The sequence below is a fragment of the Humulus lupulus genome, chromosome 4, assembly GCF_963169125.1.
Source record: "Humulus lupulus chromosome 4, drHumLupu1.1, whole genome shotgun sequence".
Taxonomy (NCBI): Eukaryota; Viridiplantae; Streptophyta; class Magnoliopsida; order Rosales; family Cannabaceae; genus Humulus; species Humulus lupulus.
In genome coordinates, this window is record NC_084796.1 from 79,895,987 (window position 1) to 79,968,075 (window position 72,089).

The 72,089-nt window shown below is 38.3% G+C and overlaps 1 non-coding gene across 1 annotated transcript; it reads right to left on the reverse strand.

Moving 5' to 3' along the window:
- Positions 1-38,078: 38,078 nt before the first annotated feature.
- LOC133833586 (small nucleolar RNA R71) lies at positions 38,079-38,185 on the reverse strand. Its single transcript, XR_009892959.1, has one exon. It is a non-coding gene; the product is annotated as a small nucleolar RNA R71 (small nucleolar RNA).
- Between the last annotated feature and the right edge of the window lie 33,904 nt (positions 38,186-72,089).

A 72,089-nucleotide genomic window follows, 5' to 3' on the forward strand; every position in this document is an offset into this window, starting at 1 on the left:
CTGCACCAATACTATGTAGTCTTTCTTAAGATCATCGGCATAGATCCTTTCCAGCTATCCCCAAACAGATATCATGTACTGGTAGGGCTCTACATTCTGTACAAAAGGCAAAACTAGCCTACCTCGTCCCCTGCCAAAATACTGCACATCTACAGTTTCCGACAGTGCACCAAGAAGGAAAAAAATGGGGGATATTATACCTTGATGAAGCACATGATCCCAGGGAGAGGCTACAAAGCCCCGAGGGACAATGAGAATCACGCTTGGGCCTACAAAGACCATGTAACGACCCAAATTTGCTAATAAGGCTTAAGGGCCTTGATTAGCGTGCCTGGAGGGCATAATGGGAAGTATGCGTGAATTTAATGATTAAGACGCATGATTATGATTTTAAGCATGTCATGTGACTATTTGAGTATTTGAGATGCATGATTATGTGTATTATGGTATGTGATAATTCTAGCCCGTTGAGGGCATACGTGTGATAATTATGCGATGTGATTTGTACCACGTGGGTGTGGTGATATTAATGCGATGCACGTGCCGAGACGGTCCTAGAGAGCTAGATAACTCAAAAGTCACAACGGGATTTTATACTCGGCTCGGGAGGAGCCTAGGGGTATCTTGGGGATTTTGTAATTTAGTTCTTGTGAGATATTGGTAACCGGTGGTTTGGTAACTTGTGTAGCTGTTAGTAACCATAGAGGGTAACAAGATTGATTAAAGGAATTGGTAGAATTGTAAGGAAGTAGGAATGACAAAAAGGACCTTGAGGTTTAGTTGGAATGGGAAATAGATGGAAGGGTAAAGTGGTCATTAGGCAAGGAATTGGATTACTTCAGCTGAAGGAAAGGGGGGTCACGTATAACACTTGGTGGGGAATTGATTTATGCTGAAATGTGAGGAAAAGATAGAAGAAAAGAGAAGAAGAGGAAAGCTGAAGTTGGGAGACCTAGGAGGGGAGCTTTGATGGTTCTAGGCAACTAAATTGAGCATAAATCAAGGTTACTCAGAGGTAAGGGTTTGTCTATAATTTGTGTAAGTTTCAAGTTTGATTTTTGGTTGATAAGTGTGAATTGAAACAAATTGGTGGCTGGTTTTGTATGAACTCAGAATTGGGTAATCAAAGGGGAAGAAGGCTTAAAGCTAGAGGTTGGACTCACCACTCAAGGTAAGGTTTCTGTGTGATTATTAGGCTTGTTTCTGTTAAGGTTTAGGGAGTTTGGAGTGTGGTTTGTGTTTGAGTTCAAGTTGTTCTTAATTTTCTGGTTTTAGTTGTTAAGTATGAAATTCAAGAGTGAATTTTAGGATTGAAGGTGTGAGTGAGCTTGGGCATAATGTTTTTGAGTTGTTGTGAGGTTTATTAAGGGTTTAGAGTTGGTTTTGGGACTTAGGATGGAGTTTGGGGTGATTTGGAGAGGTTGAAGCTCGGGAAAACGCGAAGGAAAAACCCAGAAATCTGGGCTGCGAAGGCGTGCCGCGGCACGGGTTTTGTGTGCCGCGGCGTGGAGTCCCTGACTGATGGGTGCCGCGGCACAAGAAAGTGGTGCCGCGGCACAAGGCCAATTTCAGGGCATGAAATTTTGCAATTTTGGGCCTTTGCTCCGGGGGTTTGGGGGATGTCTCCGGGGTATTGTTTTAAGGTCTTGGGGATTCCGAGAGTGTGGGATTGGTTCCGGGAAGTAGTTTTGGATTGGTTAGTGATAAAGGATGTTTCGTTTGTGTTGTGACTAGGTCTTTGGTGAGGCTCGGGATAGAGGACCGTGCTCGCGGCTTTGGGGCATCGGAAGCTTGGGATACAAGTAAGAAAGCTGCACCTGAGTATGTGGTTAGGCTGGGACTAAGTGTTCCCTATGTTTGTATGCATTGTTATGTAAATGTGATTTGCCATGTGGTCACGATGGGACTAAGAGTTCCCAATATTTGTGTATCATGTCGTGAGATGGTGTTATTACACCATGGGACATGCGATTACTGGCCTAAGGGTGTCGGAATCATTATTTGCGCACTGGGGCGCGGCTCGGCCACTGGGAGCTGAGGCAGCTTATTTATCACTGAGCTCAGTTAAGCTGGCCGGAGTCAGTGAGTATTACACTGGGGGCGGCCCTATTGAGCCGAAGACAGTGTGTTAAATAGAGGGTGCGACTAAGGGCGCCAACCCTGAATGTTATTTGATGGATATGACAATCTATTAGTTATGAACGTGAATATTGTGCTATGAATATAATTGAGTGACTGTCTGGATGACAATTGTTATCACTACGTGGATAAGTGTTATGAACTGATGAACTTCTAATTATGCACTGTGGAATATTTGATTATTGATGTTAAACTTGCTATGTTATTATGCTTTCTTGCTGGGCCCTGGCTCACGGGTGCTACGTGGTGCAAGTAAAGGCAAGGGTAGGCTGAATCAACCATGAGTTGGAGAGCTCTGGGGGCGAGGTGTACATTGTCAGCTGCTCGGCCGCCACGGTCGATAAATTGTACAGGAACGGAAACCTAAAATGTATATTTTGCCATTAGAGTGGCTTGAACTATTTGTAACTTCTAGAATTTGTTGTAACTAAGACATCTAAACCCTGTTTCGAGTCTCCATGTATTAATTCATCATTTTTAATGAAAACAGCCTGTTTGGAACCAAAATCTTTTTATTCCTACTCTGATAATGGTATAGGGTTTACATTTTGTCCGAATGACTTGATTAGCAAGCCTTGCACTATTTTAAACACACAGTGTAACGGTCTTGGTTATCCAGGGCGTTACAGACCATTTCTTTTGGGTGTATGGGTTCCCGACAAGGACACTTCCTACTCTACTCCTGGACTTCGCTATAGTTGGTAAGTACGTTTGTACTCGCGTAAGTTAGTATGCTAGTTTTTAACTTGCGACTAATCTCTGTTCGTGTTGTCTTAATCAGGTCTGTATCATCGAACTCCTTGCGTTGACTCCTTTGATGAAAGGCTTCGGGTGATGTAGTCCCTTCGCAACGAGGAGCTAGAGCCCCCTTTCCTCATCACCGATGCAAACCTCCAACAGTTTGGGCTGCTGCAGGCGGGACAAAGCGTAAATCTTGTGGTCCTAACAAAATTTTGAGATTCGAAGCAATCTCAGAATTTGGCAAGGCAACACACGGAGGATATGGCAGCCAAGGGGCAACATCAATACACACAACTCCTTTGCGAGGAGAATGCAAAGAGCGTACTCGCCATTATGGCAGTCGCAGAGGCGAAGGAAGACAAAGAGCTCAAGGCGGGGATTTAGTCATCTTCTATGCCTACAGGTAAATCTCTGATAATACTTCATTATGATAGGAGTTTAGGGGAGGGAACTAGTCCCTACCATTCATCCTATTCTCCCTCCCTTCTTGAATGCGGTCAAGTCTCGGGGCATCGTATGTCTAAGGAGGAGTATCAAGACTACAAGGACCTCATCGACGTGTTTCTTCACAACCCAAGGAGGAAAAGGCGCTGTCAAGGATTCGTGCCTCTTGATGAGATGACGACCATGCGCACCTCTTGGTTTTGTAAGTACGAGACAAACCTAACGTAGGAGATGGGTCGACTCATATGCTAATTCGCTCATTCTATCCTCCACTTCGAGGAGTCTGATCGTGGTGGGGCTCTTAAGCAGTTTTACACTTGGTCTCACGCTTTTATCTATTGTGATTTTTCTTTCTTTTCTAGAGACTAACCAGTGTGTTTCCTTTGTGAAGAAAGTATGGGCCTTTCTAATCTCGTGCGGTCGAAACATGAGAGGGTGTCAGGCTTTCTGGGACAGATGCTTCGACAACTCCAACATCAGTACCCACACCCACATCAACTCCACAAGCACCCTCTGCCACTACTCCACCAGCCCCTGCCCCAAGCACAATGACTTCCGATGAGGTCATTGACCTTGAGGCCTCCTCCCCCGAGTTGAGGGATTCTCTGGGAATGGCAAGGAAATCCATTCCAACTCCCCCCAAGCTAGGGTTCCTTTGCCAGTTATCTTTTCAGAGCACTATGAAGGGGATGACTCATGGTTGCATAAGCAGGTCTTCGAGTACAACAACGACCGCATCGGGGAGAGCAACGAGGACTCCTGACTCTTAGCCGAATATATGCATGAGGACTGGAAAAAGGAGCCTGTCATCCTTCCTTGTCGTGAAGAGCTACAACTTCTCCTCATGGGGAGAGTAGGAGATAGGGCCCTACTACTCGACACTCGGCTCATGCAAGGACTAGTGGTGTCCCTATGTGAGATGCCCACTAGCAGATTCACCCATTGCGACAGCAACAATGAAGTTGCGCTGGTGGCTACCAGTCGTCACTCTTCCATGAGGGTAATTCTCCTAATATCTACCTAAGTTCAGTGTATATTTCTGTCTTTTTGGCTGACTCGGGGACCTTGTGCTGACGCGATCTCTTGAGCTAAAGAAAACTCGTAGGGGATGGGTCGGGCCTAGGCAGAAATTTCTTAGCTCCAGGAGACCACAATCCCCTTGGAGGAACATTCACAGCTCCAGAAAAAAGTGGAGGACACTAAGGCCTATGTTTGCGAGGTGAAGGACCTACTAGTCTCTAAGCGGTCGAAGTTGTCTGCCTTGGAGGAAACATCCTCCACGTTACTAGAAAACGCTTCAGGCCACACCCGGGTCGTGGAAGAGGAGCTAGCCAAAGTCTGCAAAGAGCTTCGGTTGAGCTGGGTAGATTCTCTAGCCCGTGCCGATGAGCTAGAGAAAGCCAGGAGAAATGCCAAAGAACATGTCAAAGATCTTGATGTCATGGCCGAGGATGTGCTCTTCGTTGCATGGCAAAGCTATAGAGACATGGATATCTCATTCACAGAGGATCCTGACATGAGGACAAAGTTTGAGGCATGTCTCGACACGGACACTGCCCATGCAGCTCAGGAGAAAGAGGCTTCAGTGGCGGGTTGCGTCCCCGAATTTGCCCGATGATTGAGCTGGTGGAAGAGGTGCCCCCAGGCGAAGGGCCCTAGTAACTTTTTGTTGTTTATAAGTTTTTCCCTTTTAAACTAAGTAGGCCTACATTCCCTAGCTTATTGGGGTATAGACAAACAACGCTTAAGCCCCCGAGCACAGTTGTAACTATTTTTCCATTTAAACTATGCAATTTGCACTACTTTTGAACTCCTTTGATTCTTTTAGTTCGTCGTAACATTGCATTCACGAGAACAAGAACCCTAGATCCTACTTTACCTTGTTTGGTTCTATAAATTCAACGTAACCTAGTCACCATGAGAATAAGAACTCAAATCTTTTTAAATGTTTGATTTGGTTCTGTAAATTCAACGTAACATGACTGCCACGAGAACAATAACTCCAAACCATTTTAAATGTTTTATTCAATTCTGTAAATTCAACATAACATGATTGCCATGATAACAAGTACTCCAAGTCTTTTTGAGTATTTGATTTGGTCCTGTAAATTCAACATAACATTACTGCTATGAGAATAAGAACTCAAACCGTTTAAAATATTTGATTCGGTTCTGTAAATTCAACATAACAATACTACCACAAGAATATGAACTCAAACCAGTCTATGCCCAGGTACAAGTGAGGCGAGCATCTGTTCACATCTCAATGATTAGGATTTGGTTGTTACTCCTCAGGCATGCGCTGTCCTTGGGAGGCATCCCAAGTTTGCCCCGGGACTAAGTGCGAAGTACTCGGTCTTTCATTTGCATCTCGAGATCAAAGACTTGATCAGAGCTCCTCAAGCTCGAAGTCCATGTGAGACAACAAAATTCTATTCTCACACTACTAAGATTGTCTAATTTCTAGGTGCTAAGCCCTATTTTGTTTCAAATAAGCTTAGTATCCTAGGCTAGACACAAGCTTAGTTTCATTGGTTGCTCCCTGCAAGTCATGACGCTGCCCTAACTCCATGCCCCCGAAGTGATCGAAGACTAGTCTACGTTCACTTGTTGAGGCCAGCGAGCGAGGTGCTCATATACATAGAAATAACAGAATAAAGGAAACTAAGAAATATAAGGAGACAATAAATTTCTTTCCTACAGTATTTTATATACACAGTTTTCATTAAATGTGCCAGAAGGCTACAACGGGTGTAATGCCCTGGATAAGCAAGACCGTTACAATGTGTATTTAAAATGGTATAGGACTCGCTAATCAAGTCATGTGAGCATAATTGTGTTTCTAAAGTCAAGTGACAGGTTAGGGTTAAAAGATTTTGGTTGCAAAATGGTCGATTTTCATTAAAATAAGAGTTTGTTACATGGGATCCCAAAAATAAGATTTACATGGCAGGCACAACCCTCAAAAGTTAATACAACAGTAACCAGCATAAATGGCAAAGTACAAGTTTGAGCTCTAGTCCCTGTAATTCCCTTGCCTGTGGTGGTTGAGTAGCTTCCAATGTACACTTCGCCCCCAAAGCTCTCCAACTCATGGTTGGTCTAGTTTTTCCTTGCCTTTACCTGCACCACGTAGCACCCGTGAGCCAAGGCTCGGCAAGAAAACCATAATCAACAAGCATAGACAGCAACATAATATACATAACAAACTTTAAATCAACTAGTTCAACCAAAAAAAAAGTACAAGCGATAAATTAGGCAACAGTGAACATATACTTCCAAACATATAATTCAATCTTTAATACAAATATTTAGGTGTTGGTGCCCTTATGCCGAGCCCTCTGGTTATTAAGTTGATCACGACTCGCTTAGGCTGACCTACGTTTAGTACGCTTATCCTCAGCCCTGACTCCCTTAGGTCGTACTTTCACATTACAGGGTATCTCAGTCCCATTCAGAAGTATTTGGGTGTAGTTTTCTTACCTCGAGTCCTGAGTGAAGGATTCAGAGCGATCCTGAGCACGATCCTCAATCTCGAGCCTTAACAGTAAACCTTCTCACAAGCAACAGTGGATAACTTTCAAAATCTAATCCAATTAAATGCATTTGAAAGAAATATTAGCCTTCGAGACCTCGTATTCTACTAAACCTGGTAGTAGAATTTATCCTGAGCGCTAAGGTTTAAATCCCTGAGCCTCCTCGAGCCTAAAAGCAAACATAGGCTATGGTTGCCTAGGTGGGTTGCGACCTGGCCCTAAGGGTTGTGGCGCGCCTCAAGTCAGAGGTGCTAGCCTCTTGCTCCAGTGGGGAGGTGGGCTGCGACTTCCCCCCTATGGTCGTGGCGTGCCCACAAGTCAGCAAACCCCCCAGGGCCTTCTACGGCACGCGGGCTACGACGCCCATGAAGTGGGTCGCAGCGCGCCCCCATGAACTCAGAAATCCCTGGGTTTCTCAACCTTTTTCTTAGCTTAATTTATCAAAATTCTATCCTAACTTACCTCGTGACCAAAATTTGACCGTTATATTGCAATAGCCTACTTAAATCAACATAATCTCCTAAAATTCTAACCCAAAATCCTTGTCGAAACCCAGAATTCATTAAAACCCCTTTTGGAACATAAAAGCTTATAAACTCCCACAATAATAGAAGAATTCTAGCCAACAACTGAAATTTAACCCTTACCTTGATGATGCTGATGATGTTCCTAAGCTACCCCTCAAAATCCTAGCCTTAGCTCCCTAGCCCTCCGGCTTAATTCCTTAAGTTTCTCTTCCAAAGTTTAGAACTCCCCTAGGCACAAGAGCGGGAGAGAGAGAGAACATGAATGAGAGGGAGAGAGAGTACATGAGAGGTCTCTGCTATGTTCTGATTATTTCATAGTCTTAGATGAGTATACCTTTTAACCAAAAGACCGAAATACCCCTCAAGACAACCGAACCCTCTAATTTCTCTTAATGGTAAAACGATCATTTTCCCCATTTCCCACTAATTCCTCGATTCTTCCTACAAATTTCCAATTAATCTTGTCATGCCCAAATAACTACCAAATTCTTACCCATTACTCAATAAATCTAAAATATACATTAAACTTCCCAAAATACCCTAAGCTCACCCCAAGCTGGGTATTATACGTTGTCGTGACTATTCCGCTAATCTGCTCACTAGGATCACGTCGAGCTGTATACTACAAATATATCCACATAATAATGTGTTCTTATTCATTTAATACATATAAACAAATTTATGCCCCCAACAAGCCAAAATTACAGATATGCCCTAATAAATAAGAACGGGCCCACATGCATATTTAATGCTGATAAACATGCATATAAATATATTCATATTACTATATAAATAATGCATGCCACATAGTCATGAATTTAATCAATAAATCACACATATATCCAATTATTCCATCCTGACACGCTAATCAAGGCACTAAACCCTATTAGCATTTTTGGGATGTTACAAGAGGTACTACAGAAATTAACAAAGTCCATTGCTCATAGTACTGGTAATACCGATGAAGATGCTCGGCATTTCAAGCGTTGGGAATCAACTCCCCACTTAGTCAAGCCAATTTGTATGTCCATCGACACAAAATACTATCGGCTTGGTATGGGCCTTCCTAGTGAGATCCTAACACTCCTACACTAGGGCCCTGGGTGGCTAAGAAGACTCTTTCTAACACCAGGTCTCTTACCCTAAACTTTCTATCCTTCACATTAGAGTTGAAATTCCTGGCTACCTTCTGCTGGTAGGATGCTACTCAAAACTAAGAAGCTTAACTGAGCTCCTCTACAAGGTCCAGGGATTCTCGTGGTAAAGCATGGTTCGTGGTCTATTCATACATATCTCGTTGGTGCGTGGAGATTTCTGCCTCAATTGGGAGCATAGCCTCATATCCATAGGCCATGGAGAACGGTGAGTGGTCGGTGGAAAGACTTTGCCCCCCAACATGGTCCCCACAAAAGCCCTCGTCCACTTCTTGGAGTATCAGACTGGCTTCTTGCTTGGACATACACCAGAGCAAAGGCAAGGAATATCCTCATCGATACAACTTAGTATCCATGATTACATATCGAGGTTTCTAATAGAGCAGCTTCTGAGATACCTACTTATCTTGGGGCAGCTTCCCATAGACAAGATATTTAATTATTGGCTCCATCAACCAATCTTTGGGTTGTATAGCTACCACCACGTCGGGAGTTGAGATGCTTAGAGCATCCAAGTAGTCAATGGGGACGACATTGATCAACTCAGTGTCGTTGGTGGTGGCTAACATAGCAAGGGCATCACCATTGAAATTCTTCTCTCACGACACTTGCGGAATAGTTAATCTTCTGAAGTTATGCAACATTTCTTGAGCCTTTGCTAGATACGCTGCCAATTTTGTTCCCCGGGCCTGGTACTCTCCGAATACTTGGTTTACCAAGAGTTGAGAATCGCTAAAAATCTCGAGGCCCTTGGATTTGAGCTCAAGTGCCACTCAGAGCCCAACGATTAAGGCTTCGTATTCTGCATCATTTTTAGAGGCGTTGAACCCAAAACAGAGTGCGCTGTGCACTCTGTGCCCCTCGAGGGAAACCAAAATGAGTCTAGCTCCGGTGCCATTTTCGTTAGAAGACCCGTCCACACAACTTCGAGGCTGGTCTGACCTCTGGGACACCTTTCTTATCATGATTCCATGTGCACTCGGCGATGAAATCGGCTAGTGCATGACCTTTTATAGCAGTCCGTGAATGGTAGGTGATGTTGAACTGACTCAACTCCACCAACCATTTCAAGAGTCTTTCCGATGACTCTGGCTATTGAAGAACTTTACTAAGGGGACGATTTGTGAGAACCTTAATTGGATGCGCTTGGAAGTAGGGTCTTAGCTTTTGAGAAGCCACCATTAGGCAAAAACTTAACTTCACCATCAGCAGATACCTAGACTCTGTGTCGAGGAGTCTTTTACCAACATAATAGACAGGGTGCTGAACATGACCTTCCTTCCGCACCAATGCAACACTCATAGAATTCTCCAATATAGCCATATAGAGAAAGATATGTTCTTCGTCTATTGGCATGGACTGAATAGGAGGATTTTCCATGTGTGCCTTGAGCTGCTGGAATACCTGTTTACACTCTTCCGACTTCCTCGAAGCACATTAAAGAAAGGGATGCACTTGTCTGTTTCCTTGGAGTCAAAACGACTCAAAGCTGTGATCCTTCCTGTTAGGTTCTAAACTTCTTTATGCTTTCGAGGAGAAACTGTTTCGATTAGGGCCTTGATCTTCTCGGGGTTTTTCTCAATTCCCCGAGCACTAACGATGAAACCTAGGAACATTCCGCAGGCCACCCCAAATGTGAAATTTTGGGGATTTAATTTCATTCCAACCAGGCAAAGCATCGAGAAAAACTGCGCGAAGTCACCCACATGGTCAGGGGCTGTCCTAGATTTGATCAGCATGTCATCCACATAGACTTCCATGTTTTTCCCCAACTAGTTCTTGAACATCTGGTTTACTAGTCTCTGGTAGGTGGCATCAGATTCTTTAGTTCGAAAGGCATCACGATGTAACAGTAGACATCCTTATTAGTCTGAAAACTAGTATGCTCTTGGTCTGCGACATGCATGGATATCTAGTTATAGCCTGAGTATGCATCCATGAACGATAATAGATCGTAGCCAGAGGTGACATCGACCATCTGATCTATCTTGGGGAGCAGGAGACAGTCTTTCAGACAAGCCTTGTTCAGATCCAAGAAATGGATGCATGTCCTCCAAGTTCCATTTATCTTGGGCACAAGAACATGATTTGATAGCCACCTGGGATATTGGGCTTCTTAGATAAATTTGTTTGTGAGGAGCTTTTATACCTTGGCCTTGAAAGCCTCTTTCCATGTTTTACCAAACGTCCTTTGCTTTTGCTGGATGGGAGCAAAGTGGGGATTGGCATTCAAGGCGTGGTAGATGATGTTTGGATCAATGCTAGTAATGTCAGAATTTGACCATGCAAACAAATCTTGGTTTTCTCTAGGGAAGTCCACCAATGCTTCTCGGACTTCTGTCTTCATGCTTCCCCCAACCATTATTTTTATATCGGGGTTGGAGGTATCAAGAACTACCTCCTCCACCTCCTTTATTGGTACAATGGCCCTCTCCTCTTGAACCCTTGAGTCCAATTTATCGGGCTCGACCTCTTGGAACGCTTGTACTTCCAAAAAATTAGACTACTCGGGGACTGCTGTCTCCACCACCATCACAAGGGTCTTGAGTGACACATTGTAGCACTGCCTCGCCTCTGCAAATGGTGCTAATCCCTACCTTCTTGGGGAACTTCATGCACAGGTGGCAAATGGAAGTGACGGCTCCAATCTTTACCACGGTAGGCCATCCCAGGATGGTGTTATACGCCGAGGAGCAGTCTACCACCACAAAGGTAAAGTATTTTAAGGCCTGGTGAGGGACTTCTCCAAGTGTTACAGGAAGCTTTATCTTTCCCATCGAGAACATGTAAAGAGTTGAGGAGCACGAGGAAAAATCTGCAATGGTCAACTGTATTTTCTCGAAGGCTGGCCTAAATAGGATGTTCATCGAGCTCCCGTTATCAATTAGAATCCTCACCCCCATTTTGTTGGAGACTTGGCTCTCAATTACCAAAGGGTCGTGGTGCAAGAAGTGTACTCTTTGAGCATCATCTTCGGATAATGTTATGACTTAGTCAGTCATTCGAGGCACTTAGGCAGGTAACTGAGCCAAATCCATCACCTCGTCATCATGATTTAAAGCTTGCACGTACTCTTTCTATGAGCCTCGGGAAGTACCACCCAGGCAGGGCCCTCCTGAAATGTTTCCTGCTAGCCCATTCACCAGAGGAGGTCCTCGGACCACTGGATGTTGCGAGGCCACATGAGCGACTATTGGGTCCTGCAGACTAATAGGCAACATGGGCACTCCAGCCGCAGGGAGTTGTGCCTGATGCGCTCCACCCTTAGTGTACTGGTAGAGATGTCCAAACTTGATGAGGTTTTCGATCTCATCCTTGAGCTGGTGACAATCATTAGTGTGGTTCCCTATGTCTTAGTGGAAACGACAAAACTTGCCCGGTTCTCTCCTTTCCTTGTCCCTCTAGATGGGTTGAGGCTTTCGATAGTAAACATGTTGTTTTGTGGCCACGAATATATTCTCTCAGGAGTCTACCAAGTAAGTATACTCAGAGTACTGTGAGACATACTTCACGCTAGAGGTAGTTCCCTGTTCGGCCAGTACATTTCCATTTCCCTTGGGTTTCCGACCCTTGCCTTTGCCCCCGCGTCTACTACTGTTGGGGGTTCTACTGGATGCAGCAGGCTGGGATGGAGCATCAACTCCGGCACTGAATGAGGCCTGAAAAGCACTGCATCCAGTGGGCACCACACCATATCCATTCGTGGCCATGCTACATCCAGGATTCTGCACGACACTAAAACCTGTGGGCAGGATGCTCAGATGGGCTGGACTTGTCCCAAGCCATATTGGATAGGAGCATAAGGGGAATACTGGATTTTGGATAGGCCCTTACCCCGCATGATTGCCAACCTACAAGTCCATCAATTACTAGCCATCATCAATCCTCTTGGTCCTCCTCGCCTCCTCCATGAAGCGTTTTGTAATGACCCAAAATCACTAATAAGGCTTAAGAGCCTTGATTAGCGTGCTAGGAGGGCATAATGGGTTTATGTCTGATTTAAATGATTAAATGCATGATTATGTGATATGCATGATTATATGATTATATGGATATGTGAAATGCATGTATATTAGTATTAATATGCATGTGGGCCCTATTTAACGTATAAGGGCATATTTGTAATTTTGGCCAGTTGAGGGTATAATTGTGATTATATGTGGTGAATTTTTGAGACCACATTACTATGTGGATATATTTGCAGTATATGGCTCGAGACAGTCCTAGTTGGCGTATTAGTGAAATAGTCACAGCAGGGATTTTTACACGGCTCGGGGGAGCTTGGGGTATTTTTGGGAATTTAGAAAATATATTGGGGAATTATTAGACATTGGATAAATAATTGGTAATTAATTGGATGAAGGGAGTAAATTGTAAATATTAGGAACACCCGAGGAGTTAGTTGAATTAGGAGCAAATGACTATTATACCCTTGGTGTTATTAAAGGATTAGAGTTATGTGGGAGGGTAAGTTGGTCTTTTCTATAGAGGGATATATTAAGAAATTGAGAAACTTAATAGAAAGTGGTAGAATTAAGCAAGGAAAGAGGGAAAAGGAAAACACTCTTTTAGCTCACCTCCAATCTCACAATTTCTTCTCTCTCTCGCTCCCTTGGTATTTGATTTTTGGGGCTGTTGAAGGAGTTTAGAAGCTTGGAGACTTGAGGAAATTGAAGGAGTTTAGGCTTAAGTAATTGAATCTAATCAACCAGAAAACTCAGTTTAGAAGTTGGATGATTTAAGTTCAAGAGTATTAGATTGGAAGATGGTGGGAGATTCAAACACAGTTAAGGTAAGGTTTTGAATCTTTATCTTTGAATTTCTAGTTAGATATACATAGAATTATAGAGGATTGATTGGTTTTGACTTAGGTGGCTATGGATGATGAACTGGGATAATGATTGATGTATTATTGCTATGTTTTTGGTGTGTAAAATAGGTGATTAATTCTTGAGTTCGTAGCTTGTTTGATGATTGAATTGGGGAGGTTTTTGAGGGAAATTCTGTGTAGAACTCGGGTGATCTTTGCTGGGAGAAGGAGGAGAAAACCCATGTTTTGTCCGTGTTCAAAGGGCGCGCCGTGACCCAGCCTGGGGGGGACCATAGCGCATGGCCCTTCAGACCTGGTTTGCTCTCTGACTTGGGGCAATTCGCGACTTGCTAAGCCAAGTCGCGACCCGCCTGGGAATTTTGTCCTTGGAAGCATTTCAAGAGTTGTTAGCGCTCGAGGGTTCTAACCTAGGTGCTCGAGACAATTTCTACTACCCGGTTTAGTAGAAATTGAGGTCTCAGAGGCTAGTTTCTGTCACTTAAGTATTTTATTTCTCTTGGAAGTTAATGAATAGCAATGGCCCTTGTTACTAGTTTCATCGCCAAGGCTCGGATCTAAGGACCATGCTCGGAACCATTTCGCATTCTCCACTCAGAATTCAAGGTAGGAAAACTGCACCCGTTTATGTGGCTATGTTGGGACTCGGGTTCCCTATATTCTACTATAATTTTTTATGATATGACATGCCTTGTGAGCATGAAATAAACGACCTAAGAGTTCTGGAATGTATATTTGCGCACAGGACGCGGCTCGGCCTAAGTGAACCGGAGTCAGTGGTTTAAATAGAGGGTGCGGCCTAAGGGCGTCGACCCTGGATATTGTATGATGGTTATGATGTGTTTAGTGTTGTTAAGTTGTTGCTTATAGCTTGTTGAATACTGGTTTAAATGGTTTGTGATTTATTGATTTCTAGCATTTATTATGTGTCTGTCATAAGATTCTGAATACCTGGTTAACTGCTTTGTGGATCATTTGATTATCTGTATTTTATTTATGCTATGTATTATGGTTTTCTTGCTAGGCCATGTCTCATGGGTGCTATGGGGTGCAGGTAAAGGCAAGGGTAAGGTGGACCAATCCTGAGTTGGAAAGCTCTAGGGGTAGGATGTACATAGTCAGCTACTCGACCGCCACGACCGAGGGATAGTATAGGGACAAGAAAACCTAAAATGCTTATTTTTCCATTACAGTGGCTTGTCAATGTATATGACTTTTGAAATTTTGTAACTATCCTTTAAACCTTGTTTTTGGTATCCCATGTACCAAACGTTTATCTAAATGGAAATTTCTCTATTTATTACCAAAATGTTTTGACCCTAACTCGATTATGGTTTAAGGATTACATTTTCAACTAAAGGACATGATTAGCAAGTCTTGCACATTTATAAACACATAGTGTAACGGTCTTGGTTATCCAGGTCATTTCAACTTGGTTTCAGAGCCATCTAGGTTTAAGGGTTCTTGAAGACTGGCTGGACATGTATATTTGCCACTAAAGAGAAGCTTTACTCAAGGTTTGGTAATTGTATATTCATGCTTATATGCTTAAGTCTTTGGAAAGAAATATAAACGCTCATATCTGTTTGATTTATAGGGAGCATGCGATACTGATAGGGCCTGACCCTCGACTGCTGTGTGATGATATGGAGGCATGCTTATTAGCATTGTTGTTGCATGTGGGTGAATATTTGGATAAAATGTTATATCTTGATTGCTTGTGATTGGTTGTGTTCCAAAGGTGATTCATGGAAAGAGTGTTACCTTGTAATCATAGTTTGACCGCCTAGTCGTTGATTACAAATTAACTTGGATAGCTATGTGTCCAATACGATCTATACGACTAGCCGTCACTGGGTCTGAGGCTAGAGAAGATGACCAGGGCCAGAACCCTCCGCGAGTCTTTGAGAACTTTAATAGATTATGGTAGACATGCAAGCCCAGCTTCAGAGCCAGGAAGAGCATATCCGTCTACTGAGACAACAGACTTTGTCAAGGAGTACTGCATCCATTGTGCTACCTGTTGTGGCACCATTTGTAAAAACACCAGAAGTTGGAAACAAGTGGGAGTCATTGTATGAGCGGTTCAGGAGGCATCACCCTCCAACCTTCAAGGGAGGACCAGATCCACTGAAGGCTGAACAATGGATGAGTATGATTACCGCTGTCCTAGATATCATGAGGGTAGAGGATAATGGCTGGGTGGCCTTTGCCACAAATATGGTGAGAGAGGAAGCCCACATTTGGTGGGAAGTGGCATCACAGACTAGAGATTTTACTACTCTGGGTTGGGATGAATTCAAGGATTTATTTAGTCAGAAGTATTATAACGTTGCCATCAAGGCAGCAAAAGTAAATGAGTTTGTGGGCTTGGTTTAGGGAAACATGAAAGTTACAAAATACGCCCTGATGTTTGACAGGCTTGCAAAGTTGGCACCAGATTTAGTGCCTACTGACATAGCTAGGCAGGACAGATTTATCAGAGGGCTTAATGCTATGATAGCCCGAGATGTGAGAATTACATTAGTACGCGGGGGGACGACTTATGCCTAGTCTGTTGAGAAGGCTCTTACCGCTGAGGAAGTGGAGAAAAAGATTTGGAGGGAGAATGTTGCGAGACCGGAGGTTCGCAGGGTGGTGCATCCATATTTATGTTCTGGTAGGGACGAAGGCCCCTGTGATCTGAAGAGGAAGACCCCTGATGCCTCGACCACTACTGGTCCTGATAAGAGGGGTTGGGGTGTTCAGGGTGGCCGCCAAGGAGGCGGGGACACATGGAGGAGTTACCCAGAGTGTATGCTGGGTGGTGGGACACCTCAAGAAGGACTGCCCAATAGTGAAGAAAGGGGAAGGTGGACAGCTTGACTCCAGCTCGAGTGTTTACCTTGGCATAGGCAGAGGTCGAGGCTAGTCCCTTGGTGGTGACAGGTCAACATTCTAGCGTTGGCTCTCCTTTTACTGTATTTATTGACTCTGGTCTACCCATTCATTTGTTTCTAGTAAGGTGATTGATAGGTTGTGTAGACCTAGTGGGTACTGTATTGCGGGGTTCAGGACTATATTGCTTACAGGGGAGCTGGTAGTTTCTAGGAGATGGATTAGAGCACTGCCAGTTATTATTAGACTTGATTGAGTTATGTATGGAGGACTTCGATATTATTTGGGAGATGGATTGGCTAGTTAGATATGGGGCTACCATTGATTGTACGAAGAAGATGGTGACCTTTGAGTCTGAGGGAGAGGATCCCCTTTGTTTTTGTGTATGTGGACCCCGCATACCCATGATATCAGTTCTGAGAGCAATAGACCTATTGCAGGGAGAATGTATAGGTTTCCTGGCTAATGTGGTGGATACCACCAGAGTCTTTCCAACAAGGTCGGGAGAAACCAGATTAGTTCGTGTGTTCTTGGATGTGTTCCCTGAGGATTTACCAGGGTTGCCACCGCATAAGGAGGTTTAGTTCGTCATTGAGTTAGCATCGAAGACAGAACTGGGTTGCTCTCTGACTTGGGGCAAGTTGCTACTTGCTAAGCCAAGTCGCGACCTACCTGGGAATTTTGGCCTTGGAAGTGTTTCAAGAATTGTTAGGGCTCGAGGGTTTGAACCTAGGTGCTCGAGACAATTTCTACTACCCGGTTTAGTAGAAATTGAGGTCTCAGAGGCTAGTTTCAATATCTTAGGTATTTTATTTCGCTTGGAAGTTGATGATTAGCAATGGCCCTTGTCACTAGGTTCTTCGCCAAGGCTTGGAGCTAAGGACTGTGCTCAGAACCATTTCGCATTGTCTACTTGGAATTAAAGGTAAGAAAACTGCACCCGTTTATGTGGCTATGTGTCGGTATTTATAGATCAAATAAGAGATTTTAAGCAGCGGAACAACAATCAAAATTGTTAATTTAACCCCACAAAATTTCAAGATCTACTTCTTCACATACATATATATATTGAATGAAAGAGATGAATAGAAAAATTACCTCAAGTTAATCCTTGCAGCTATCTTTTTGTACGGCAAAATCCTTGAGATCTCACACCAAGATCTTCCAAAATGTTCTCAACACACAAAGAACGAGTGTGGGATCGTTTTACAAAACAATAGGCAAAAACTATTTATCAGATGTTCTCAACACATAAGATCTGATAAAGTTTGAACGTAAATTTGTGAAGAACAGTAACCTATGCTTGTAGCACTGTTCTATTTCTCTCAAGGAGATTTCACGATATATTTTCTATTTCTGAAAAGTATCGCTCTCAAAAACTGATCTCCTTTATTTAATAAAGCCAATATATATTAATATAAATAATATTAGTTATTTTAAACAATTTAAAAATAACTAATCAGTTATCAGATATTTGTTTAAATAATAATATTTAAATCATATTAAAATATCTCATTATTTATTTAATATATTAATAACTAAAATTTTTGAACCAAGATTCTCCTGGAATCTTCTGGTGTGTGTAGCATAGTGTTTGTGCATTGTGCTACACGCCCAACCCATGCTAGGGAGGGCATGTGATTTTCCCAATTTTCATCATTATTTAAATACCAAAAATCCCAAAAATAAATTAATTCAAAATTAATTATATTTTTGTTAAATCAAATAATAATTTAATTGTCAATTAATTAATAACACATAATTATACAATAATAATGTTTAGTGCATAGAAAAATATTTTACTTATCAAATAAGTCATTTTGCCCATTTTTGTATTTATCATTGTCAGTGTTTGTTTGAGCCATTTCGAGGACCATGGACCTATAACATTAACCTCCAATAAATTAAAAATAAATAATTAAACTCTTTAATCATAATAGTTAATTTATTAATTATGATATTTCTCCACTATAAATTCAGAATTGAACTTTTTATCTTATAGATATACTTTTACTGAATCTTATTTTAAGTTGTCCATTGATATAATCATCTTACAATAGTTCAACCATGTAATTTATTAGTTCATAAATTAGAATGGAAGAATTACCATTTTACCGTTCTAATTTACTTCTTATTCCTTAAGTACCATTAATTCACTAGTGAATAATTAATCTATATTCTAATTATAGATTTGAGCTCAAAATCATTCAGTTCCAGAATTAACCCTTAAGGGAACCAATATACGATCCGTTAGGAAATATTAGATTCTATATTGTTGATAGATGTTCCAAGCCATCCATGATATTAAATCTCCAAAACAAAAGTCATTAGCCTCAATCTATGAAGAGACCTTAACGAATGAGTCAAAAGATTTAATAAACATAAACAGGAGTTCATGAACACTCAAGATTTAGGTTAATCTATAAATGATCATCAATTATGATATGAATTACAAATATTTATTATTAAATGGTTTTAGGATAAAGACTTTTATTCATATCGGTCATTGTCATATATAATCCTATTATATAAAGCGCCTTTACCAAGATGTCTTACCACATCAATAATCTGAATCTAGATTATTTGTGTTGACATGATACTCAATAAACCATACTTACAACCCTAATTAAAGAATTCCATAACTTCAACTTGTTGTTGAATATTTTTATTCATTCATGTGATCTTAATTCTCTCGTACTAATACCAGATCACATTCTCAATAATGAATATGGAATTTTTCTGATATTTACAAAAAAAAATTATTCAAACAATAATTTAATAATCTAAATATAACAATAATATACCATTGTATTTATTTATACATTGAAATAATAAATGTCTTTTACATGCTCTTAGGACGTACTCCTAACAAACTCCCACTAGTACTTAAAGCAAGTAAGGCATTTCCTTCAATCCCATATTACGTAGGTGGTCCTCGAATTGCTTTGCAGGAAGCGTCTTCATAAACGGGTCTGCCAGGTTGTGTTCTGATGGGATTTTCAGAATGGACAAATCTCCTATATGTACGATTTCTCTGACTAAGTGGTATTTGCACTCTATATGCTTTCCCCTCTTGTGGCTTCTTGGTTCTTTAGAATTAGCCACTGCTCCACTATTGTCATAGTAAAGAACAAGTGGTTTCTCCACTTCTAGAACCACTTCTAGATCCGTGCAGAACTTTTTCAGCCAAACTGGTTCTTTAGCTACTTCACTAGCTGCTATGTATTCAGCTTCCATGGTTCAATTAGCTATACTGGATTGCTTAATGCTTCTCCAGACAATTTCTCCACCACCAAGAGTGAATACTGACCCAAAAGTAGATTTTCTACTATCTTTGTCTGATTGAAAATCTGAGTCAGTTTATCTAGTAGGTTCAAGGCCACTACCCGAATATACTAGCATATAGTTTCTCGTTCTCCTAAGATACTTGAGAATATGTTTCACCGCAATCCAGTGTTCCAAACCTGGATCTGACTGATAATGACTGACAATCTCTACTTCATAACATATGTCAGGTCTAGTACATAACATTGCATACATTAGGCTCCCTACAGCTGATGCATAGGGATACTTTCTCAAGTCCTCTTGCTCTTGTGGTGTCTTTGGACACTAATCTTTGCAAAGAGTAATTCCATGTCTAGTCGGCAATTGACCCTTTTTGGAATTTTCCATAGAGAATCTTTCAAGCACTTTATCAATATAATTTACTTGTGAAAGTGCCAAGAGCTTGTTCTTTCTGTCTCTTAGAATTTTAATGCCTAGAACATAGCTCGCTTCTCCCAAATCTTTCATTTGGAAATTGTCAGCCAACCATTTCTTTACATTTGATAATGTATCTACATCATTCCTAATGAGTAGGATATCATCAGCGTAAAGAACTAAGAAAACCATAACTTTCCCTTTGATGTATTTATAAACACATGCTTCGTCAACATTTTTTTCGAAGCCATATGTTTTGATAGTTTCATCAAAAGTTAAGTTCCAAGATCTTGATGATTGTTTCAATCCATATATGGATTTCAACAACTTGCATACTTTTTGATATTGATCCTTCTTAGCAAACCCTTCTGGTTGTTCCATATATATGGTTTCATCAAGTTGGCCATTTAGAAAGGTTGTCTTGACGTCCATTTGTCAGATCTCGTAATCATAGATGGCAGCTATGGATAAAAGTATGCGAATGGACATAAGCATGGCTATAGGAGAGAATGTTTCTTCATAATCTACACCCTCTTTCTGTGTGTAGCCTATGGCCACAAGCCTTGCTTTATAAGTCTCTACCTTTCCATCTGCACCCATTTTCTTCTTGTAGATCCATTTACATCCAATGGCTTTAACATTGTCAGGCAGATCTACAAGTTCCCAGACAAAATTGGAATACATTGATTCCATTTCTTGATTCATGGCAGCTTGCCACTTATCAACATCCAGATCTTCCATTGCTTCTTTAAAAGTCAATTGATCGTCCTTTTCAACATCTGACACAAGAACGTGTGCCTTATGTTCATAGCAAATAGGTTGTCTCACAATCCTCCCAGTCCAAGTGATGTAGAAGATGGAGATGAAATTTTATCTGTCATTAGTTCCTGTAAAACTACTTTGCCTCGAGGTTTAAAATCATTCATACAGTCGTGTTCTAAAAAAGTTGCACTCGTCGAAACAAATACCTTTTGATCACTTGGACTATAGAAATATCTGCCTCTTCTTTCTGGAGCATAGCCCACAAATATACACACTTCAGACCTTGAATCCAGTTTTCCAGATTTAGGTCTTAGCACATAAGTAGGACAACCCCAAATACGGAAATGTCGTAAACTAGGTTTATTTTCATTCAATAATTCTAGTGGTGTCTTTGTCACAGCTTTGGACGGAACTACACTCAAAATGTAATTAGCTGTTTGATGTGCATATCCCCAAAACGATAAGGGAAGTGAAGAGTAGATTAACATAGACCTGACCATGTCCAACAAGGTCCAGTTTCTTCTCTCTGAAACTCCATTTTGTTGTGGTGTTCCAGGTGCTATGAGTTGGGTTAGAATACCATGCTCTAGCAATAAATCTTTGAATTCAGAATCCAAATATTCACCACCACGGTTAGATCGGAGTGTCTTTAAAAATTTACCTAATTGCTTCTCAGCTAAGGCTTTGAAGTCTTTAAACCTATCAAAAGTTTATGACTTCTTAAGAATTAGGTAGACATGATCGTATCTAGAATAGTCGTCAGTAAATGTTACAAAATATTCATAACCACCTCGAGCTTGAATGTTAATTGGACCACATACATCACTATGTATAAGCTCTAGTAGTTCTTTGGCTCTATTTCCCTTTGAAGTGAAAAGTCGTTTTGTCAATTTTCCTTCTAAATAGGATTCACAAACCGGTAGGGTTCCAACTGTTAGTTCCCTCAAAGGTCAATCTTTAGTTAACTGGTTTATCCTATCTAGACTAATATGACCTAATCTTAAGTGCCAAAAATACGTGTCATTTTCTTTAGAAACCTTTTGTCTTTTGTTACTTTGTGGATTAGCTACTTTGAATTATTCAGAATTATTGAGCGATTTTTCAATTGGATTAAGCATGTACAGTCTGTCTTTTTTTTTTGCATGACAAATATTGTACCCATTATTTGAAATAAAATCACATTATTATAAAAAGAAATGCCAAAATTTTGTTCATGTAACAAAGATAAAGAAATAATGTTTCTAGTAATTTCAGGAATAAAGAGAACATTATTCAAAACTAGAAAAATTTTCGTAAAATTTAAACGGACTGTTCCACATGCTTTAGCAGAAACAAGTGCTCCACTTCCCACTCTCATAGTCATCTCTCCTTGCTCCAACTGCTTTGTGGACTCAAGCATCAGCAAATAAGAACAAACATGGTTAGTGGAACCAGAATCTACTATCCATGATGATTTATCATGTTCCACCATACAAGCTTCGAGTACAAGTAAATCTAATTTACCTTTCTTTTTCTCTTTTAGCTTGGCGAGATACTTTGGGCAGTTTCTCTTCTAATGATCGTCGACATTATAATGGAAACACTTTCTTTGGGTGCCTTTTGTTTGGGGTCATTGTTCTTTTTGTTCTCGGGTGCCTTGGATGACTTCTTTGTCATTTTTAGATTGTCCTTTTTAGGTTTGTAGTCATTGTTATTGCTTTTCCTTTTCTTCTTCTTCCAAGATGGTTTTGCTTCAACAACATTTGCTTTAGCCTGACTTGAGATTGTCTTGTTCAAAGACTCAAAAGTTTGTAATTCATTCAACAATTGTGTCATGTTGAATTCTAAATTGTCCATGACATAATTTGTTTTGAATGTAGAAAAAGGAGTTAAAGACTAAAGTATAATGCTTACTTGTGTCTTTTCATCCATGACTGCTCAGGGCATCTCAGCTTGATGGAGCACACTAATCATGTTCAAGACATGCTCACGCACGGATTGACCTTTCTTCATCTTAGCATTCATGTAGGTTCTAGTAGCCTCATGATGACTTTGATCAGATTGGCACCCAAACATTTCCTTAAGAGATTCTAGTATCTCAAAAGCAGTTTCCATGGATTCATGCTTTGTTCGTAAGACATCACCCATGCTTACAAGCATATAGCACTTAGCTTTGTTATTGGATTGAATCCATGCATCATATTTGTCCCGAATATGTTTCGAGGCAGTGGCGCCTGGTTCTTCAGGACATTCCTCATTTAGGACAAACTTGTGGTTTTCGCTAACCGACAACACATTCATATTTGATTTCCATTTTGTGAAGTTATCACCAGTTAATTTTTCTTGTACGATTAAAGCAGTGATTGGATTACCAGAGATAGACATTTTCTGAATAAAATAAAAAATACAAATATTATTATATTTAGGAAAATAAATATCATATTCTGACCAAAAACTTGAGTATACTGAACCATTGTTTAAGGATGGCAAGAAAATTGCTCAAATGGATGTAGAGGAAGTCATAAACCAGTCGGCTAATTGGAACTCTGCTGTTATTTGTATGGTGCTTGGAGCAAATCCACCCCTGGCTGTGTTTGAAGGGTTTATCAAAAGAGTTTGGGGTCATTTAGGGATTGTGAAGATAGCAAGGATGACAATGGGTTTGACAATGATTAAATTTAATGATGAAGCCACAAGGGATCAGGTTTTGGAAACTGGAATTTTACACTTTGATAGGAAACCAGTGATTATCCGACCCTGGTCTCCAGATTTGAGTGCTTTTCGATTGATTCGGTCAGTCCACCTTTGGATCCGACTACAAGATCTTGGTCTCCAATATTGGGGAAGCAAATGCCTTAGTGCTCTTGTTAGTACTTTAGGTAAGCCAATCATGGTGGACAAGTTCACTCGAGAACGATCCAGAGTTCAGTTTGCTACAGTTATGGTGGAGATGGAGATCAATGATAACCCACCCAGGACAATTAAGTTTTTGAACGAGCATGGTCAGTTAGTTGAACAAGGGGTTGAATATGAATGGTTGCCCGTGAAATGCAAAGCTTGTTCTGGGTATGGCCATTCAATGGCTGATTGCCGTAAGGAGCAGAAAGTTCAGGGGAAGGATTCTCTTTCAAAGGGCTCTGAACTGACAGGGAGAGACAAGGGTAAGGAGGCTACTGATATGTCTGCGGTGGCTGGGAAAGATAAGGAAAAGGAAGGTGTGGAGGTTCTTATTGGGATATCTTCTGTAAAAAAGAGTTCAAATAATGCAGAAATGGCTACTGATCAGACTCAAAAGACTGTTGAGGTCTCCACAGATGAGAAAGGTCAGAGGGGGCCTCAAGCAGTTTGGCAATCTCCTAAGAAGATGTTTTACAAGAAGGGGAAGGTAGATAGAGGACAGCAGAGGGACAACATTGACGCAGCTGATTTAGAGAGGCCTCAATCTAACTATTTTGTGGTTCTGCAAGATCAGGTTGAGAGAGGGAAAGGAGTTTTTAGTGATCCTTGCTCATCTCATGGACAATTGTAATGTTATGAGCTGGAACTTAAGGGGTTTGAATGGTCTGAAAAAGCAGGTTGAAGTGTTGAATATGTGTAGTAAGAATAAAATTGGAGTGGGTGCCCTTTTGGAAACAAAAATGAGGGGGTCAAAAATAACTGAGATGATGAGTAATAGGTTTATGAATTGGGATTACTATTCTAGTTCAGTTACTGAAAGAAGGATCTTAATAATTTGGAGGAGGGCCTTTGTTAAGGTTACTGTGATTGCAGAAGATAGTCAGTTTGTTCACTGTCAAGTCTGAATGTCTGGGTTGAAATTTCCTTTCTGTGTAACATTTGTCTATGGACGCAACACATTGGAGGAAAGGAAGAACCTTTGGCACAAATTACCTATGTGTACAGCTGATGGTTGGATAATATTGGGAGACTTTAATGCAGTGTTTAAGGCTAATGAAAGGGACGGTGGAAAGCCTATTTCCAAGGCTGAGATTGTGGACTCTTCTCAATGGTTAAATAATTCTCACCTTGATGTGCTCAATCAAACAGGTTCATTTTTTACATGGACGAACAATCAAGAAGGCCAGGCTCGAATTTATTCAGAAATTGATCATGCTTTTGCTAATGAGAAATGGCAGGACTTATTTCCTACTGCCACAACAATACTCAAATGGGAAATAATTTTGGACCACTGTTCTTCCATGATATCTATTCAGACTAAGGTGTTTCTGGGGGTCAAACTCTTTAGGTTCTATAATTTCTGGGCAGACCATAGAAGGTTCAAATCAGTTGTTATTGATAGCTGGAGCAAATTTTCTCAGGGGTCTGGCTTAAAGGCTCTGTTTTATAAACTATTGAGGCTAAAACATCAGTTAAAACAGTTTAATAAAGATCAAATAGGAGATATTGGCTCTCAATTTCAAAAGGCTAAATCTGACTTTCAAGAGGCTCGTCTTATTGCTCAGCGCTTCACTGGTGATATAGCACTTCAGAATGCTGTTAAGACAGCTGCTGAAATATTTGGCAGGAAAGATCAGATGCATCATAGTTTTTTGATGTAGAGAAGTAAGATAGATTGGCTTAGGAAGGGAAACTCTAATACAGCTTATTTCCATGCCTACTTGAAGAAACGAAGAGATGAAAACAGAATAGCCTCGTTTATAAATGAACAAGGCAGTTTGGTGGATAATTTTTCTGAGGTGGTTTCTCATTTTTTGAACCACTTCAGGAGTATTATGGGAAGACCTAGTTCAGCTAAGCAGAAGATAAATACTCATTGTGTAGCGCTGGGTCCTAAACTGAATGTTGACCAGCAACTCTCTTTGTTAAAGCCATTTTCTCATCAGGAAATTCGTACAGCTATATTCAGCATTCCTTGCATAAAATCCCCATCTCCGGATGGCTTTGGATCATGATTTTTCAAAGTAATGTGGCAGGAGGTTGGGAATGAAGTTTGTTTAACTATTAATCAGTTTTTTGATACAGGGAAAATCCCTGAAGAGTTCCTAGACACCACATTATCTCTGGTCCCCAAATGTGAGAATCATTCATGAGCTAGTGACTATAGACCGATTGCTTGCTGCTCTACCATTTATAAGTGTATTTCCAAGCTAATTTGTTCTTGATTAGCTAAGGTTCTACTTGTTTTGGTTCAAGCTAATTAGGGTGGATTTGTAAAAGGCAGATCAATAGCTCACAATATAATGATTTTTCAAGACCTTATCAAGAATTATGGGAGATCAGCTGCCTCCCCAAGGTGTGCTATTAAAATAGATATAAGCAAAGCTTATGACACTGTTGACTGGTGGTTTGTTGGTGATCTTTTATCTGAGTTGTGCTTCCCTGAGAAATTTATAAAATGGATTATGACTTGCCTGACTAATACCTCCTACTTATTGCTCATGAATGGAAGGGTTCAAGGAAAGTTTAAGAGTGAAAAGGGGCTTAGGCAAGGGGATCCTTTGTCCCCCTTTTTATTTGTTTTAATCATGGAATACTTAACTCGGAGGCTCCAAATGGCAGCTTGTGACTCTTCCTTTAGACACTACCCGATGTGTAAAAGCTTGAATTTACTTAACCTATGTTTTGCAGATGATTTACTCTTGTTTTGCAAAGGCACCTTAGCCTCGGTCCAAGTGCTGAAGGAAGCTCTTGAGGAGTTCAGTTCTGTGTCTGGGCTGGAAATCAATACTAGCAAGTTTCATGTTTATTTTGGAGGGGTTCTAGTTGAACAAAGGCAGAGGCTGGCTACTGAATTACAACTGACTGAAGGCTCATTTCCCCTTAAATATCCTGGGGTGCCAATGAGACCCACAAAATGGAAGCATGAAGATTGTGACATCATAATCCATAAGTTTAGAGTGCGAATTCATAGCTGGGCTAGTAGGCACCTATCTTTTGCAGGTAGAATTCAACTTATTCACTCAGTCTTATTTGGTCTTAGGAATTATTGGATGGGGATATTCATTCTTTCGCAGAGCATAATCAAGGAGATTGAAAAATTATGTCGTAGCTTTCTTTGGGGAGTTAATGGGAACATAAATAAAATTCACTTAGCTTCTTGGAATAAAGTTTGTCTCCCTAAAGTCTATGGTGGTCTAGGTTTTAAGAATGGTTTAGCTTGGAACAAAGCAATTTTAGCCAAGTACATATGGGCAATCACTGAGAAGCCGGACTTGCTGTGGGTTAAATGGATTAATGCAGTTTATTTAAAAGGGGAAGCTTTCTGGTCATATCAGGTTCCACAAGACACAAGTTGGTACTGGAGAAAGCTTTGTAAACTCAGGGAAGTCAACACTTATAGAGAGATTACCGTAGCTGGTCATGCAGGGAAATTTCAATCGTCTCAGCTGTATAACAGCTCTCTGTGTCAGCAGCAAGTTCGTTATCACAAAGTTGTCTGGTGCAGGCTGTCAATGCCTAAGCATCGATTTGTGCTGTGGCCAAAAGTCAATTCTTATCTCCTAACTTGTGACAATTTGGTTAGGTTCAAAGTGATGATTGATTCTCAGATGTGTCCAGTATGTGGAGTGGTTAATGAGTCCCATGGTCACTTGTTTTTTGATTGCTATCTGTCAAGGCAAGTTATCAAATTAATCTTTAGTTGGCTGGGGTTTCAAGCTTAGCCAATAGACTTTTCTAGCTGGCTCGTTTGGCTAGCTAACAGGCGGTCTGGTGTGATAGTTGACATCTGTTTCTCTATGCTAGTAGCTGTGGTGTATGGAGTTTGGAGGAATATAAATCGGTGTGTTTTTGACAACTGTTCTTGGACAGCATCTAGCATAACTTCTGATATAATAGACTGTATGAAGTATAGGTTTTTTATTGTAAAAGATAGGAATCTCTCTGGTCTGGAGCAGAGGTTCTTAGATAGATTACTCATGTAATTTTCTTAGCTGTCTTTTTGTTAGCTTGCATTGAAGGGTGTCCCGTTTGGGACTGGTTGTAGTGTTATCTGGTTTGTATTGTGTTTTGCTGGTAGATTAATGAAGTATTATTCTTCTTGATAAAAAAAAAAAAAAAAATATCAATGTATCAGAAATTAAACATGACGCATGAACACAATTAAAATATATAAAATAAAGTTTAATTTCCACAACAAAACTTTCTAACAATTAAAGTGTCGCCTTAGAGTCGGTCAAATTAATCTTATAAAATTTATAAGACATTCTTATCTTTATTGTTTAAAACTTAAAATGACTCATTATTTTCTCTTTTAAAAATTAAAGTACCGCTTAGTTTGGTCAAGTTATGATTATCCACTGCAACAGCTTAATCATAACTTTGTGAGTGTAACCCATTATTTTGGAGTTCATGACTTAATTTAAGACATGCCGCCTTAGGGTCGGTCAAACCTAAAATACATCATTAGTTCCTATCTTTGTAAGAAATGTAAACTTGCTATTGACATGTCTAGACACCTTCCTTAGGAGGATAGAAACAAAGCCGTCGCGAGGCGCTATTCATATCTCACGGTGTTATATTAATAATGGAGACCACAGGTTATGTTGAGTTATCAACCCTCTCCCACTCACTATTTTGAAATAAGTGATTTTAACCTAATTAATTCCAAATTAATTATTGATTCTTTAAACTTTATGAACATAATTAAAATTGGTAAGAAAGCATGTTTGTAGTTCCATATCCAATTTTAAATTACAAATTATATTCATCTAAACTTTACTAAAAACGATTTTAAAATAAAGTCGGTTTAAAGAAATAAAGTCATAAAGACTTAAAAAAAATGGTGTGATATTTTACAAAGTTTTCAAAGAATAAAACTAAGTAATTTATATGCAATTGGTTTCGCAAAACAAATCATATAAACATATAGGACAATCCTAATAATCATGTTTCTACCAATGAAATACATGATAATAATTGTGTGGGTTTTTTATGTATGGCACAAAATGCATGAACATATTATCAATCACATGAAAACAATTATTGAAATAAATAAACAACAAATGTTGAACCGGGTGCTTTTGGGTATTTCTAATCTTACAACCTCTTTATAAAATCAAAATAAAATAAAAACCGCCTTGATCTCCATCGGGCTTACTTTCGGTAGGATATGTGTCGTTGGTCCAGAATAATAATAAGAAAACACTTTTCTAATTATCTTGATTAATTGAAACAAATTTTTTAAATAATCATAATTTTATTTTCCAATAATTAAAACAATTTTAATTAAAAACAGAAATAAATTTAATTAAAATCTGTTATTTTGAAAAATAAATTTGTAAATAAGATATTCAAAAAAATGTTTTATAGGATAACAAAAATATCTCATTATTTAAAGATCAAATTTCTAACAAATAGGATATTTAACATTTTAAAAAAAATAATAGATTAATTTCAGAAAAATAAAAAAAAACTCTGGACTAGTAAGACGGGGACACGTGGCACTAAAATGTGTTGTCGGGGCCCACTGTACGGATCCGTACGGACGAGTCTGTACAGACGTTCGTACAGCGTCCCCGGCAGTAGCTCGGAGGATGGCCTCAGAGCAACGGTGGTTGAATTCTGAATCCCGGGCTCCATTTTAACTTTGTGTGATCGAAATTACAATTTTATGATTTCAAAAACCAACTAAAATTACATAAATCCTATGCCCCTTAATGGCTTACACAATGATCTAATCATGAACAAATCCTAACCCAAAAACACCATACAATTAACGATTCAACATTCCCATGGATTCAATCATATTAAGTCGTCCATTCATTCATCATAAATTTATAAACACATAAAACTAAACCCACACAGATTCAACATTCCCATGGATTCAATCATATTAAGTCGTCCTTCCTTGCTGCTATCTTTTTGTATGGCAAAATCCTTGAGATATCACACCAAGATCTTCCAAAATGTTCTCAACACACAAAGAACGAGTGTGGGCTCGTTATACAAAACAATAAGCAAACACTATTTACCAGATGTTCTCAACTAATGAGATCTGATAAAGTTTGGACCTGAATTTGTGAAGAACAGTGACCTATGCTTGTAGCAGTGTTCAATTTCTCTCAGGGAGAATTCACGATATATTTTCTATTTCTAAAAAGTATCACTCTCAAAAACTAATATCCTTTATTTAATATATCCAATATATATTGAAATAAATAATATTAGTTATTTTAAACAATTTAAAAATAACTAATCAGTTATCAGATTTTTGTTTAAATAATAATATTTTAATCATATTAAAATATCTCATTCTTTATTTAATATTTAAATAACTAAAATTGTTGAACCAAGATTCCCCTAGAATCTTCTTGTGCGTGTAGCACAATGTCTGTGCACTGTGCTACACGCCCAACCCATGCCAGGGAGGGCGTGTGATTTTCCTAATTTTCACAACTATTTAAATACCAAAAATAGAAAAAATAAATTAATTCAAAATTAATGATATATTTTTTAAATCAAATTATTAATTAATTCTCAATTAATTAAATACACATAATTATGTTTAGTTCATAGAAAAATATTTTACTTATCAAATAAGTCATTTTGCCCATTTTTGTATTTATCTTTGTCAATATTTGTTTGAGACATTTCGAGGACGATGGACCTATAATATTAAGCTCCAATAAATTAAAACTAAATAATTAAACAATTTAATCATAATAGTTAATTTATTTATTCTGATATTTCACCACTATAAATCCATAATTGTACTCTTTATGTTATAGATATACTTTTACTTAAATCTTATTTTAAGTTGTCTATTGATATAACCATCTTACAATAATTCAAACCTATAATTAATTAGTTCATTAATTAGAATGTAAGAATTACCATTTTACCTTTCTAATTTACTTCTTATTTCTTAAGTACAATTAATTCACTAGTGAATAATTAATCTATAATCTAATTATAGATTTGAGCTCAAAATCATTCAGTTCTAGAATTAACCCTTAAGGGAACCAATATATGATCCATTAGGAAAGATTAGATTCGGTATTGTTGATACATGTTCCCAGCCATCCATAATATTAAATCTCCAAAAAAAAATTCATTAGCCTCAATCAATGAATTAAAAGATTTAATAAACTTAAAAAGGAGTTCATTAACACTCAGGATTTAGGTTAATCTATAAAATGATCATCAGTTATGATATGAATTACAAATATTTATTATTAAATGGTTTTTTGATAAAGACTTTTATTCATATCGTTCCTTGTCATATATAATCATATTATATAAAGCACATTTCCCAAGATGTCTTACTAAATCAATAATTCGAATCTAGATTATTTGTATCAGCATGGTACTCAGTAAACCATACTTACAACCCTAATTAAAGAATTCCATAACTTCAATTTGTTGTTGACTATTTTTATTCATTCATGTGATCTTAATTCTCTCATACTAATACAAGATCACATTCTCAATAATGAATATGGATTTTTCCTGATATTTACAAAAAAAAAATTATTCAAACAATAATTTAATAATCTAAATATAACAATAATATACCATTGTATTTATTTATTCATTAAAATAATAAATATCTTTTACATGCTTTTAGGACATACTCCTAACACTATGTTGGGACTAGGGTTCCCTATATTCGAATATAAAGCTGTATGATTATGACATGGCTTTTGAACAAGAAATAAACGACCGAAGAGTGCCAGAATTGATATTTGCGCATCGAACACGACTTGATCACTAAGAGTTGAGGTTAGCTAAATAATCACCGAGCTCGGTCTAAGTGAGCCGGAGTAAGTGGGTTAAATAGAGGGTGCGACCTAAGGGCGTCGACCCTGGATATTGTATGATGACTATGATGTGCTTACTATTGTTAAGTTGTTGCCTATAGCTTGTTGAATACTGGTTTAAATGGTTTGTGATTTGTTGATTTTATAGCATTGATTATGTGTCTGTCACAGGATGCTGAATACCTGGTTAACTGCTTTATGGTTCATTTGATTATCTGTATTGTTTATGCTCTGTATTATGGTTTTCTTGCTAGGCCATGGCTCACAGGTGCTACGTGGTGCAGGAAAAGGCAAGGGTAAGGTGGACCAATCTTGAGTTGCAAAGCTCTGGGGGCAGGATGTACATAGTAAGCTGCTCGATCGCCATGACCGATGGATAGTACAGTGATAGGAAAACCTAAAATGCCTATTTTGCAATTAGAGTGGCTTGTCAATGTATATGACTTTTGAAATTTTGTAATTGTCCTTTAAACCCTGTTTTTGGGATCCCAAGTACCAAACGTTTATCTAAATGGAAATTTATTTATTTATGACCAAAATATTTTAACCCTAACTCGATTATGGTTTTAGGATCACATTTTCAACTAAACAACTTGATTAGAAAGTCTTGCACATTTATAAACACACAGTGTAATGGTCTTGGTTATCTAGGGCCTTACATAGTTGATGTAGGCCTTGACAGTCTCGAAGGGTCCTTGTTTAATACTGGCCAAAGCATTGATCTCGAAGCTCTCCTTCCGAGCTTCTATGAATTGTCTTCGGAAGGCATATGACAATTGATGCCATGAGTGCATGGATCTTGGTTGGTGCTTCTTGGACCACTCATCTGCTGGTCCCGTAAGAATGATCGTGAACACGTGACATTTAGCATTATCAGAGACGCGGTGCACCTACATCAATCTGTTGAACTTAGAGAGGTAGTTGGTGGGATCCAAGCCGCCATCATAGGGCGGGATGGCCAGCATCTTGAAGCCCTGTGGCATGGAGAGTTCCACAATGTGTGAAGCTCATGGCTCCACTTCTTCTTCTGAGTCTGAGTCGTGGCCTTGTCGTCTGGCCATTCTTAGCTTAATCTTCTTAAGACTCTCTAATTTCGTATGGAGCGGGCTCTAGTTTCGGTTGACCCTCTGCGTTGGGTTATCTCTTCTTCGAGCATTGAGGTTGTAACGCAGGTCAGATGGACCTTTGTTGGGGGGCTGACGCCCATTGACCTTATTGTAGCTTCAGGCATTAAGGTTGTCTCGTAGGTTAGCCTGACCTTGAAACACGCTGTTATCCTTGAGACGAGCCACCTTGGTTTCTCGATCGGGCTTAATATTCTCATCATTTAACAAGATACTGATGTCACGTTCTCAATTATGTGAGATGTTCCTTAGGCAAATCCCTTAACCATTGTTTTTATGGGGTTGGGAAGTTCCTAAGGGGACACCACCTCTAGGCCTTGCGCACTCCGTATGGGCACGTCAAGGCAGAACGCCCCGAGCTCCACGGGCGCTGAAAACCTGGTGGTTTCCTCAAGCACCTGGGCCATTACCCTTAATAGCCTGGTTGGGAATCTAGTGGCCCTTGGGATCTTGATGAGCCTTCTTATGCTTTGGAGCAATATTATCGTGAGCTTTTCCTTTGCTATGATCTTATGGCAGCACTGCGATTCCAAATCCAGCTCGATGCTTGGTGGGCACTCCAACTGGCGGATCTAGCGCCTCTTTAGTCAAGTGTTAGGGAGCACACCGCCTGTATTGACAGGTGACACTCCAATAGGGTGCATAGGTGGCATGCCAGTTGGGTGCCTAGCTAATACATTACCATTGGGGTCCACTCGTAGCCCTTGGGCTACAAGAGTGGCCTTCATGGCAAGTACCATCTCCTGTAGGGCGGCAATGTTACCCTCTTGGGCATCAATCTTTTGTTGTTGGGTGGCCACCTCTTCACGGAGCACCACCACCTCCGGTGTTTCCTCCATGTCCATTGGCCACCGTCATCTTTGCTGTCATACTTGGCGTCTTTGTCATAATCCTTCACCATTTCAGACATGTCCTAAGGTGGATGTCGGCTGTTTTCCCCTACTTCAATTGCAGTAGGAGGGACTACGTCGACTATGAATTTTCTTCGAGTGGTTACCATGGTTGTTAATGTTCTGAATGCTTTCTTCAAGGTCTCAATGATAGCACAAAAATATTGACTGCCTTTTTTGCTATCAACCTAAAGATGACAGATTTAAGAAATACACAACAAGAACACAACAATTATTACGGGCTTCAAGCTATAAAAAATCCCTAGTACACGAGTTTCTGGTATTAAGGAGATTAGAAGCTTGCTAAGGCAATCTCCAATGGGGTTTTCTCAGGCAGCGTTTATATTGCTCTGAGTACAAGGTTCTCTTTCTCTAAAAATTATGAACCCTTTTACAAAGAGACTCCCAAACTTATTTATAGAGGTTGGGGCCATTATTGCTAATTATCTGTAATTAGTACATATTCTCCCCATTATTGGGATATTAATACCACTTTAAGGCATTGGGCTGCGTTAACTAGAGACAACGGATCAGGCGATAAACACGGGCCCACTGTAGAAAGTTGCCTACTTTATGGGAAACATGCCTCTGGCATTATCAGCGCATGTCAGACGTATTTCCTTGTCAGGTTGCGTAGTGGGAGTGCGAATTGTCGAGTCGTACAATTGACAACACTATGGACCGATCACAAAACATTTTATCAGACCATCGTCTAACGCAGCAAACCTGCACGGGTTGACACCTAACTAACCTCCTAGGTCCCGAGGACAGGATCCTTAACCTCAAAAGGCAACTACTTGTGAAGAGTTTGAGGACTACTAATAAGTCCTCGGGGCATGGCCCTGCAAAGACTTGGAGGAATACTGAGAAGTCCTCGAGGCATGGCCTTGGACAGACGTCCATGCCCTATATTCGAGGGACGCACCTTTTAGATGAGACATCTACCCTCTGAGAACCAACCCTCAGTGTTTGGCCTTACTTGTAAAGACACACCTCTTCGGCATGTGCCCTACCCACACCCATTTCGGATTGTCACATAACCTTTGGTGAAAACGCGGACAACAAATATAATATATTAAAAAGCATAGGATGTTTTGAGAAAACCCATGTTTCATTAATATTTTGAGGGAAATTCCATATTTATAGTGGAGTAATCATGGAATTAATAAATAAGAATATTGGAGCTTTGTATTATAGGTCCATAGTCCCCAGATCACCTCTGTCCTACACTGTCCAGGGTAAGGATGTCAAAAGAAAGATTTGTAAATAGAATGACTAAATTACAAATGAATTAATTTTCTAGGGCAAGGAAATAATTATGTGATAGTTATGAGCAATTGATTAATTATGAATTAATTAATTACTTAACTATATAGTTTTTATTTTGAAAAACTATATGTTAAAATAAACATTAATCATGCTTGGAGTAATATAGAGAGAGATTAATAATTATATTATATATAATAAGATATTTATTGATTTATTTAAAACTCATATTTTAAGATAAAGTTAGTTTTGAATTGACTGATATTAATTTTAGGATAAATATATTATTTTAAATATTAATTAAACAAATAAATGAGAAAATTAGAGAAAACAATAATGTGGCTCACGACACACTCACTGTACAATGAGTGTGTGTGGCGCCACTCAGGGATAGGAATATCCCTGGGATTTAAATTTTGAATTTGAAATTAATTTGTTTATTTAATTATTTATATTTAAATATTCTTTTTAAATATGATTTGATTAAATAAATAGGTTATGACTGATTAGTTATATTTTAAATAAAATAAAATAAATTATCTTTATACAACTAAAAGAAATGATATATTTAGATATAAGCAAAATAAATGATTAAGTTGTTTTCAGAAGTTCTGACTGTCAGACTCTCTATAAAAAAGAAACGATAGAATTTACCTAAATATGAAATTGTATACACAACATCCTCTCTCTACTCAAACCTCACTAGATCTCATGTATTGAGTACATCTAAAGAGTTCTAAATCAATCTTTTGAATCCTACGTGCCCACATACGTCCTTCTGTGTTTGAGGATTGGTCTAGAAGATCAAGGTGTGAGCTTTCAGAATAAGGATTGGAAGATCGTTGATTTATACGAAAAGATTTGTGGACTCTTTATGTAACGACCCGGATTTTCAAGACTCGATAATGCGGAAATATAAATGTTTTCATTTAACAAAATGTCCCAAAAACCCATCGAAAAAAAAACTTTTAAAAAAATTCGTATGGCCATACTTAACATTTAGTTAGAAACATGTTTTATAAAGATTAGAGTGAGCCTAGTTTAGGAAAATTACACAACATTTCCAAAAATAAAAAGGCTTCCCAAAAGGTCGGTCCACATGTACATTTGCAAGGAAGACTCCAGCGCTCACTGCTCTGCCCTGCCCTTGCCCTTACCCACAACATGAAACAACTAGGTAAGCAAAAACGCTTAGTAAGATCAACTTTCAAACAAAGCAGGTAGAGAAATAGGGATCCGGACCCTACACAATCAATTTCAAGAAAGCTAAAGCGTCCTAGCAAACTTATGGTCATGCCTGATAACTATTGAGTCTTGTTTTTATCATGTTTTGGTGATGTTTTTAGTAGTCTTTTATTTCGTTTTTCTTTCATTTAGTGCGGGTTTATGCTTTGTTTGTTTGTCTTTGTGAATATCAGGAAGAATTGAGCATGTTGAAGAAAATGCCAAAGAAAGGGAAGAAATAACCAAGTTTTTCATCATATTTTGATAAAGAATGGTTCTCAACACAATTTGGAAGTGTTGGTGAAATTTTGGGATGAAAACTTGAAGAATTGAGAAATCCCTTAAGAGCCACGGCATGAGCAAAGTGGAGCCGCGGCTAGGGGGGAAACAGAAGCAATGTTTTTAAGGAAATCCTCGGGCCGCGGCATGGCTAGAGAGAGCTGCGGCATAGATGGGCATTTTCCCCAGAACTCGTCGATGCGGGCCGCGGCATGGCTTCAGAGGGCCGCGGCATGGAGAGGGCTTTTTGCCCAGGAATTTGGACACGGGCCGCGGCATAGTGTATGTAGAGCCGCGGCCCGCCTCTTTAAAATTTGAAATCCTAGGTTTTAATATGGCGAAAAGGAGAAGAAAAAGGAAGGTACAGACGAGGGAGAGAAGGGCTGGTTTTGAAGACTCAAGCTTAGAGTATTTTTACATGTTTTTCTTCTTCCTGATGTTATTCTTAATTTCTGTTGTGATTAACACTATGGCTAGGAACTAATTTTCTGTTTAGGATGTTTAATTGAATCACTTGAATCTCTGTTATGAACTAATGCAATTTTAATATTCTTCTTCTTCAATCTTCTTCAATTCCATATAATCTGTTCTTATAGATTGATTATTGGTTGACCATCTTTAGTCATTTACATATGTTTTTAAGTCAAAATCTGAGAAGTGGGATTTATTTCTGCTGTGGTTATATTGGACATAATTCTAATTTAGAACGAAAGTATCTGAATTAATTGTGTAACTGTTATTAAGTTGTTGAGATTAATGCTACCTGTGTGGTTTAATTTACCATAGAAATATAGGAAATTGTCACCTAGGTTGAGTTTATAATTCATAGTATGATTATAGGCTGCTGTATCAACTTGTTAATTGAATTAGGTAAAAAGAAGTAGAATTCACACTTTTCATTAGGGAATAATAGGGAGGATAGTTGATGAGATTGAATATCCTAATTGTTTCTCAGTGATTAAATTAAAAGTTTTTCTATTAGTTGTTATTCCATTCAATTTTTAATTATTGTTTCTGCAATTTATAGTTTCTTTTGGTGTATTTACAAAAATCAAGAATTTCAATTCATCAAATAGAATAAGAAATTAATTGACTGGTAATTGATAAATCAGTCCTTGAGGACGATACTTGGTTTTACCATTTTATTACGAGTTTGCGACTGTGTGCACTTGCATAGCAAAAATATCACAACAAGTTTTTGGCGCCGTTGCTGGGGACTGAAAATAATTATCAATATAAGTCTAATTAATTTTTATTCTAATTTGATTTTCATTTCTCTTGTTTCTAATCTGTTTAGTTGCTTAATTTGTCTATCTCAGGTGAATTTTGGTATATGTGTGGTAGAAAAGGAAAAGACACACTTGTTCCTCTGAATCCTGAGATTGAAAAGTCTTGCAATCAAATCAAAAAGAACAAGAGAGAGGCCCAGAAATCTGTGAAGATGGCACAGAATGACGGGGATGGCAGGAATGTTCTAACTCCTGGAGTTGTACAAGGGGTTCAGGCTCAGACCAATGTTGAGAGGAGCCTGAGAGATTATGTGCTACCCACTCTGACGGGAGTACAAAATAGTATACGCCTACCAGCTGTAGAGGCCAACAACTTTGAAATAAAGCCCGCTATTCTACAAATGGTGCAGTCCTCTGTGCAATTCAATGGGTTGCCCTCTGAAGATCCTCACACCCATTTGTCCAACTTTCTGGAGTTGTGTGGAACCTTCAAATATAATGGGGTGAGTGATGACGTAATCAAGCTTAGGCTTTTCCCATTTTCTCTGAGGGATAGAGCTAAAAGCTGGCTGAATTCGCTGCAGCCAAATTCTATTGTCACCTGGCAAGATCTAGCTCAGAAATTTTTGTCCAAATTCTTCCCTCCGTCCAAAGCTGCTAAATTGAGGGGAGAGATAAATAACTTTTGCCAGAATGACGGAGAGTCACTGTATGAAGCTTGGGAACGGTTTAAGGAACTCCTGAGAAGATGTCCTCATCATGGCATTGAATAGTGGATGCTAGTACATAATTTCTACAATGGTTTATGTCCTACAACCAGAACCATTATTGATGCTGCAGCAGGTGGCACTTTTATGAGCAAGAGCGCAACTGGTGCTTATGAGTTGCTAGAGGACATGGCCACAAACAATCATCAATGGTCTGAGGAAAGATCATCAGGAGTTAGAAAGGTAGCTGGGGTGCATGAGCTGGATGCAATCACTGCTTTAACAGCGCAAGTAGCCTCTCTGACAAAGCAGTTACAACAGAGCAGTGTATCTGCTAATGCGGTTCAGATGGCAGCCAGATGTGAAATCTGTGGTGGTCCTCATTTTTTTGATCAGTGTCCTACCAATATTAATAATAACATTCCGATGGATCAGGCTCAGGTTCAAGCGGTGGGAAACTTTCAGAGGCCAGTAAATAATCCATTTACCAATACTTACAATCCTGGGTGGCGAAATCATCCCAATTTCTCTTGGAAGAATAATCAAGGCCAACAACCTCAGCTTCAGGGCCAATTTCAAAATAACATGCCTCAGCCACCCATGTATCAAGCTTCATCATCACAGCAGCCTAGGCCTCAACAATCAATGAATCAAGCTCCACCTGAAAGGCCTAATGAATTACAAGCTGCATTATTGACTCTCACCAACACCCAAACACAGTTTATGACAGAAACTCGCTCTTCCATCAGGAATCTTGAGATGCAAGTTGGTCAATTGGCAAATATGTTACAAAGTAGGCCTCAAGGAAATTTTCCAAGTAATACAGAGGTGAATCCTAAAGAGCAGTGCAATGCAATCTCTTTGAGGAGTGGGAAGAAGTTGGAAGAGCTAGTCAAGAAGTCTATACCTGCACCAAAAGTTGAAGTTGAGAACAAGGGTAAGGTAGAAAAAGAGGTTATTGAAGACCTTGAGAAGAATCAGTCACCAGTGAGTTATGAGCACCACATCAAGATTCCATACCCTCAGCGACTTCAAAAGAAGACTCTTGACAAACAATTTTCGAAGTTTCTTGATATTTTTCGAAAGCTTCACATTAACATACCTTTTGCCGAGGCACTTGAACAAATGCCAAGTTATGTGAAGTTTATGAAGGAAATACTGTCCAAGAAGAGGAAGATGGAGGACTATGAGACGGTGGCACTCATGGAAGAGTGCAGTGCCATTCTGCAAAGGAAGCTTCCTCAGAAACTGAGAGATCCTGGGAGTTTCACAATACCCTGCACTATTGGTAATTTTGAGAGCATGAATGCTCTATGTGATTTGGGGGCGAGCATTAATCTAATGCCGCTTTCTGTGTTCAGAAGATTGAAGCTTGGGGAAGCAAGACCTACAACAGTGACTCTGCAGTTGGCAGATAGATCAATAGCACATCCTCGGGGTATTATTGAAGATGTTTTGGTAAAAGTGGACAAGTTCATCTTCCCAGCAGACTTTATTGTACTTGATATGGAGGAGGATGCCAATGTCCCAATCATTCTTGGAAGACCATTCTTAGCCACAGGATGAGCTTTAATTGACGTACAAAAGGGGGAGTTAAGGTTGCGAGTCCAAAATGAGGAAATAAGTTTTAATGTTTTTGCAGCAACTGCAATTCCTACCTGTTGTAGAGTTGATGTGGTGAATGATGGTCAAGATTCAATTGGTAAGAAGAGGAAGAAGACCAAAGAACGATTTCGAACAGTTCGACGTCGTATGAAAAGATTATTGTGTGGCAAGTTTGAAGGTTTCGACGACATTGGGGATAATTACAATATTCTCAATAGTGGAAGGGAATTCTCTTCGTATGATACAATGGATCTTAAGGATGCAAGGGGTCCCAACCACCTCCACCATCCCGAACTCAAGCCCCCACCTCCTCCGCCATACTGATGTGGCGTCCGGTAAGTTCTCTTCCCTTGTTCTTTTCTTTATCACATTGGGGACAATGTGCATTTTAAGTTTGGGGGAGAGCTTATTTTGTTTTATTTATTTTATTTTATTTTTTATTTTTTGTTTCTTTTTGTGTACTGTTAAGCCATCATTCTTGTCTGTTGCTGCTTTGTCTTTGCTTGTGAAAAGGAAATTGAATTCAACTGTGTGCTTGGTTCAATTGTTTTAGAGTTTAATGTAAAAGTTTTGTGGGAAATTTTTAATATGTTTTGAAAAGGCAACATTTTGGATTTTATTATATGAGTTTGACTAGGGTTGGTGGAATGACAATTTGACTTTGATAGAACTTGCATTATTTGGCCTTTGAGGCGAAATCCTTGATGACATGTGTTTAGAAAAGTGATTTAGGCAATTTTATTGGATCGATTGTGCCTTTCAAGCCAACCTTGATTTAATTATCCTTAGTTACCATTTTTGAGCCTTAAACTTGGTTTTTGTTCTTGATTATACTATTTGAGCCTAAATTTCCTAACTTCATTATTTTTGTTTTCCTTTTCCTTTGTTATCATAAGCATATAATTTGTGGGAAAGAAGAATGAAAAATAGTAAGGAATTGGTATGATTGGAATGTAGTATGATTGTACAAAAAGAAGAGAGAGAGAAGTCTTTGAGAAAAAAAAGAAAAAAAAAAGAATCACTTTGTCACACTCCTTTATTATATAGATATAGAAAATCTTAAGTTTGGGGGACTGTGATTCAAAAAAAAAAAAAAAAAAAGAAGAAAATGATGAAAAGTGTTGTAATCTCTCTCTCTAATTGTATAAAAGGGTGATTTTTGGTGTGGTGAAGAGAAATTTGGCTGGTTTCAAGGTTTTTATGCTTATGGTAATGATTGAGCCTAAATGACAATTTCATCTACCCTTGCCTAAGCCTAACGCTATAACCTGTGAAAGTCCTTTTGATTTCAAAACACGTGTTGTTGACATTAGTGGAGAAGGTCAAGTAATGCAAGCATATTAAAGAGTTGGTTTGTGGAATTGTCTGGAATGAGTTGAGCACATATGATAGAGTCCAAGTGTTGTAGTCATTTTCGTGATATATTATTGATTTCCCTAATTGAGCTTTACAAATTGGACTTTAAGGCAATTGAGCTTAAATTCTGGTTATAAATATTGCAATTGAGATTTCATGAGTTGTGGCAAAGCATTCTAGATGGTAATGATGGTTTAGCTTGTTCGTTTGTGTTTGTTTCTTTTTGTTAGTTTAACTTGGCCTTTACTCGAGGGCGAGTAAAGGTTAAGTTTGGGGGAGTTTGTTGAGTCTAGTTTTTATCATGTTTTGGTGATGTTTTTAGTAGTCTTTTATTTCATTTTTCTTTCATTTAGTGCGGGTTTATGCTTTGTTTGTTTGTCTTTGTGAATATCAGGAAGAATTGAGCATGTGGAAGAAAATGGCAAAGAAAGGGAAGAAATAACCAAGTTTTTCATCATATTTTGATAAAGAATGGTTCTCAACACAATTTGGAAGTGTTGGTGAAATTTTGGGATGAAAACTTGAAGAATTGAGAAATCCCTTAAGAGCCACGGCATGAGCAAAGTGGAGGCGCGGCTAGGTGGGAAACAGAAGCAATGTTTTTAAGGAAATCCTCGGGTCGCGGCATGGCTAGAGAGAGCCACGGCATAGATGGGCATTTTGCCCAGAACTCGTTGATGCGGGCCGCGGCATTGCTTCAGAGGGTCGCGGCATGGAGAGGGCTTTTTGCCCAGGAATTTGGACATGGGCCGCGGCATAGTGTATGTAGAGCCGCGGCCCGCCTCTTTAAAAGTTGAAATCCTAGGTTTTAATATGGCAAAAAGGAGAAGAAAAAGGAAGGTACGGACGAGGGAGAGAAGGGCTGGTTTTGAAGACTCAAGCTTAGAGTATTTTTACATGTTTTTCTTCTTCCTGATGTTATTCTTAATTTCTGTTGTGATTAACACTATGGCTAGGAACTAATTTTCTGTTTAGGATGTTTAATTGAATCACTTGAATCTCTGTTATGAACTAATGCAATTTTAATATTCTTCTTCTTCAATCTTCTTCAATTCCATATAACTTGTTCTTATAGATTGATTATTAATTGGCCATCTTTAGTCATTTACATATGTTTTTAAGTCAAAATCTGAGAAGTGAGATTTAATTCTGCTGTGGTTATATTGGACATAATTCTAATTTAGAACGAAAGTATCTGAATTAATTGTGTAACTGTTATTAAGTTGTTGAGATTAATGCTACCTGTGTGGTTCAATTTACCATAGAAATATAGGAAATTGTCACCTAGGTTGAGTTTATAATTCATAGTATGATTATAGGCTGCTGTATCAACTTGTTAATTGAATTAGGTAAAAAGAAGAAGAATTCACACTTTGCATTAGGGAATAATAGGGAGGATAGTTGATGAGATTGAATATCCTAATTGTTTCTCAGTGATTAAATTAAAAGTTTTTCTATTAGTTGTTATTTCATTCAATTTTTAATTATTGTTTCTGCAATTTATAGTTTCTTTTGGTGTATTTACAAAAATCAAGAATTTCAATTCATCAAATAGAACAAGAAATTAATTGACTAGTAATTGATAAATCAGTTCTTGAGGACGATACTTGGTTTTACCATTTTATTACAAGTTTGCAACTGTGTGCACTTGCATAGCAAAAATATCGCAACAATAACCAAGGATAAATTAATTCATATCTAGATAAAAAATCCTGCACTTAGAAAAATCCCAGAACAAGCAGATATATTATATCACAACTATGTCTTATCAACAGTTATATCCCTGCACTCAGAAAATCTCAAAGCAAGTAGATATATTATATCACAACTATATCTTATCAACAAATATATCCCTGCACTCAGAACATCCCAGAGCAATCAGATATATTATATCACAATATAATTCGAGACCAACGCTCTACAATTTCCATCAATTCAGGTGTAACGCGCCCTCCAACATAATTGCTAATCTGTAAAAGAGAAACGAGTCCCCACACTAAGATCTAGACAATAAATATTCTCATCAAGGGTAACTATCGTGTTACCTAGGGCATCGCTACTTATCCAAGAGTGTAATCCAATTTACACGGTTTTACGAAGACTTCTATGTTAATCAGTGGTGCTGGTGAGCAGTTGCCCCTAGGGTGTTCAACCTCACTCAATGTTGGCAACCCGTAGTATCTCTAGGCACTCTCACTGAATGGCCAATATTCACGGCTGCTATCCGGGAATAACTTATCAGAGCACTTGCTCGGGTTCTAACCGTCCAATGATTAAGTAAGCATGAGGGCCCCTAGGTCCCATTTATCTTGGCGCCCCTAGGTTTAACCAGCTTATCCTCATCTCATGGCCACTCGTCGCGGTAATGAACCAGACATAAATAAAATCAAGCAGTGTGACGGGGATCAACCGTCTAGGATATGACGGACTTCTACCGTTCATATTTTCTAAATCAGCACTCACTAGACTAACGTCTCTAAGCAATAGCCTATATATATGCATGTATCCCTATACTAACATACAAGACAATAATTATTTCATGTTGCAGCCATACAATATAAGTTGACTTACTTGGAGTCCTTAGCGCTCAGCAGGTTTTCACCCTCCAACGTTCAGTCCAGTTACGCTTAGCCAATACTGTAGTTATCCATACAGTTTACTCGGATTAATTATGGCACTCATAATTCATTATTATTATTTTGGGCAGTTTGGTCATTTTAATAAAAGTCATTTGTAAGGATTTATAATCCTTATTTGGTTTTAAACCTATTAAGGAAAGTCATACAAAATATTCGAGACTAAACCCTATGTCTCGAGGAGACCTATCCTAAGGTCTCGATACCTAGGCTCGGGTATCACAATGGTATTTCCCCACAACCCACTAAAAATCTTATTCTTTCAAGGTATCGCTATTAACCCACACTTTCGACTAGTCGGTTAAAATATGTAAGATTTTAACCAGTATTATATCCAGAAAATAAAAATAAATTCCTTAATTATTTTTAAAGAAAATAAACTCTTTAAATTTTCCATTTATTTTTCTTAAGGTTTTAATATCTAAAAATCGTTTTAAGAAAATTGCCTAATTTGTCTTAATTAGGAAAACCGATATAAATTTCTCATCTTGACTAATTTATTTTCCAAAAGCAATTAATCAATTTTACTTACTAGAAAAATAATTCATTTAATTATTTTCTCAAAATATAGGGTTTTAAACCCTTTTTTAATTTATTAACTATTAATAAATTAAATCTCTTATTTTTAAAAAGAATAAAAACTCTTTAATAAAAATAATTCATTTAAATTCAAAGGGGTAATTTTAGTGAAAATATGTTTTCAAGACTTACCAATTTATATCTTGAAATAAGCAAAATTTTACTTTTTACCTTATCTTCCAAAATCTCATTTTTACACTAAGTGTGAAAAGCCTATTTTTCACATTTTTAACTACATACTTTGTTAGTTCATAACTTGAAATTTACTAACCCAATTGTTACCAAAATTTCCCAATTCCATTTTTGTTATGCCATTTAGGTCTTTGTAAAATCTTAGGTCCAAATGAGCATTTTTGATTGGTGAAATCATTTTCCAACAATGAGGTAAAAATGACCTTATTTTCAAGTCCTTATTTTTTCCAAACTTTGACAGTTAATAACTTTCAAACCGTTCAATATTTTCTTATAAAATTTTACAGTGGAATAATAGGTTATGCCAAAAATATGTCCACAAAATTTTAGAAAAAACTGGGTTCAATTGCCCTATACAGTGGCTGTCCAAACTTGGTTCTGAAAATAAGAATACGAAAAAAACAGTTTATTACCTAAACTTTGAAATAGCATAACTTACTCATTTCTATACATTTTTTAGTGTTTCAAAAGCTCAATTTTATGTACTCAATCTCAACAACATCACAGTACAATTTAATTTTACAAAACCAATATACAGTGGCTGCTTGACCCCTTGGAAGTCACAGCTCAAAACATGTTTTGTTTTAGGGTATCCTACAAAACCCTTGGGGGTTTTGGTTCCCATTTTCAAACATCAATACACATGCATCATAAAAATTATTAAACAACTACCATAACCTTATTACATCACCAACAAGAAACTTTAAGCATTAAATATACAAAATAATGCTTAAAACTAAAAACCCTACAACAAAATCATCAAAAGTAAACTTTTTACCTCTTTGGTGTTCTTGCTTAAGGTTTTGACCTTCCTATTAGCTTTGGCTCCTCCAAAACCTTTCAAAAACCCTAACCAACTTCCTCCAACAACATAGGTAATTAGCTATTTGAAACTCTATGATTAAAACTTGACAAAAGTCTAGATTAATGAAACTTTACCTTAGGGAAAACCCTTCCTAGACCAAGACTTAGCTTCCAAGTTTCTTTGGTGTTCTTGGGGTTGAAAATGGAGAGAACACTTGAGAGAGTCTTCAAAAATCAGATGAGAGAGAATGAGGGAGGGAGAGTGGTCGGATTTGGGGGTTAGAATGGCTCACACAACTCTTCAAAATATCACAAAACACTTGAGTGCTTTTCTACCCACTTGCCCACTTGACTTCTTAATTAAATGGGAGTTAAACTTTATAAAATTGGGTTCACACCACTCTAAAATAGCACATGGCCGGCCACCCTTTGCCATATATGTGATCATTAATTTTTATTTTTTATTTTTTTTATAAAGGTTAATAAAGGTTTCATAAGAAGAAAAGTCCAAATTGGTTTTTGACACCTTTTTCACTCTTATTAAGTTTTAATCACCAAACTTAACATTAATTAATTAAATTAAATATATCTCACATTTAATTTAATTAATCACATAATAAAATTTAACCTAAGGTCCATTCATGGAATAAAATTCCCCATTTCGGCAAAATTAGGCATTTACCACAAAATGCCTTAAAATTTCCATTTTCTTTTAGGTTTATTATTTTTGACCAAACTTTAAATTTAATGGATGTATTTTATGCCCAAAATATAATTTCCATTATTTTTCATTTTATTTTCCGAGATTTTTACCCGATCAGGGTTTTTGTGTCGGTCCAGGACCGAAAGTCTTATCTTGACTTTTAAAATCACAAAATTCATATTTTGGCTAGCAATAACTCATGGAATAATTACAAACAAAATATAATATTATTTAAAATAATATTCTTAACCTGGGGGAAAAATCCCAACCCGAGTCGTTTAAAGGTACCAAAAAACGTAGGACGTTACACTTTATAGTATACAAAAGGTAATCTCTAGTCTATTACTGTTTGATTTAATATATCTATATATATATGATCCTGGTTAGTATTAATAATTTTTAAAAAGATCCATTCCGATGCGTATCTTGATTTATCATATTTAATACAAACAATCTCAAGATCTGGCACAGAAATATGTCATGCAAAATCCGATGATGGGTCGTATAAACTTAAGGCAAAAGAGTGATATGTATACAACTCTGAAATGTTTAAAGTTGCAAACCCAAGGTCTATTAAACATCAAAAGATTGATTCTGATAGTGAAACATGTCTATGGCATTTGAAATTGAGGCATATTTATTAAGATAGCATTAATAGGCTAGCGAAAGGAGGGACCTTCAAGAGAATGAACTGTTGGTTCTCTTCCAGTCTGTGAATCCTTTTTGGAAGGCAAGATGACCAAAAGACCATTCTCTGCATAAGGTTCAAGAGTCACAGAACCGTTCCAACTCGTACATATTGATGTGTGTGTAACACTTAATGTACAAGCGAAAGGAGGGTTTGAATATTTTGTCCCCTTCATTGACGATTACTGAAGATATGGTTACCTTTATTTGATGCAAAAGAAATATGAAACTTGTGGAAAGTTTAAAGAATTCCAAGCTGAAGCTAAAAAGAAATTAGGTAAATCACGGAAGTTTCTTCGATCTAATCTAGGAGGAGAGTACATGGAATATGAATTCAAGGACTACTTGCGTGAGCATGGAATTCAATCCTAACACATTGCACCTGAAACGCCACAACAAAATGGTGTTTCAAAAAGAAGGAACAAGACGTTATTAGACATGATTAGATCAATTATGAGTTATTCATCATTGCAACTGTCATTCTGGGCTATGTCATTCAATGTGGAATGTACATATTGAATGTTGTATCATACAAGTCTGTCAAGTAGACACTGTTAGAATTATGGAATGGTACTAAACCTAGATTACACCATTTTGATACTTGGGGGTGTGCAACACACGTGCTGAAAGGAAATACTAGAAAACGGGAATCTCGCACTGAACTGTGCATGTATGTGGGATATTCCAAAGAGACTGGAGGTGGTATATTCTATAGTCCTAAACAAAATAAATCATTTGTATTGGATAATGATTGGAAATGACGTAGGAACATTGACAAGAGTAAAGAAATGGCTAGCCGAGCAATTCCAAATGAAAGATTTCGGTGATGCATACTACGTTCTTGGCATCCAGATCCTTCAAGATCGACAGAACAAAGTTTTGGCTATGTCTCAAGTTACTTATACAGATAAGGTACTGGAGAGATTCGGTATGCAAAAATCCAAGAAGGGTTATATGCCAACTCGTCATGGAATTGTCATTTCAAAAGAGCAATGTCCTAAGACACCTAAAGAGGAAGAGGATATAAGACAGTATCCTTACACTCTACGGTAGGCAGTTTAATGTGTGCCATGTTGTGTACAAGAAGTACTTTATTTTTAAAAGAGAAAATAAAGAGTTATATTAAGTTTTAAATAATAAAGATAAGATTGTCTCATAGGCTATCTGAATTTAACTTGACCGACACTAAGGTGATACTTTATTTGTTGGGTAGTTTTATTGTGCAATAGTAAATGTTAGTTTATGTGTTTTAATTTGTCGACACAGTGTCTCACCAACAGTAAATTAAGAAATCCAATAACAAATATATTAGTGCCCTTGTCTAAACTGTAATAAATTATATGAAATATTTCTCACCCTCACAATTTTACGTGGTTCATTGGTTAAAATCCACCTTGTCCACGAGAAACTATTATTAATATATTACAATTTCTGCAGAGTTTCTGCATCACAAAAAGCCATCCCTTTTCTTGTCCATTGTCCTTGATATTTATAGTGAATATCCTTGCACAGGTTTGGGTAACCGCATGCATAAATATGGTAAACAATCAATCATGATAATTCCCATTTACATAGGGATACGATTGCCTATGGAAATTACTCACGTTATCTTGGGAAATAAATATGTAATAAAGTCTGGGCATTAATGAGCGTATAAGGAACCTACAAGTCTTTCAAGATCCTTCACTGTGCGGCATGACCAGGTTTCCACGAGCTGAACATATTCCTCGAGCTGGAGATCAAAGAGTGAATGGACATTCGTTCAAATCAAGTTCAAAGTATCCAGAAGGTGACCTAACAATTACATGTCTTGAACTAGTTTATTGTCCTGACAGGGGATTTGGAGACTGTGTTTATGGCGCTCTATCAATTATTAACTCGAACTACCCATGTCGAAGTTCGCTAGGTGTTCTGCACTCCTGTTTTCTCCATGTGTTTAACTGCCAGCTGTACCCCCTAGCGGAATGGTTGAATCCCTACTTATTTTGGGGTACAACATTTTCCCCCAAGCTCCAGCTCGTGCATCACGTCATTTTCTGACACACACAGTAGGGGCTTTTAGACTTTCATCTTCTGAAATCGTGCCCACTTGTTACTGGATTTTTAGACACGTGCCTGTCTATAATTGGTGTTTGTTCGGGTTTCGAGGACTGTGACAACTGTGATGTCATTTTTTGTTGTTGCAGCGGTCATTTAATCCTGGCCTTTGGATCTCGAGATCACCCGATCGGATGGCACAAGTTAATTTCCGAAGCTTATGTATAAATAGGAAGGTCAAGCGTGAACTTCACCACCTTCGCATTAAAAAATTTCCCTTTTTCTAAACTTTCAAAACCCTTCGCCATTCTCCCATTCTTCAAAACTTCTTAAATGATTCTCATTGGAGCTATCACTATTTCCCTCAATCAACCATTTGAAATGTAAGTGTTTCTATACATGGCCAAAATTTCACTCTTATTTTTCAATATGTGCCTTTCTCTTTGTCAATTTTTTCAGTACAGTCTCCTACTTTGGGTATACTTGGGCTTAATAGAGATTGATGATAGGCCAAAAACACTATACTAAGCTTGTTAAGAAGCAATATGCGAAAGAAATGGGTAGATTTTTGGATTTTGAAAGGGTGTGGCGTATGATTAAGCATTTGGTTTTCTTGTTTATGCAAAGGAATTTTAAGGCCTTTTAGGTTCAATTCTTGGTAGCTTAAGCACTTGGATTCCCTAAGATGTTTTGCATTAAAGCGCCTTCGATAAAGGTAATGGGTCTAACATGCGAATCCCAAAGTATCAGAGGATTTCTGGAGTTTATATCACGTGGCTTAGGACGGCACGTGGAAACACGCATTGGTGCTAGGATATAAGTTAGCTCACATAGATTTTAGAATAAATAAACGACATTCAAACCCTTGGGTCAGTCGTACATTTATCGTCGTAGTTAGGGTTTGTTTTAGGTCGCCACTAATTAGGCCGCTTTGTCAAAGGGGAGCTAGATCATGGCCCAACAAAAGAAAAATGTTCCAGGTTCTTCTTGTCAAAGCAAAAATGAGAGCATGTAGATCGCATCCAAAATTCCTATCCCCCACTTTAGCCTAGTGTTTGATAAGGAGATCATAGTAGATCTTGATGCCTTTTTCAAGGTTGAGTAAATCGTGTCTCGAATAACGACCCAAGGCATGCTGAATAAGATTTTTCTGAGCCACAGGATTGAGATGGGACCTAGCGGCCTCGTTGCATGACCTCCGTTGGAAGGAGAGCGAAGATGAACTTCATTTTCAGGATGACTTCAGGGCATGGGAGTGATGAGTACCTGAAAGTAGTTTCTTTCCTCCCTCTGGACCAGCACTTCGTAGAATTTTTAAACTACACCGAACTTGTTCCATTCCAGCTCCCCCCAAACTCATATAGACTTTTGGCAGGGCTAAAGTATTTATTTTTGAAGCATGAGTGGGAGGTGCCCACCCCGACCGATATTATGTACTTCTTTTGCCTCAAGGCCAACCTTGAGCAGAAGGGGTGAGGTGATGGTTTTTACTACCTCACTAGGTTCCCCAGCTTGGCCTGTGTCATCGACCTCCCCAACCACCCAAATGAATATAAAGATCAATTCTTTATGTCCAATGGGTTCAAGAACTACACCCATCGATACTTCAATTGTCCTTGTAAGTTTCCTAACTTTTTGAATTTCATGCGTGAATTCCTTTTTTATTGAGTTCTATCCTTATAACTAAGTTACTTCTTTGTGCAGCTATATTCAAGAGGACCAAGCGATCTGAGGCCCTTGGAGATCAGTACGAGACACTGTTTCTTATTCCTCTAAAAAAGAAGGTGTTCCAAGCAGTAGTCAACGATGCTACCATAGTGTCTTGTAATTTGATCCGTAAAGATCAAACGTTGGCCATCAAAGCCCGAGGGCGTCCCCCTGAAATCCCTCTTCCTCCTCGAGAAGTTCTCCCCTTTGTTGAATACATTGAGGAGGAAGAAATGGTGGCGTCACTGGTGCACAAGAGAAGAGCTGCTGAGGATGGGCAACATCCTCACGAACACCGAGTTGAGTCCAGGGCGACAGCCTGTACTACCGAACTAAGTCTGGGCCAGCAGCCTTCCGAGACCGTTGATGCGAACGGGGATGGCAGCGAGGTGACATCACTCATGCAAGTTTACGGACCTCTGTGATGCTTTTATTCTGTTTATTTTACCCTTTATCCTATAATTAAGTCCTCAAGGAGTGAAATAGTTTCCATTTGGCTTAGATCAAGGTTTTTTCTCCTCGAGAAAACCTATACTTTTTAGTACATGTTTGTTAATTTGGGATCTATTTTTGTTCCCCTTAATCTTTTATTTTCTCGTGTTTTATGAATTTTGAATTATGTGCAAGACCTGTCAAAGATGTCGCTCATGCTCTGCCTCTAAACTGGAGTACACTAAGATGTCGTCGATGAAGACATTCATAAACTGATCCAAGAAGTCCTTAAACAACCTATTCATTTGGTCCATAAAGGCTGCTGGGGCATTTGTGAAACCAAACGACATGACCAGAAACTCATAATGCCCATACCTCGTTCGGAAGGCAGTCTTCAGTATATCCTTATCCTTGATCCTCAGCTGGTGATAACCAGATCGAAGATCAATCTTTCAGAACACCGTCTTTCCCTACAACTGATCAAACAAGTCGTCGATCCTTGGTAGAGGGTATTTATTCTTGAATGTCAACTTGTGAAACTCCCTGTAGTCTATACACATTCTTAGAGTCTCGTCCTTCTTCTTGACAAACAAAACCAGAGCACCCCATGGCGAGTAACTAGGCCTGATGAACCCTAAATCAAGAAGCTCCTTTAACTGTATCTTCAATTCTTTCAGTTCCACCGGTTCCATTCTATACGGTGCCCTTGACACTAGCTCTGTCCCCGGCGCCAACTCAATGACAAACTAAATCTCCTTGTGCGGCGGTAGCCCTGGTAAATCCTCAGGGAACACATCCAAGAACTCACAAACTAATCTGGTCTATTCCGGCCCTGTTGGAAAAACTCTGGTAGTGTCCACCACACTAGCTAGGAAACCTATACACCCTCCATGTAATAGGTCCCTAGCTCTCAGCGCCGATATCATGGGTATGCGGGGTCCACATACTGCTCCCACGAATACAAAGGGACCCTCCCCCTCAATCTCAAAAGTAACCATATTCTTTCTACAATCAATGGTAGCCCCATATCTAATAAGCCAATCCATTCCAAAAATCATGTCAAAATCCTCCATACCTAACTTAATCAAGTCTACTGATAGTTCCATACCATCAAACATCATTGGAAGTGCTCTAATCCATCTCCTAGAAACTACCAGTTCCCCGGTAGGCAATATAGTCCCAAACCCTGCAGTATAGTACTCACTAGGTCTACACAATCTATCAACACTACAACAAAAAAGGCCATTTGCGTCAGTTTAGTACTGCCACAGTTGAGTTTTTGCGTCAGTGTACTATGTGACGCAATTGCCCATGACGCAAACCAGAGTGTCATTTGCGTCAGTAGGGCACTGCCACAAAGTGGCATTTGTGGCAGTGCCCCACTGACGCAAATGACACTCTGGTTTGCGTCAGTGGGGCACTGCCACAAATGTTAAAAACGAGTATTTTTTGCGTCAGTTGGGCACTGTCACATAAAGTATTAACCAAGGAAGTTGCAAATGTTTATGCCAATTTCCCTGGCCTGTTTTGATAAAAATAATCAGCAGCAAAAATAGAAAAAACAGCAGCAGAAACAGAAAAATAGCAGTATGAACAGAAAAACAACAATATAAGTTTTTATAAACATTATCTAGAGTTAACATTTGTGATCAAAACTATAAAAGTAATTCAAATATCAAAGTTAATATATGTACTCTTGTGTTCTAAATTTCTAAGTGTCAAACCTACTTAAACTAAAATTTCCTCACCCACTTGCTCATTTGCTAATTGAGATACGCCATAATTGATTCAGTCCACTCATCCCGTATCTCGCTGATTTCGTCAGCCGAATATGGACTCGTATTCGTAAACTAATTAGAAAATATTTAAAATAATAAGTTACAAATAATCATCCAAATAAAATCATGAACGATAGTTTAAATGAAAATTAAAAAGCAAAACAATACCTCATTTTTCAAGTAGGCCTTCGGTCTAGGCTGTGAAATCAAGTCTCTAGCAAATTTCATAACGTAAAAGCCACACTTGGTTGGCCCAGTCTGGTTTCGACACTATTACAACATAGTTATCCAATGTTAAGAATTATATTTAGTAAGTTATTATAATAGAAATATGTCAAAAAGTTGAATACGATAAGTAATATAATTTACTTACCTTAGGAACACAAACTTTTAGATTGATTGACTCTTTTAGTCTTCGGTGTGTATCATATTGATCCAACGCCCTGCACACAATATTAATATTTACCCATATATGAGTTTGAAATAAAATCATAAATTAATTAAGTAAAATGAAAAACTTACATGATAATTATTTCCTTGATTTCCGGACGGAAATGTGAGTTTACAAGATCCAAAAAAGTTACCGAATGACTGTGGGGCTGAATTAATGCTAACTTCCAATGAAAGCTGCAATAAAAAACCTTGTGTAACATATTTATCAATAAACAAAATATATGAATATAAAATTAAGTTGACTTACTTGTTGTTCCAAGGACAAATTAGAAACTGTGTCTCTAGCTCCATCTGTAGAAACCGATCAAAGAGATTTTTAGCACGTATTTCATTGGTTCCTGCATTAGTGGACACTAAAGCGGGATGCATGAAAGTGCACATGTGGTTCAATCCCTTCGTTTGCACCAAATCATTGAGGAATCTACATATAATTAAAAAAGTTAATAAACTATTAAATTTCAAGTTAAACTAAATAAACTAAGATTATAAACACCATTGTACCTCATATATAATGCTAGCTCGGTCTGTCCAATCATCTCATAGTTGCACAAGTGGAGGATATCATCTTTCCCTAATAGAGCGATAGTTTCGAATCCAAATACCCTTTCAACAATTAGAATCTCTACCACGCGGTCAGCTTGCCATTTATCAATAAACTTCACCAAACACCTCAATATTTTTTAGAAAGGCACTTCTGTAGGCTCCTGTGTCAATGACTCTATTCTTTTTTTTGATTGTCTTGGTTGTTGAGTAGAGGGCGCAAGTGGCTCTTTCGTTTGTTGATTAGTAAGAACCCAATGTTGTGGCCATCCAACATCATACCCAACTGCTTGTCCAACCAATGTATAACCTTCCATTGTAAGCGGATATGGTAAACTAGCGTTCTCTTGAATGGCTACCTCAACTCTGACAGGATAATTTCCAGGAGGCAGTTGAACGCTATGTATTTCTGTGCAATAGGTACTTACAAGTTTCCCCTCTGCAACTATATTTTGTGTCGAACCAAGACACAACTTACAATTAATCTGTTACATTCCAATTAATCTGTTAGACTTTTCGATAAACTAGTTTATTTTTACTGTATCAAATATATGCAATAATGAATTAATAAGAAACTATTACCTCCTCAGGAAAATTTGACTGTGGTGGTGGGGGAGCACATGGTGCCTACGTCGGTGGTGGAGGAGCAAGTGGTAGCTGTGAGGGTGGTCGGTGAGCATATGATGTCCATGTCGGTGGTGGCGGAGCCTGTTGTGCCTGTGTCGGTGGTGGATGGGCATATGGTGCGTGTGGTGTGTTTGAGGCTCCTCCTACACCCGAACCAGATGCATTTGATGATCCAAATGCACCACTCTGTTGAGATGCAATATGCGCCATCAACTGGTTTAACTTTTCCTCCTGTTGGCGCGCCCTTTCTTCAGATTGACGCCATTTCTCTTCAAGGTCTTTATAACGAGCATCTTCCACACCTTTTTGTTTGTGATTGAATCTTTTTGGTGGTGGGACATGAAAAAATTGACGGGGAGCGACATGTGCACCGACCCCCCTCACACGTCCCCCATGCTCTGGAGTGCCTAATGTCATTGTTAGTATATCGTTTGAACCTTCCTCCACCAACTCGCCTTCTGCTACTTTTTGCCTGTATTCCACCTATATACATAGTAAATAAATCGATTAGAATTTAACACACAGATTAATCATTACAATTATTTTAAAAAATCGAAGAACACTTACAATCTTATTGACCACATCTCGAGCTTCTTCATCAATAACTTCTCGATTCTTGTTCATTCGTGCCCGTGTCCACATCTCAGCTCTGTCATATTCGGTCAACTCATGACCCAATTCCTCTTCCATTTTTTGCTCTACCAGTGCATAACCACCACGCCCTGAGTGATGTGGATACTTGTTCTGAGCCCGAGCATTTTGTTTTTGTTTTCTCATCTCTTCCCAGTCTGGGGTTAGTCTTTTTGCAACAAAATTCTTCCAATCTTCTGGTTTGTAATTCTCGATGTACTCTGATGGCGGCTTGGCAAGAAGCTCAGGAGCTACATTCTTATATACATATATAAGATCTTTTGTTAGTCTTGTTTTCCAATTTCTCCATGTTTTTCCTGCTTCTTTGAGGACGTCTATTTTTGAAGAATTTGGAAGTTTGAACGTTTCCTGCACAAACGAACCCAAAAATATTAAACTTTTTTCAATATATTAATTCGTTATGATAAATTTAATAGTCAATATTATAGGTTACCTGTATTTGACCCCATAAAGTCTCTTTTTTATCCTTTGGCATTTGTTTCCAATTGTCGATATCTAAAGGAAGGGTTGTGCGTGATAGAAGACCGATGGTGCTGTTCATCTTGATCCCCCCTTTTCCCATCGCTCGACCAAAACGATTGTACTCGACCTCAGAATTGCGACCCTCACTTCTTGCTTTGAATACATCACTACAGTTTGATTTACCCCTATATTTCTTTTCTTATGTATTTGTTGGTGCGGTAGGATTAATCCCCTCTAGACCATTACCATGATCATCAACAAACGGATCGCCATCTTCATCATATGATGGATCCATAATCAATGTACCTGCAAGTAAACACAAATATTATCTGGTATAAACTTCACAAAATCATAAAATTAATATATATACCTTTAATTTTCTACCCACAACCCTTCACCATTCTCGCGTATATAGTCATCGTCATTGTCAATGGTAACATCAATAGGCGGTGAATCAATGGTAAACGATTCTTGTTCAAGTATAATGTCATCGCTCCCAGACTCTTTGATCAGATAATCTTTCGGTTGACTTGTTAGGACAACTGACCATCGAGCATCTACTGGATCACTCACATAAAACACTTGCTTGGCTTGTGATGCCATTATAAAGTGGTCAGATTTATGTCCTATTCGATTTAAGTCCACCAGTGTGAATCTTAAGTCATCTGTTTTGACCCCATTATCACTTTTCACCCAATCACACAAGAAGACTGGAATTCGAATAGTCACATAATCTAGTTCCCAAATATCTTTGATCACCCCATAATATGTCATATCACAATTTATGGGATTTTTATCTTTGGAACTAGATATTTGAAAAGTCTGGGCGATAATAGTAACACCACTATTTTGTGTATTTCTAATGTTATCACGTTCTACGGTGTTGAATTGAATACCGTGAATATAATAGCATTGATACTTAATTACGCTCATTGAATGACCTCGTGCTATCCATTTTAGTGTTTCAAACACTTTGTTTGTGGTGTTAATTAGAATCTAGAATACAATAAAATAAAACAAAGTATATTAAATTCTAACAAGCTAAAATACAATAACACTCAAACAAGAACAACACAAGTATTTTACCTCATTTTCGAACCAAGTGCTGAAATTTCGATAATGTTCATCTTGTACCCATTTTTTATTCCGAGACTTATTAGGATAAGTAGTCTTGATCCAATTGAAATGTCCTCTTCAAGAAATATCATTTATATCATTGTCAATATAATGAAAGAGAAAAATAAGATTGATCATGCATATGTATAAGAACTTACTTGATGTATGGTTGAACATCATCAATTTTTTGTAAGACTAGGCGATGTGCTTCATCTCGATCAGATTTATTTACTTCAGAAACAACACCACCTCTACCACCTTTACTTATTTCAAACTCAATTTTAGAAAAACATAGTCCAATGCTCGCAACACCTGATAAGTATTCTGAGCAGAACTCCATTGCTTCTTCAACGATGTAGGATTCAACTATGCAACCCTCACGTCTACTTCTATTTCTAACATAAGCTTTTAAAACCTTCATATACCGTTCAAATGGGTACATCCATCTCAAGTATACTGGTCCACACAATTTTACTTCTCTCACCAAATGAACTATTAAATGAACCATTATATCAAAAAATGAAGGTGGGAAATACTGCTCCAACTCACACATAGTTATCACAATATTTGTTTGAAGATTGTCCAACTTCGACACATCTACCACTTTACAACAAATAGATTTAAAGAAAAAGCATAGTTTGGTAATTGCATATCGAACTTTTTTGGGCGACACAGAGCGGATAGCTACCGGTAGAAGATGTTCAAGTAGTGTATGATGGTCATGAGACTTCATTCCAACTAAATTCAAAATTTTCATATCTACCAGAGAAGAAATATTTGAAGAATAACCTTCCGGTACTTTCACATTCGACAAAGAATGACATACACTTCGTTTTTCTTCTTTAGACAGGGTATAACATGCAGGTGGTAAATAGGTTCGTCTCTCACCAACCTCTGGTTGCAACTTACTGCGTATACCCATTACTTTTAAATCCAACCGAGCTTTGATTCCATCCTTACTCCGACCAGGAATATTCAGCAATGTACTAATTAAGCTATCTGACACGTTTTTCTCAATGTGCATTACATCCAAGTTGTGCTGCAAAACCAAATGCTCCCAATACTCAAGCTAAAAAAATAGATTTCTTCTTCCAACAACCTGTCGCACCATCTACAACCTCCTTTGTTTTTTCACGTCTAACATTTTTTCTCTTATTTGTAAAATTTCTAGGTTTTCCGAACTTGCATTGGACTTTGTTCAACTTTGTTAACAATTGTCCTCCAAGTAAAGGTGGTGGAGCCTTTCCAAATTCAGGTTTACCATTAAAGGCATCTGTCAAACTTCGAAATTTATGTTTTTCGGATAAGAACTTTCGGTGTCCCATATAACAAATCTTTCTAGAATGTTTTAAATATTCAGAATGAGTCCCTTCTTCACAAATGGGACATGCCTTGTACCCTTTCACACTAAATCGAGAAAGATTACCTAAGGCTGGAAAATCATTAATAGTCCACAACAACACTGCTTTAAGATTAAAATTTTCTTTCTTATAAGCATCGTAAGCATTAACCCCCTCATACCACAATGTGCTCAAATCATCAATTAAAGGAGCTAGGTATACATCAATATCATTTCCAGGTTGTTTAGGACCAGATATCAACAAGGTCAACATGGTAAACTTCCTCTTCATACACAACCATGGTGGTAGATTATAGATGACTAGCATTACAGGCCAACAACTATATTTACTACTAAGGGAATTGTGTGGATTAATTCCGTCAGCAGAAAGACCCAAACGAATATTCCTCGGTTCATTCCCAAGCTGGCGAGTCAGCTGGATGTCTTAGCTTGCCATCCTTTACTCTATCTTTAGCATGCCAAATTAAATTTTTAGCATGATCATCATTTCGGTACAACCTAACCAAACGAGGTATCGGTGGAAGATACCATAAAACCTTTGCAGGGACACCTTTTCTAACTACATCTGAATTTTTTTTATTTTGCCATCTAGACTCGCCACATGTCGGACATGCAATTGCATCAACAAATCTCTTTCAATATAAGATGCAATCATTAGGACAAGCATGTATTTTTTCATATTGCATGCCTAACGAATGCAATGTCTTCTTCGCTTCATAAAATGAAGACGACATTTCATTACCTTCGGGTAATAATTCTCCTAAAAATGTTAACAACTCTGTCATTCCCTTATCACTCCACCCATGTTTGGCTTTTAAGTTATATAACCTAAGCAGTGCTGATAATTTAGTGAACCTTATACAATTAGGGAAAATGGGTTTCTCAGCATCTTCTAAGATTGACTGAAATTTAATTGGATCCACATGTGATTCATATTGTGCATCATCAATCATCTCTGCAACATCATCAACTTCGTAATCAATATCAAAATACTTATTATTCTTAGATGGTCCCTCATCAGCTCCTTTCATTCTTTCACCGTGCAAAAACCATACTTTATAACTTTTGTCTATTCCATTCCTAAACAAGTGGTCTTTTATTTTAAAAATTGGCATCCTCACAACGTTACCACACTTAACACATGGACAAGGAATACTATTAGGAGATTGAGTATTTCTTGCACAAAACTCCAAGAAAAACTCAACTCCATTCCTATATTTCATAGATAACCTATCCGCTGACATCCAATCTCTATCCATTGTCAAACTTCACACAACAAAAAAAACAAACAAACAAAGCAATAAACATTAATAATTAAGTTCGTGGATTACTTAATTGAAAAGTAAATAAATGAAACAATATGTCCAAAAAAAATTGGGCAGCATTTCCCCTATTTCTATCACATTTCCCAAATTTAAAATGTGCATTTATACAACACATGGTATACACAAAAATATTCAACTAATCAATCAAACATGCATAATTCTAAAATTACTAAATCCTAAAAAAAATTGACCAGCATTTCCCCTATTTCTATCATATTTCCCAAAATTTAAATAAACATATTTCATCACATAAACACAACAAACCAATTAATCAATCAAACATGCATAATTCCCAAATTACTAAATCTTAAAAAAAAATTGGACAGCATTTCCCCTATTTCTATCATATTTCCCAAAATTTAAATAAACATATATTCATCACATAAATACAAAAAATCAAGTAATCAATCAACACATGCACAATTACAGCCTTATATCACCGCAGCACACAGTCCCAGATCCTATCTCCACTATTTTATAATTCGTACATGCTACTAAGTTCAATATATTAATTATATATTAAGGTTTAAAATATTACCTCTAACATAAAATCCTCCAAAGCTTGATCTCACCAACAAAGTTGTCAACAAAATACCTACTCAAATATAACAATATACAAAAAAATAATAAAAAAGTTAACAAAATATAAAGAAAAATATCATAAAGCTATATTGTAATTAAATAAACAATAAAATGCTTAAAGAAAACAAATAATTTGTTATATGTACACATTTGTTTACTTAAACCCGAAATAATTTCTTTTTTTTAAAAAAAGTTAACAACTCATATAAATAAAAATCGACTATAAATATCCTAACTAAATCAATAATAAAATATAACTTAAAAAAACAAACAATTTTAATATATACCTATTTAACCAATTAAACCCAAAATTTAAAAATAATTTTAAAAAGTTAACAAAATATAAACAAAAATTTACTTATAATAATCAAACTAAACATTTACTAAAATGAAACTTATACAAAATATATACATTAATCTATATATATACTCATTTACATAGTAAATTCGAAATTTAATTAAATTTAAAAAAAAAAGTTAATAAAACTATCTAAAAATTAAAAATCCGAAATATAGTCAATTTATAAAAAAAAAAATTCTCAAAAATTATATTTAAATCATAAAAATTAATAAAATTACACTTACTTGTGGTAATTGTGCAATGTGGGTTCTTGATGTAGAAAACCCCAAAAATCCAATGAAGATTATGGGTTTTCAAATTATATCTTCAAAAAACAAAATCTATACAAAAAAATCCAAAAAAAACTATATATAAGTTTCATAAACATATATAAATCATATTTTAACATTAAAATTGAAAAAAAATGGCTGAAAACGTACCTAAATGGGGAGAACCTCGGTTGGGCGCCGCTGGTTTGGGAGGAAAATGGTCTGAAATTATGGTAGGAGTGAAATGGGGCTCGACTGGGACGATGAGGGTTTTATTATGGGAGGCCCAGTTGCGTCAGTGGCCCACTGACGGTAACGGGCGTTTGCGCCAGTGGGGCACTGACGCAAACGGCAAAGTAAAACGCGCATTTTACTTTGCCGTTTGCGTCAGTGCCCCACTGATGCAAACGCCCATTACCGTCAGTGGGCCACTGACGCTGTTAACAACCCGTTTGCGTCAGTGCCCCACTGACACAAACGGTTCCATTAAACAGCGTCAGTGTACGTTATGACGCAATTGGGCCCTCATTTGTGGTAGTGTCCAATTGCCACAAATGCTAATTCTTGGTCAACAGCGTCAGTCAACTGCGCTGACTGACGCGTTTGACTGACACAATTGCCATTTTTTGTAGTAGTGCAATAACCATACTAGAAACAAATGAATGTGTAGCACTAGAGTCAATCAATACTGTAAAGGAGAGCTAGCGTTAGTAAGCTGACCTGTCACCACTGAGGGACTAGCCTCGGCCTCTGCCTGTGTCAAAGTGAACAATCGAGCTGGAGTCAGGCTATCCATCTCCCCTGCTTTCCCTTTCTTCACTATTGGGCAGTCCTTCTTGAGGTGTCCCACCACCCTGCACACATAGCAGGCCTTTGCACGACACTCGCCCAGATGGGGTCTTCTACACCTCGTGCACTCTGGGTAGCTTCCCCATGCATCACTACCTCGCTGGCGGCCACCCTAAGCACCCCGACCCGTCCTATCAGGACCAGGAGTGGTCAAAGTGTCAGGGGCCTTCCTCTTCAAATCACTGGGGCCTCCGCCCCTACCAGATCCTGAATATGGACGCACCACCCTGCGAACCTCCTGTCTCGCAGTGTTCTCCCTTCAAATCTTGATTTCTACCTCCTCAGCAGTAATAGCCTTCTCAAAAACCTAGGCATAAGTCGTCCCCCTAGGTACTGTTGTAATTCTCACATCTCGGGCTATCATAACATTCAACCCTCTAATAAATCTGTCCTATCTAGCTGTGTCAGTAGGCACTAGATCAGGTGCAAACTTCACTAGTCTGTCAAACATCAGGGCGTACTCTGTAACTGTCATATTGTCCTGTACCAAGCCCACAAACTCTTTTACTTCTGCTACCCTGATGGCAACGTTATAATACTTCTGGACGAACAAGTCCTTGAACCCATCCCAACTCAGCGTAGACACATCCCTAGTCTGTGATGCCACTTCCCACCAAATACATTCAGCATATAGGAGGCACATGCCACCCTTTCATTACCTTATACCCTCATGAAATCTAGGATAGAGGTAATCATACTTATCCACTGTTCGATCTTCAGTGGATCTGGTCCTCCCTCAAAGGATGGAGGATACTGGCTCCTGAACCGCTCATACAGTGGCTCCCACCTGTTCGCAACTTCAAGTCTCTATAAAACTGGTGCCATAGCAGGTGGCATAATAGGTGTAGCACTCCCTGATGAAGCCTACTATCTCAGCAGACAGATCTGCTCTTTCTGGCTCTAAAGTTGGGCTTGCATGTCTCCAAGTATCTGCTGCCAGTTCTCAGGGACTAGCGGAGGGTTCTGGCCCTGATCATCATCTCTAGGCTCAAACCCAGTTCCGCCTTGTCGTATGGATTGCCTTGGATGCATAGCTATCCAAGTTTAATCTATAATCAATGAATCAGTTGTCCGACTATGATAACAGGGTAACAATCATTCCATGATCCATCATTAGAACTCAACCAATCACAAGCAATCAGAATATAAACAATCATCCAAATATTAATCCACATGCAACAACAATGCTAATAAGCATGCCTCAATATCATCACATAGCAGTCAAGGGCCAAGCCCTATCAGTATTTCATGCTCCCTATTAATCATGCGGATTAAAGCATTCATATTCTTTTCAAACACCTAAGCATATAAGGACGAATATACGATTACCAAATCCTGAGTCAAGCTTGTCTTTAGCGGCGAGTGTACATGTCCACCCAGTCTTCAGGAATCCTTAAACCTAGACTGCACTGTTACCAAGTTGTAATGTCCTCAATAACCAATGCCCTTAACTCTGTGTGTTTATAATTGTGCAAGATTTGATAATCAAGTCATTTGGTTGAAAATGTGTCCCTAAAGTCATAATCGAGTTAGGGTTAAAAGATTTTGGTCATAAACGAATAATTTTTAATTTAAATAAATATTTAGTACATAGGATCCCAAAAACAAAGTTAATAGACAAATTTACAAACTTTCAAAAGTCAAATATCAACAAAGGCCACTCTAATGCAAAAAATACACGTTTTAGGTTTTCCTGTCCCTATACTATCCCTCAGCCGTAACGAACGAGCAGCTAACAATGTACACCTCGCCCCTAGACCTCTCAAACTCATGGTTGATCCATCTTACCCATGCTTTTACCTACACCACGTAGCACCTATGAGCCAAGGCCTAGAAAGAAAACCATATAGCAAAGCATGATCAATAATAACAATCAAACAATTCATAAAACAGTTAACTAAGCATTCAACATGCATATCCGTCACCTACTCAATGATGACAAACAATGAATGACAAGTCATTCATTTAAGCATTTAACAAGCCCTAAGCATCATATTAGCATATTTAAAATATCAATACTAAAAAGTTTATCATAATCATCATACAATACCCACGGTCGACACCCTTAGGTCGCACCCTATATTTAACCCACTAACTTCGACTCTCTTAGACCAAGCTCAGTGTTAATCTAGCTGACCTCAGCTCTCAGTGGCTGAGCCGCGTCCTGTGCGCAAATATCAGTCCCGACACTCTTAGGCCATTAATTTCATGCTCACATGGCATATCATAATCATACAACATTTGTATTTAAATATAGGAAACCTTAGTCCAAACACAGCCACACAAGGGTGAATTTTTCTTTCCTTCAAGTCCGAGAGGAGAAAGTGAAATGGTTTCAAGCGCGATCCTTAGCCCTGAGCCTTGGCGATAAACCTAGTCACAAGGGTCAATGGGATCCATCAACTTCCAATTGAAATAAAATACCTAGGAGACAGAAACTAGACTCTAGGACCTCCATTTCTAATAAACCAGGTAGTAGAAATTGTCCTGAGTGCCTAGGTTCGAACCCCCGAGACCTACCAATTTTTGAAACAATTCTAAGACTAAACACCACAGGTAGGTCGCAACTTGGCTTAGTGGGTTATGACTTGCTCCCAAGTCAGAGAGCAAGGACACTAGCCAAAAGGGGAGGCGGGCCGCAACTTGGCCTGGTGGGTCGCGACGCGCTCCCTTCAAATCCCAAAAATTTTGGGTTTTCCTCCTCCTCCTTCCTAGGCAAGAACATCCAATTAAACCCGGAATTTTCCCTATCAAGTCCTCTTAATTCATCCATAAACGAGCCACAAATTCAAGGCTAAATTACAAAATTTTAATCATCAAAACCATAGCTACAATAACGACATCACTGTCTCAATCTTTCAACTCTTATCACCTCACAAATTCAGCATAATTCATCACTCAAGAACTCAAAACTCTACAAAAACCAACCAAGCAAACCACATAGATTAAATCAATGTTCTTACCTGAAATTGTAGTCCAACTTCCCAGCCTACTCCTTGCATCAATTCAACTTAATTCCTTGAATTATCCCCTATTTTCCAGCTCCAATTCCCAGCTTGATTCCTCTCCAATTCCTTCAAAGATCACCAGCCCAAAGTCTAGCTTAGGTCCCTTTATTCCTCAGCTTCAAATTCAATCAAGGGGGAGTGAGAGAGAGAGAGTACGTGATAGATGAGAGATTTTTTTCTTTCGGTTTTATTCTAGTAACTCTGAGTATATAATTTAAGCAAAAGACCACTATGCCCCTCCAAAGTTTAGTAATCCTCAATTAGCTCCTACGGATAGAATAGACAGTTTGCTCCCAATTCCAACTAATTCCTCATGTGTTCCTAATATCTACCAATTAATCCCGTCATCCAATTAGTTTCCAACTAATATTTTCTAAATTAACCCAATGTCTAATAAGCCTCGACAGATTTCTAAATTCCCGAAAATACCCCTAGGCTCCCCCGAGCCGGGTATAAATCCCCGCCGTGACTATTTTTCCAATCCACTCACAAGGATCGTCTCGAGCCATATAATGCAAATATATCCACATAGTAATGTGGTCTCAACACTTTATCACATATAATAACATTTATGCCCTCAACAGATCAAAATTACAAATATGCCCTTATAAGCTAAACAGGGCCCACATGCATATTTAGAACTCATAAACATGCATTTCAAATAATCATATAATCATGCATGCCATATAATCATGTATTTAATAATTAAATCACACATAAACCAATTATGCCCTCCTGGCACACTAATCATGGCCCTTAAGCCTTATTAGTGATTTTTGGTTGCTACAGGCTGTCTATAGATCGGGATAGATTTTTTATGGCTCGACTAAACAATTTTAGTCGATATTCTAGTTATACTAGAGAATTTTCCCGCCTGATTGCGTTATGATTTTTAGGAATCAGGCCTCAGACCTGATTATGTTCAGGAGTTTTATCTACTTAATAACATAGTAACTATTATTGTTCAGGCCTCGAACCTGGTTATATCCAGGGTTTCCTAGTTGTCTTCTAGGTTTTTTTTTTTTTTGTTCTTAGAAATTACCCAAATTAGTTCGTATTCGAAATTACTTTGAAAATCTGAGATTGAAATAGACGTTGAATAATCAATTTTTCCAAATTCTATGTTTCAAATTTTATCCGAATATGCTACTCGCTTAAGAGCTGTTCGGTTATGTTCCCCCCAAGCGACCAAAACTTATACATGATCTAGGTCGCTTTTACAAAATGAGAACGTGACACTATACAATAATAAGATGAAAATCATGACTACATAAAAAGCCAATGTAGCATCTTGAAAATTCAAAAAGACAATTTTAGCTTTGGTTAGTGTGCCAGGAGGGCGCGATTTAAATAATTGTGTTCTTACGTGTTTTACCATGAATATAAATGTGACTATGTGAATTTATATGTGTTTAAAGCCCCATGCTTGGTAACCATGGGAATTTTTGTAAATTGAACTCGTTGAGGGTATGATTTTGAGCTATGTGCAGTGTTTTCAGCATTGGGAGATCCTATCCTGCGGTGTTAGCGGAGAGTCACAAATATGGTATTTGGTATCTATTGAGGTTGGTAACCATTAGTAACCTGATGTTAGTGTTGTTACAAAAGTAAGGGTAAAAATGTGTCATATTTGATAAAGGGTAAAAGGACCTAGATACCCTTAATTGTTAACCTAGAACTAAGTTAGAAGAGGGGTAAAATTATCTTTTAATGATAGTAATAGAAAACCCATGGATGAAGGAAAGGACTCTCACGTGTTAGATTTTCTAGAGTTCCATGTTTTAGCTTTTGGTTAAAATTTAAAGGAGAGAAGAAGAAATCTTAAGCCTAGGCAGCTGGGTTTGAAGGATACTATAGTGAAATCTAGTTATAGGAAGGGATTTGCAGCCATCTTGACCTAGGGATTTCAGAATTGGAGACAAGGGTAAGGGTTCATCTTTGATTTTGGGTCTTTTTACGCGTTCTAGAGAGTTTGGGTAAGCTTTGGAATCTAAGGATTTAAGCTTGGAATGAGATTTGAGGCAGCCTAAGGTCAAATTCCTCCTTAAGGTAAGGTTTCCTTCGTGTTTTTAAGAGAATTTTTGGTGTGGTTTAAGTTTTTAGGAATTTTAAACCATTGAGTGATTTCGAGTTTTGATGTGAGTTTGGGTTTGTTTTTTATGCACATGTGTTGTTTATTTAGAGTTTTTGGGATCAATGGAACTTAGGTACACTTGGGGAATGGTTTGGGCAAGCTTATGTTCGGAGAAATGGTGGAAAAAAACCAGTGTTCTTTTCTGGGTTTGGAAGGAGAGCTACAACGCTGGTCCTTGGGCACTACAACGCTTGGTGTTCTTTTGGGTTCTCGAAGTAGCATTACATCTTGGGCGCTACGGTGCTAGGAAAAATTCAGGAAGGCAAATTTTCAGTTTTCGAGAATTTTTTCCAAGGGCTCGGGGGTCGATTCCACCACCTCGTTTGGTGGAATTAGTGGTCCAGAGAGCTAGGGATTGGTTTATGGGATCGAATTATAGTGGGGACGCTATTAATGGGTTGTCACTAGGTGACCGCTTGGGCTTTGGGATAGGATCGTGCTCGGGGGCGCTGTCTCTTATAATCTAGTGCTTGAATAAAAGGTAAGAAAACTGTTTATGCCCATAGAGCAGGGCATATTTTTAGTTGTTATGCTATGTGTTGCATGATTATAGTGATTGGCGAGAGCCGAGATCAACGAAGGCTGGGATCGGTGATAACCACGCTGAATGCAGGCCAAACAACAACAAGCATGTTGAATGAATGAAGCCGTGGCATGGCCATTAAGTGTGTTGTACTCACCCGTTCAATGAAGACTGTGAACCTAGTGCACGGTAAAGCACCTATGTCGCCAAAGACCGTTATGTGAATAGTCTGTATTCTGTTAAAAGATGTGCATTTCACTGGATTGAATTGTCATATACTATGTGTGGAGTTTTCTTGCTAGGCCTTGACTCACGAGTGCTCTATGGTGCAGGTTAGGGCAAAGGAAAGGCTGACATAGCATTGGTTGAAGAGCATGGAGGGGCGTGTACATATTCGACCAACCTGGCTGTCACGACAGGTGTTGTTTTAAGGGAAGTGTTGTAGAAATTTGGTTTTGTTGCTTAGGTCGACTGTACCTTAACTTTTGGAATTTGTAAGTACATTTTGAAACAGTATTTGGGATCCCAATGTATATCCAAACATTTTTGAGACATTTGGTCTTGTCTTTACTACATGTCCTAACCTTTTATAATTAATTTTAATAAATGAGTCTTTATGGTGAGTTAATCACACTTTTTCGATCTAAAACATCGATTAGCGAGCTAATGGCACATTTTAAAATAACATGGCAACGACTGTAAGGTAGTAGGGCATTACAAATGTTATTAAGATGATGTGACCTTTATAAATAACCCTTGCATGGAATAGTACCAAAAGCATTAAAGAAAAAATAATTTTTCCTACCACTACTGATAGAATTTTTTAAGGTGCAAGGCATTCCAGGTTCGTGGGACTATTTCTCCATTCAATCGGGCTAGTTTAGAGGTCCCTTCTCGTAGGATTTCCACAATCTGGTATGGCCCTCCCTAGTTCTTTCCTAACACACCATAATTGGGATCTTTACTTGCCAAAAAACCCTCCAGAGAACTAAATCACCGAGTCCGATTCTGCTACCTTTCACCTTTGAGTTGAAGTAGTGAGTGATTCTCGGGTGCTAATGGGTGAGCTGAAATTGTGACGCTTATCGTTTTTCTTTGATCAGATCCAAGGATGCACTCATTTGCTCGTTGTTTTGATCTTGATCAAAGGTTTTCTATCTATAGATCATCACAAGTGCCTCAATCAGGAGCATCCCCTCACTTCCAAAAGTGAGAAAGAAGGGAGTGTGTCCTGTGGAGGTACAATGTGAGGTTCTTCTAGAATATCAACCTAGGCTTTTGTACAACTTGTATATAATCGTAAATTTGATTATTAGGGATTAGTTTCCCATTTTATTGATTTTGTATATCTGACAGTTTTGGGTATTATCTAGAGCCAGATTTTTAGAAGATATTCTAGGGAATTTATATCTAACTTGTCTTTATATACGTGTATATTTTTTACGATTGTAATAAGAGAAAAAGTTTTTCATCAAACTCAGAAAACTACATGGTATCAGAACAGTGACAATCCAATCCTCTTCCTAATTTTTTTTTCTTACTCTGGTTGCCTTCTTCGACACCATCCACTCCAATCCTTTACCAACGACTTCTCTACCTCTTCATTCCAGTCGGTCACTACAATCCCTTCATGGCAGAATCTGAGCAAACCTCCAAGGAGTCATTCATGACTAATCCTTTTGCTGCTACACCTATAACCTCTCGGCTACCTCCACCTACTGTTGAAATCAATTTTGTCTCCATCATCCCTCATAAACTTAATGGCAAGAACTACCTGCAATGGTCCCAATCCATGATGATGTTCATAAGCAGAATGAGCAAAGATGAATACCTTACAGAAGATATCCCAAAACCAGATTCCACTAGCGCTGTATACAAGACCTGGAGAACTGAAAATAATATTATAATGTCATGCTTAATTAGTTATAAGACAACTGAAATAGGAGAAATTTTTTTGCTATACACCACGACAAAAGATATATGGGATGTAGCATGTGAAACTTTCTCTAGCAGTGAGAACACAGCTAAGCTTTTTCATGTGGAAAGCATATTCCAAGACCTTTGTCAAGGTGAAAAATCTATTACGATTTATTACACAACTCTTACTCGTTATTTGCAACAGCAGAACCAATTTGAGAAACATGAATGGAAGGGCATAGAAGATAGGGCATATATAAAAAAGATTGTGGAGGAAAAACAGGTCTTTGAATTTTTGAAAGGGCTGGACAAATCTCTTGAAGAAGTAAGAGGCAAGATTCTTGGAACCAAGCCTCTCCATGTAACTTCCAACAAGTTTCCTTGAAGTGGCTTTTTTCCTTGAACCAAGCCTCTCAAAAATTCTTTGTACGCAGAAAGGCTAAAATGTTTCTTTCTCATTACTCAAAAATTTTATAACACCATGGATGTTACTTTCTTTGAGCAAAGCCCCTTCTACTACCATTCTAAAATTTCGGGGGAGAACTCAAGTGAATCACATAATTTGGATTGGTCTTCACTTCTCGAACAACCATCACATTCCTCTACTTTATCTTCTCCATCTAACACACCAATCCTGATTCTAGTTTCAAGTCTAGGATCAAATTTCCTCACCAGAAAAATCCATCCTTGCCAAATCTCCCATAGTCGATCCTAGAGATCTTCATCTTCTTGATGATACCATAAAAGTTTATGGTAGAAGGAACAATTCAAAATCTACCTGTAAGAAATCAGCAATGTCCAGAGCCTCTCCTAAGCCAAGTCGAGCCTAAAGAACTACAAGAAGAATCAAATTTTGGTTCTTAGTTAAATTTTAGATTATGATCCAAAGTTGGACCTCCCTATTGCACAAAGAAAAGGTGTTCGATCATGCACTCAGCATCCCATTCGCAATCACATCTCTTAAGCAGATTTCTGACTTTTGTGATATCCCTAGAAAAAATCACAATTCCCAAATCGGTGTATGAGGCTCTACAGGTTCCAGAATGTAACAAGGCTACACTTGAAGAGTATACGCCACTTGAAAGAATGGTACTTGGGTATTAACAGAACTTCCTCCTGAGAAGAAGATAGTAGGCTGTAAATGGATATTCTCAGTCAAATAGAAAGCATATGGGGGTATTGAAAGATACAAAGCTCGGCTATTGGAAAAAGGGTTCACTCAGTCAGATGGAATTGATTATTAGGAAAAAAATTCTCCAATGGCAAAGCTTAATACAGTTTGTGTCTTGTTGACCATTGCAGCTAATACCTATTGGCCAATGTTCCAACTTGATGTCAAGAATGGTTTCTTAAATGGAGATCTAATTGAGGAAGTCTTTATGGATGTACCATGTGGCTTTGAGACAATAGAGACACATGGAGAAGTCTACAAGTTGCGAAAGGCATTATATGGACTAAAACAGTCTCCTAGAGTGTGGTTTGATAAATACACCAAGGTTCTTAAATAGGATGGATACTCCCAGGCACAACCAGATGATACCCTATTTGTGAAACACTTCTCCAATGGGAGAATCATAGTCTTAATAGTGTACGTTGATGTCATAATACTCACAGGAAACTATGAAGAAGAAATAATGAGACTCAAAGTCAATTGTCATGGGAATTCGAGATCAAAGACTTAGGGTTTTTAAATATTTCCCTGGAATGGCAGTTGCACGAAGCAAACTGAGAATCTCAGTTTCTCAACGCAAATATGTTCTAGATCTCTTGCATGAAACTATCATGGTTGGGTGCAAACTTGTTGAAACTCATATGGATCCTAATATTAAAATAATGCCTCAAACAGATGAGTTGGCGGCTGATAAGTGATAGTACCAACGATGCTGGGTGAGCTGATATATCTAATTCATACACACCCAGATATAAGTATTTTTGTTAGCATTGTGAGTCAATTTATGAGAAACCCATCAATGGATCACTTGGAGGCAATTTACCGCATCCTAGGATACTTGAAGAAGGATCCTGGGAAATGACTTATGTTCAAGAAAATAATAAATCGAACATTGGAGGTTTATACAGATACTGATTAGGCTGGATCCCCTTGTGATCGAAAATCCAGTTCACCATATTGTTCATTTGTTTGGGGGAATCTAGTGACATGGAGTAGAAAGAAGCAAGTTGTGGTAGCTCGGAGTAGTGCTGAGGTAGAGCTTTGTGCTTCGGCCTTAGGAATTTGTGAAGGAATTTGGTTGCAACAGATGATGAATGATATAAGCATTGAAATATCAGACTCCATCAAGATTATCTGTGACAATCAGTTTGCAATTGCAATTGCCAAAAATCAGTCTGCAATTATTTCATCCCAATCCCACCAAACTAAGTGCTATACTTGGAATGGAGAACATCTATCGCCTAGATTGAGGGGGAGTGTAGAATATCAACCTCAACTTGTGTACAATGTGTATATAGTTGTATATTTGATTCTTAGGGATTAGTTTCCATTTTTAGTGATTTTGTATATCTGACAGTTGTGGGTATTATCTAGAGCCTGAGTTTTAGTAGATATTCTAGGGAATTTTTGTATCTCACATTTCTATATATACTTGTATATTTTTTACGATTGGAATAAGAGAAAAAGTTTATCACCAAACTTTGAAAACTAAAGTTCTATTGGCCCAAAGAACTTGTGTGAGCTGCTCGAGCCATAATCCCTTAGTTTCATCAAATTGTTTCTTTCAGTTCACCTTTACAGTTTTGTTTACAGCCTCAACCTTCCCATTAGCTTGCGGTTATGCTATTGATGAGAAACTCTAAGTAATGTCGTATTTCTCACAAAAATTTGTGAAGATATCGCTATCAAACTCAATTTTCTTTGTAAGACACAATCTTCTTTGGGGGCCGAAAATGACATATGATGTTTTTTACAATGAAATCCAGGACTCTCTTCGAGGTTATGGTCGTCTGAGGCTCAGGCTCAACCCACTTCGTGAAGTAATCGATGGAAACTACTGTGTAATGAACTCCTCTTTTTCCAGTTGGTAAACAACCGATCAAGTATATTCTATATACTGCAAATGACTAGGGGTGAGATCATTGTTAGCTCAACGGGTGTTGCCCAAGCAATTGTGGTGAAATGATCACACTTGTTGCATTTCTGCACGTATAAGGCTGAATCTATTTTCAGCGAAGGCCAAAAATAACACTGTCTCAATATCTTTAGAGTCATGTTTTTCCCCCTGCATGGTCTCCACAGAAGCCTTTGTGTATTTTTTGGAAGATAGTCTACGCTTC